Source organism: Salmo trutta, unplaced genomic scaffold, assembly GCF_901001165.1.
Source record: "Salmo trutta unplaced genomic scaffold, fSalTru1.1, whole genome shotgun sequence".
Taxonomy (NCBI): domain Eukaryota; kingdom Metazoa; phylum Chordata; class Actinopteri; order Salmoniformes; family Salmonidae; genus Salmo; species Salmo trutta.
The window spans coordinates 734095-806183 of NW_021822340.1; the positions used below are offsets into that span (position 1 = coordinate 734095).

At 45.8% G+C, this 72089-nt stretch overlaps 1 protein-coding gene across 1 annotated transcript; it reads right to left on the minus strand.

The window, feature by feature from the left end:
• Nucleotides 1-14517: 14517 nt before the first annotated feature.
• Nucleotides 14518-33837, minus strand: LOC115181883 (dual specificity tyrosine-phosphorylation-regulated kinase 2). Its single transcript, XM_029743566.1, has 3 exons — nt 33413-33837; nt 32566-32696; nt 14518-16873 (listed from the first exon to the last, which is right to left on the minus strand). The coding sequence occupies exons 1-3, from the start codon at nt 33450-33452 to the stop codon at nt 15233-15235; spliced, it is 1812 nt and encodes a 603-aa protein (XP_029599426.1). The 5' UTR covers nt 33453-33837; the 3' UTR covers nt 14518-15232.
• Nucleotides 33838-72089: the final 38252 nt, after the last annotated feature.

Here is a 72089-nt window from a genome sequence, read left to right on the forward strand (position 1 = left end):
TTTACAGGGCTTCTATATGGTGGGCATTCTACCCACAATGCCTCACCAAGCACAGACAGTGGTGAGAAACACTACACTGTAATGTACTTACCCACACACACACACACACACACACACACACACACACACACACACACACACACACACACACACACACACACACACACCGTGGTCTGATGTGATAGATGTAAGGCATTAGAGCCAAAAGGCTTTGATCTCAGATTTTTCATTTATTCTTTTTTATTTATTAAACCTTTATTTAACTAGGCAAGCCAGTTAAGAATAAATTCTGTTTTACAATGACGGCCTAAACCATCCAAACCCGGACGATGCTGGGCCAATTGTGCGCCGCCCTATGGGACTCCCAATCACGGCTGGTTGTGATCCAGCCTGGATTTCCTTAAGCAAGTTGAAGAAGTCTTTATAAGAGCTGACATCACTTCTCACTACCGATGTACTGAATGTACTTCATCATGCAGCTTACCTGGGGGGTTTCAGGTAATGGCTCATTTATCATGCAGCTTACCTGGGGGGGTTTCAGGTAATGGCTCATTTATCATGCAGCTTACCTGGGGGGTTTTCAGGTAATGGCTCATTTATCATGCAGTTTACCTGGGGGGGGGGGGGGGTCAGGTAATGGCTCATTTATCATGCAGCTTACCTGGGGGGTTTCAGGTAATGGCTCATTTATCATGCAGCTTACCTGGGGGGGTTTCAGGTAATGGCTCATTTATCATGCAGCTTACCTGGGGGGGGGGGGGGGGGGGGTTCAGGTAATGGCTCATTTATCATGCAGCTTACCTGGGGGGTTTCAGGTAATGGCTCATTTATCATGCAGCTTACCTGGGGGGTTTCAGGTAATGGCTCATTTATCATGCAGCTTACCTGGGGGGTTTCAGGTAATGGCTCATTTATCATGCAGCTTACCTGGGGGATTTCAGGTAATGGCTCATTTATCATGCAGCTTACCTGGGGGGTTTCAGGTAATGGCTCATTTATCATGCAGCTTACCTGGGGGGGTTTCAGGTAATGGCTCATTTATCATGCAGCTTACCTGGGGGGTTTCAGGTAATGGCTCATTTATCATGCAGCTTACCTGGGGGGTTTCAGGTAATGGCTCATTTATCATGCAGCTTACCTGGGGGATTTCAGGTAATGGCTCATTTATCATGCAGCTTACCTGGGGGGTTTCAGGTAATGGCTCATTTATCATGCAGCTTACCCGGGGGGGTTTCAGGTAATGGCTCATTTATCATGCAGCTTAACTGGGGGGTTTCAGGTAATGGCTCATTTATCATGCAGCTTACCTGGGGGGGTTTCAGGTAATGGCTCATTTGACTAATGCTTTTAATTCTATCAACAGGATAATGAAACCCCAACAACTACCCACCCACTCACACAGTCCCTCATGTAGTGTCGTATGTCTTGCTGTGAAAAGGTCCTCAGACAAGGTCAAAATCTGCCCTTTTGCCCCTGAGCAGTTAGCCCACTGTTCCCCTGAGCAAGGCAGTTAACCCACTGTTCCCCTGAGCAAGGCAGTTAACTCACTGTTCCCCTGAGCAAGGCAGTTAAACCACTGTTCCCTTGCGCCAAAGATGTGGATGTTGATTAAGGCAGCCCCATGCACCTCTCTGATTCAGAGGGGTTGGGTTAAATGTGGAAGGTGCATTTCCGTTGGAGGCATTCAGTTATACAACTGACTAGGTATCCCCCCCTTTCCCCTCTAGACCTGTGGGTTAACCTGACCCAGACACACCCATCTAGGTACTGTCAATAACGTAGTTACTGTTGATAATGTAATCACTGTTGATAATGTTGGCACAGTTAATAATGTAGTCGCTGTTGATAATGTAGTTACTGTCAATAATGTAGTTAGTTGATAATGTACTTACTGTTGATAATATAGTCACCGTTGATAATGTAGCTACTGTTGATAATGTACTTACTGTTGATAATATAGTTACTGTCAATAATGTAGCTACTGTTGATAATGTAGTTACTGTCAATAATGTAGGTACTGTCAATAATGTTGTTACTGTTGACAATGTAGTTTCTGTTGATAATGTAATTACTGTTGATAATGTAGTCACAGTTAATAATGTAGGTACTGTTGATAATGTAGTCACTGTTGATAAAGTAGTCACTGTTGATAATGTAGCTACTGTTGATAATGTAGTTACTGTCAATGATGTAGGTACTGTCAATAATGTTGTTACTGTTGACAATGTAGTTTCTGTTGATAATGTAATTACTGTTGATAAAGTAGTCACTGTTGATAATGTTGTCACTGTTGATAAAGTAGTCACTGTTGATAATGTAGCTACCTCTGAATAACATAATCTCTGAATAACATCACCTGATAGGAGCACACAATCACTTCCTCTGACATCACCAACAGATGTTACATAACCAGAACCCTAACCAACATAGAACCAGTCTGACAGGAAACTAACAACCTGAATGAATCATTGTGGGCTCCAGATAATGTAGTTACCAGGCTCTGTTATATAATTCATTTTTGGGAACCAAAATAAAACTGGTAAATGAACCACCAGGTAAATATACTGTATACATTACCCTTGAGGAGATCGCCATATTTTCTGATCAGAGCAGCCAAACACAACCTAACACAGTGTTAATAAGGGTTGAACAGAGGCCATCTCCAGCTCTCTCTAATGGGCATGACTCACTCGTTTACAGGCAGCAGCACCGGCCAGGCAGATATGTCTCCATCCTAAATGGACTCACTCGTTTACAGGCAGCAGCACCGGCCAGGCAGATATGTCTCCATCCTAAATGGACTCACTCGTTTACAGGCAGCAGCACCGGCCAGGCAGATATGTCTCCATCCTAAATGGACTCACTCGTTTACAGGCAGCAGCACCGGCCAGGCAGATATGTCTCCATCCTAAATGGACTCACTCGTTTACAGGCAGCAGCACCGGCCAGGCAGATATGTCTCCATCCTAAATGGACTCACTCGTTTACAGGCAGCAGCACCGGCCAGGCAGATATGTCTCCATCCTAAATGGACTCACTCGTTTACAGGCAGCAGCACCGGCCAGGCAGATATGTCTCCATCCTAAATGGACTCACTCGTTTACAGGCAGCAGCATCGGCCAGGCAGATATGTCTCCATCCTAAATGGACTCACTCGTTTACAGGCAGCAGCACCGGCCAGGCAGATATGTCTCCATCCTAAATGGACTCACTCGTTTACAGGCAGCAGCACCGGCCAGGCAGATATGTCTCCATCCTAAATGGACTCACTCGTTTACAGGCAGCAGCACCGGCCAGGCAGATATGTCTCCATCCTAAATGGCACCCTATTCCCTATATAGTGCACTACTTTTGACCAGGATCCATAGGGTTCTGGTTAAAAGTAGTGCACTAAATATGGAATATGGTGCCATTTGGGAAGTAGCCTATCACTTTATTAGATCCATGGGAGAACTCTCTCATTGGCTTTCTACCCCCCAGGATATGTATTAACAGTCAGTACTAACCACTAATATAACCCCTCTATGCTAGCAGCTAGCATAGCAGCATGCGGTCTCCTGTATGGGTGGTCTGTCTGCTTCATTTAACATGGGGGAGTCATTTAAACTTTGGCTGTGATGGTAATGTCTGCTGGACTGAACTGAGGCTTGGAGCAGAGAGGTGAGGAGACAGCAGGAGACAGCAGTGACCTTTAGGGTTCGCACGCACGCACACACACACACACACACACACACACACACACACGCACACACGCACACAAACAAACAACCCTGACATGTGCTGCAGTTGGGAGACCAAAGCCTCCTCCCCCCTCTCCTTTAGTCTCTCCCTGGCTACAAACACACATCTCCTGAGAGGAGGAGAGTTGCAGAGCTTTAAGCTACTGATGCTGACTGAGGAGATGTACGTTGAGTCACACGGTAAGTAACTGATTAAAAGGAAAGGGGTTATGTTGAAAACCAGTCGAGGATGATGCTGTTTTCTTTTCATTATCATGGCTATGGATGCGTCCGAAATATCATCCTATTTCCTATATAGTGCACTACTTTTGACTAAGGCTCTGGTCAAAAGTAGTGCACTACGTAGGCAATAGCGTGCCATTTGGAATGCATTTTATGGATTTTTATCACCATGGTGATCGTTAATTATGGTCTCCATCTGATCAACCTCCTCACCTCTTGTTCCTGACTGGAATAACACTTCTCACCATGTTCTTTATGAGAACACTTCTCACCATGTTCTTTATGAGAACACTTCTCATCATGTTCTTTATGAGAACACTTCTCACCATGTTCTTTATGAGAACACTTCTCACCATGTTCTGTCTGATAACACTTCTCATCATGTTCTTTATGATAACACTTCTCACCATGTTCTTTATGAGAACACTTCTCACTATGTTCTTTATGAGAACACTTCTCACCATGTTCTTTATGAGAACACTTCTCACCATGTTCTTTATGAGAACACTTCTCACCATGTTCTTTATGATAACACTTCTCATCATGTTCTTTATGAGAACACTTCTCACCATGTTCTTTATGAGAACACTTCTCACCATGTTCTTTATGAGAACACTTCTCATCATGTTCTTTATGAAAACACTTCTCACCATGTTCTTTATGATAACACTTCTCACCATGTTCTTTATGAGAACACTTCTCACCATGTTCTTTATGAGAACACTTCTCACCATGTTCTTTATGAGAACACTTCTCACCATGTTCTTTATGATAACACTTCTCACCATGTTCTTTATGAGAACACTTCTCACCATGTTCTTTATGAGAACACTTCTCACCATGTTCTTTATGAGAACACTTCTCACCATGTTCTTTATGAGAACACTTCTCACCATGTGCTTTATGATAACACTTCTCACCATGTTCTTTATGAGAACACTTCTCACCATGTTCTTTATGAGAACACTTCTCACCATGTTCTTTATGAGAACACTTCTCACCATGTTCTTTATGAGAACACTTCTCACCATGTTCTTTATGAGAACACTTCTCACCATGTTCTTTATGAGAACACTTCTCACCATGTTCTTTATGAGAACACTTCTCATCATGTTCTTTATGAGAACAGTTCTCACCATGTTCTTTATGAGAACACTTCTCACCATGTTCTTTATGAGAACACTTCTCACCATGTTCTTTATGAGAACACTTCTCACCATGTTCTTTATGAGAACACTTCTCACCATGTTCTTTATGAGAACACTTCTCACCATGTTCTTTATGAGAACACTTCTCACCATGTTCTTTATGAGAACACTTCTCACCATGTTCTGTCTGATAACACTTCTCACCATGTCCTTTATGAGAACACTTCTCACCATGTTCTTTATGATAACACTTCTCACCATGTTCTTTATGATAACAGTTCTCACCATGTTCTTTATGAGAACACTTCTCACCATGTTTTTTTATGCATCATCAGTCATTGATGGAACTGTTCTGAGTTAGTATCACGATGAAGATGATTTTTACCATGCTGCCACAGTGTCTCTGAGAAGACCAGAGTAATCCAACAGAACTGATCTACCGTAACATTGACTGGACTCACAGTGTAATGGATTGAAAGTCTGGATAATGAATGCATTAGGTTGACAGCTATGTATGCACACCGTACATCCCCTGACCTGTGGAAACGCAGCTCCATTCAAATAATGAAGTAAAAAAAGTGATTTAGCGATGGAGTTAACATGAGATGTTTCATAACGTCATGCCCAACCGCAAACAACATGTTTAAAGTGGACAGTGGAAAGGAATTGTTGATGCAGCTTGTATATAGGAAGCAACAGAGGACAACTGGCTGGTTTCTCTCCTAACAGAGGTGCTACTTATTCCATGGAAAACATGTCCAGTTAGATGGTTGGAGCTGGATGGTTGTAGCTGGATGGTTGGAGTTGGATGGTTGGAGCTGGATGGTTGTAGCTGGATGGTTGTAGCTGGATGTTTGGAGCTGGATAGTTGGAGCTGGATGGTTGGAGCTGGATGGTTGGAGCTGGATTGTTGTAGCTGTATGCTTAGAGCTGGATGGTTGTAGCTGGATGGTTGTAGCTGGATGGTTGGAGCTGTATGCTTAGAGCTGGATGGTTGGAGCTAGATGGTTGGAGCTGGATGGTTGGAGCTGGATGGTTGGAGCTAGATGGTTGGAGCTAGATGGTTGGAGCTAGATGGTTGGAGCTGGATGTTTGGAGCTGGATGGTTGGAGCTGGATGGTTGGAGCTAGATGGTTGGAGCTGGATTGTTGTAGCTGGATGGTTGGAGTTGAATGGCTGGGGCTGGATGGTTGGAGCTTTATGGTTGGAGCTGGATGGTTGGAGCTGGATTGTTGTAGCTGTATGGTTGGAGTTGGATGTTGGAGCTGGATGGTTGGAGCTGGATGGTTGGAGCTGGATGGTTGTAGCTGGATAGTTGGAGCTGGATTGTTGTAACTGTATGCTTAGAGCTGTATGGTTGGAGCTGGATGGTTGGAGATGTTTGTTTGATCACATGGGAAGTACAGCAGGAGAACAACAAAGGGAACATTAGTTATGCTCATCATAAAAGCAGCATGAAATCTATCCCATCAAAGTTTCAACGTTTCAGATCCACTTCAGTTTCAAGGACATGTTTAGGTTCATGTTTCTAACTGAACACTTATTTCATTCAAAACAGTCTCTCCTGCAGATAGTCCAAGTGCTGATGTTTCCAGACTGGTTATATAACACACCTTAGCTATGAAATCAGATATAACCCACCTTAGCTATGAACTCAGATATAACCCACCTTAGCTATGAACTCATATATAACCCACCTTAGCTATGAACTCATATATAACCCACCTTAGCTATGAACTCATATATAACCCACCTTAGCTATGAACTCATATATAACCCCCCTTAGCTATGAAATCACGTCAGGAACAAGAACAAACCAGCCATGTTTTTAAAGTAGAAGTGTTTTGACACCCAACAGCATAGAACATCTCAGGACTGCAGACGGAGGACAAACAAGGATTTAGTACCACACACACACACACACACACACACACACACACACACACACACACACACACACACACACACACACACACACACACACTTTCCCCTCTGGAGTGTCAGACACAACATAGGGATTGATGTATCTCAGGGAATAACATGATGATACATTACTCAGAAATCACACTGGATGCTTAGTGTGTGTGTGTGTGTGTGTGTGCATGCTGTGCCTCCTGCTCTTCAAACATCTCCTTCCAAAATCTTGGGCATGTCACGCCTGCTCCCGCTCTCCCTCTCTGGCGCCAGGCTGCCCATCATTACGCACACCTGTCACCATCGTTACGCACATCAGCGCTTCTTTGGACTCACCTGGTCTCCTTAACTTTGTTGATTGCCTCCTCTATATCTGTCTGCTCCTCGGTTTGATCCCTGTGTCAGCATTAATGTCGTTATGTTTCCCCTGTCTAGACGCTGTCCGTGTTTTGTTTCATGTCTGTTATTTATTAAATATTCACTCCCTGTACTTGCTTCTCGTCTCCCAGCGTCTGTCCTCGCAGGACATTAATATGGAGTTGGTCCCCCCCTTTGCTGCTATAACAGCCTCCACTCTTCTGGGAAGGCTTTCCACTAGATGTTGGAACATTGCTGCTATAACAGCCTCCACTCTTCTGGGAAGGCTTTCCACTAGATGTTGGAACATTGCTGCTATAACAGCCTCCACTCTTCTGGGAAGGCTTTCCACTAGATGTTGGAACATTGCTGCTATAACAGCCTCCACTCTTCTGGGAAGGCTTTCCACTAGATGTGGGAACATTGCTACAGGGACTTGATTCCGTTCAGCCACGGGGCGGCAGGTAGCCTAGTGGTTAGAGCGTTGGGCCAGCAACCGGAAGGTTACTAGATTGAATCCCCGAGCAGACAAGGTAAAACTCTGTCGTTCTGCCCCTGAACAAGGCAGTCAACCCACTGTTCCTAGGCTGTCATTGTAATTAAGAATTTGTTCTTAACTGACTTGCCTCGTTAAATAAAGGTTAAAAAAAAGAGCATTAGTGAGGTCGGACACTGATGTTGGGCGATTGGGCCTGGAACAGGGAAAGGCCTTCACCAAACTGTTGCCACAAAGCTGGAAGCACAGAACTGTCTAGAATGTCATTGTATGCTGTAGCGTTAAGATTTCCCTTCTCTGGATCTAAGGGGCCCAAACTATTAAAAACAGCCCCAGACCATTATTGCTCCTCCACAAAACTTTAGAGTTGGCACTGTTTTGAGGCAGGTAATGTTCTCCTGGCATCTTGGCAAACCCAGATTTGTCCATCGGACTGCCAGATTGTGAAGCGTGCGTCATCAGTCCAGAGAACATGTTTCCACTGCTCCACAGTCCAATGGCGGGGAGCTTTACACCTCTCCTGCCGACGCTTGGTATTGCGCATGGAGCTTCCGTGGAACAGTTCTTGTGCTGACGTTGCATCCAGAGGCAGATTGGAACTTGGTAGTGAGTGTTGCAACCGAGGACAGGCGATTTTTCCGCACTACGTGCCTACGCACTCGGCGGTCCCGTTCTGTGAGCTTGTGTGACCTACCACTTCACAGCTGAGCCGTTGTTGCTCCTAGACGTTTCCACTTCACAATAACAGCACTTACAGTTGACTGGGGCAGCTCTAGCAGGTCAGAAATTTGACAAACTGACTTATTGGAAAGGTGGCATCCTGTCATCCTACGACAGTGCCACGTTGAAAATCACTGAGCTCTTCAGCAAGGCCATTATACTGCCAATGTTTGTCTATGGAGATTAAATGGCCGTGTGCTCGATTTTAAACACCTGTCAGCAGCAGGTGTGGCTGAAATAGTCGAATCCACTAATTTGAAGGGGTGTCCACATACTTTTGTATCTATATAGTGTGTGTGTGTGTGTGTGTGTGTGTGTGTGTGTGTGTGTGTCGGCATTACTCTGTCCTGTAATGCATTTCTCTGCACCATACGCTATGTGAAACAGCCAGCCAGTGTACAGTACAGAGGTCTCTGGCCAGAGCTCCAGGCTCAGTCCCGTCTCATGACTGGCTGTTGTGTCATACGGTATTCTTAGAGGGAGTCAACTGAGGCAAAGCCCTCAGCCCAAAGGACAAGGTTCAACCTCTATCTATTCAATATGAAACACACAGAGATGTATGCTAGTGGCTAGTACTCTATTCAATATGAAAACACACAGAGATGTATGCTAGTGGCTAGTACTCTATTCAATATGAAACACACAGAGATGTATGCTAGTGGCTAGTACTCTATTCAATATGAAACACACAGAGATGTATGCTAGTGGCTAGTACTCTATTCAATATGAAACACACAGAGATGTATGCTAGTGGCTAGTACTCCATCTATTCAATATGAAACACACAGAGATGTATGCTAGTGGCTAGTACTCTATTCAATATGAAACACAGAGATGTATGCTAGTGGCTAGTGCTCTATCTATTCAATATGAAACACACAGAGATGTATGCTAGTGGCTAGTACTCTATCTATTCAATATGAAACACACAGAGATGTATGCTAGTGGCTAGTGCTCTATTCAATATGAAACACACAGAGATGTATGCTAGTGGCTAGTACTCTATTCAATATGAAACACACAGAGATGTATGCTAGTGGCTAGTACTCTATTCAATATGAAACACACAGAGATGTATGCTAGTGGCTAGTACTCTATCTATTCAATATGAAACACACAGATGTATGCTAGTGGCTAGTACTCTATTCAATATGAAAACACACAGAGATGTATGCTAGTGGCTAGTACTCTATTCAATATGAAACACACAGAGATGTATGCTAGTGGCTAGTACTCTATTCAATATGAAACACACAGAGATGTATGCTAGTGGCTAGTACTCTATCTATTCAATATGAAACACACAGAGATGTATGCTAGTGGCTAGTACTCTATCTATTCAATATGAAACACACAGATGTATGCTAGTGGCTAGTACTCTATTCAATATGAAAACACACAGAGATGTATGCTAGTGGCTAGTACTCTATCTATTCAATATGAAACACACAGAGATGTATGCTAGTGGCTAGTACTCTATCTATTCAATATGAAACACACAGAGATGTATGCTAGTGGCTAGTACTCTATCTATTCAATATGAAACACACAGAGATGTATGCTAGTGGCTAGTACTCTATCTATTCAATATGAAACACACAGAGATGTATGCTAGTGGCTAGTACTCTATCTATTCAATATGAAACACACAGAGATGTATGCTAGTGGCTAGTACTCTATCTATTCAATATGAAACACACAGAGATGTATGCTAGTGACTAGTACTCTATTCAATATGAAACACAGAGATGTATGCTAGTGGCTAGTACTCTATTCAATATGAAACACACAGAGATGTATGCTAGTGGCTAGTACTCCATCTATTCAATAGTACTTTGGTCAATGATGATTCGTTGTAAAAATAAATATATTACTTAGTCAGAACTAAGAAATTAGTTGTACAACTAGTTTTAATCCTCCTCTTCAATGAAGTCTTTACTGAAGCAAACCTTACATCCATTCAAGTACTTTGGACCTCATTCCCTGACGACATTTGACCTGGAATAAACATTCCTGTGACAAATAACCACCAGTAAACAATTCATTTATAAAGATGGACATTAAAACTTTTTATTTAATAACGTTTTCCGGCCACAACAATAAAATTTAACAAATAATCACTAAAAAAAGTGACCTTCCATTAGCTGTACATTACATACACTATAGTAAAACTGGCCAAGCTTAAACCCCCACTACAACATTCATGTAGTGCTTCCAGCAGCATTTCACCAAAGACAAAAACATTATACATATGTACAAATCCACATTGAATCCATCGCAAATTTCACATATGTACAGCGTACGTGGCTGTGGTAAAGAGTACTAACATCTATCAACTTTGTTGCTCAGTTCAAGATTCAGTTTTTTTTCTTCCTTCTAAAAGTTGTGTAGTAGAGCTCCCGAGACAGTCAAGAGTTAAAATTCTTACAAGAAAGTAGCAAAAAAGTATTATTTTTTAAAAATTCATTTTGAAAACATTTACGATATAGCCAAATGCTTGATTCTGCCACAGCTATGTTACCTTACCGTGGAGTAGCACATTGGGCTGACTGACACAGCGACTACAGACTGTAGATTGTGATAGGACAGTCTACACTGAAAAGAAGCTACATCCAACCATGTCGAGTACACAGAGGTTAGGAGTTGTGCTACACCGTTCAGACAGAACAGGTGGTGTAATAAAATAAAAACACTTTACTCAATCTCCCTCCATCTCCCTACTTCCTTCTCAGCTGAAGACAAGCATTCTCCAGATACATTGATAGATACGGCCCTTGAATGGCCGAAAGTGGTTTGAGAGCCTTATTTTTACTCAGAAAAATAAGAGAAGAAATCCACTGGCTTCATTTCCTCATAGCCACAAACGTAGAAAGGAATGCACTTTGGTATGTAACCAAATGCCCTGGGTTATTCAAATCACAATACGAAGATATATCTATCACAACAGTCTGAGGTAAAGATTAAAATGTGTTTTTGTCCTTCTCTTCAGGAGTAATAAAACAAAGCAAACAGCTATAACCCCTTGAATTGTTTGGATGTTAAGACAGAGGCTGTCAGCTCCTCAACCCGTTCAGAGCATAAGGTGATTGCTTCTTACTAAGCATTCCCTGTTGGCAAAGGGTGTTTCCAGGTGAGAGAGTTAGTCATCCCACAGGACTGAAGCTCTGTCTCCAAACTGCACGGCTGCTGCCGAAATGCCACCCTATTCCCTATATAGTGCACTACTTTTGACCAGGGCCCTATCAAAAGCAGGGTTTGGTCAAAAGTAGTGCACTATATATACGGAATAGGGTGCCATTTTGGATGTAGCCCGTGTAATACCTGTCATTGTGCGGACGCTTGGCTTCCTCCTCGCTACCACTTCAGAGGTTCAGCCAGGAAGACTGTCTTTGGGCATTGCTTGAAGAAAACATCCATGAAAATGACTGTAAACATTTCAAACATCTGTGAAATGGATGTATGTTCAGGGGAGATGTGCTGTAGGTAGGTGTAGGGGGATGATGTCATTATGTTACTGGTCTTGGGTTACTAAATGAATGGCATTGATAACCAAAGGCACATTGTATTCAACCTAAGGGCACAATTCCTCCCGACTATCAATCCACAAAACAACTACAATAAAAAGTTAAGAGAACGTTGTGATCCGGCCCCCTGTCCTGCCCCGCCCCGCTGATGTTCTCCAATCAGCAGGTGGCAGTGGGTTCCAAAGGGGGCGGGGCTACTGAGCAGTGTGCAGCTGGCCCTGGCAGGCACTGAACCAATCATCAGCGGGGCAGGTGAGGCGACGCCCACGCCATTGGCCGGGCTCTACTCCCTGACCTGATGAGGTCACCGGGTCGTCCATCCAATCCCCAGCCAGCCACACCTGTTCTGTAGAGTAGAAGTAGTGAGCTCCAATCAGAGACTTCTCCTTTGTGTCCTGGAGCCTCCAAGTATCCACACAGTGACAGTCTGATAGGATCCCATAGTGTAGTGTTGTTGTGCATTAGGTCATAAGTCACTCCGTGGTTACCGACCGACCGACCGACCAACCGAACAACCGACAAAACAACAACACAACATTCTGTTCTATTCAGCCCTAAGTTCAGTTTAATATCTTTTACACCGCCTCTTTTATTTGACAATTATTTTTTTTATGTGAAATAAATAAGTAAAACTTTGACAAAGCTTTAAAGAATTCCCAGTCTGATTATGGTGAACTAATAAAACCTTTGTCAAATACTTTAGAAAATGTGAAGGTTCAACACATTTGGGGGAAATGTTTATTACTAGGTTTAGGAATCTGTTTTAAAGGTTGAATTCCACATAAAGTAAGGGGGGGGGTATGTGAACCCTTTTTTGGCTGTGCAAGGGAACAAGCGTTTTAGGAATTTACACTCTGGCCAGAGACACGTATTGGTTCACTACTGAAAATATTCAAGAAAGGATCAAATGAAAATAAAACTCCTACTCTACAGTAGCAACAGTCAACATGGTATAAGCTAAGCAATTCAAAAAGCTACATGAATCCACCTTAAGTCCTGATTCATCAGAGTGCTTTATAACCACGTGTTATAACACTCACTGCCTTTCACTACAACCTGGAGTACTACTGAGATAACCCAGGCTCTGAAGAACACCTTCTATTCAGTATTACTGAGATAACCCAGGCTCTGAAGAACACCTTCTATTCAGTATTACTGAGATAACCCAGGCTCTGAAGAACACCTTCTATTCAGTATTACTGAGATAACCCAGGCTCTGAGGAACACCTTCTATTCAGTACTACTGAGATAACCCAGGCTCTGAAGAACACCTTCTATTCAGTATTACTGAGATAACCCAGGCTCTGAGGAACACCTTCTATTCAGTACTACTGAGATAACCCAGGCTCTGAAGAACACCTTCTATTCTGTATTACTGAGATAACCCAGGCTCTGAAGAACACCTTCTATTCAGTATTACTGAGATAACCCAGGCTCTGAAGAACACCTTCTATTCAGTACTACTGAGATAACCCAGGCTCTGAAGAACACCTTCTATTCAGTATTACTGAGATAACCCAGGCTCTGAAGAACACCTTCTATTCAGTACTACTGAGATAACCCAGGCTCTGAAGAACACCTTCTATTCAAGTATATGGAGTCATGCCCGTGTAGTAAGCACCTCATTGACCTACCAGCCCCTACCTACCTACCTACCTACCTACCTACCTACCCAGCCTGACCCTAGATCAGTCCTTCAACACAGACACAGTCCTCTCTGATGAGGACATTATAATATCCACAGTCCTTCAACACAGACACAGTCATCTCTGATGAGGACATTATAATATCCACAGTCCTTCAACACAGACAGTCGTCTCTGATGAGGACATTATAATATCCACAGTCCTTCAACACAGACACAGTCGTCTCTGATGAGGACATTATAATATTCAAAGCCACTTCACCTCAGCTCTACTCTGCCTCAGCACACTTAGTTTCTAATCATCCAATAATCTGCTACAACAAAACAAAATACATTTTTGCTCCAAAATCCTCTATACCACCATTTTCAAATAAAAAGCACCACTGTTTTGCTGTGAGGATATACAGTTCACAGCAGCTGTACCAAGGAACAGCACCTAATAACTTACTATGTTGACATCTTTTATTCTGATTGATGCCATTCCTCTCCCCTCCTCTCCTCTCCCCTCCTCCCCCCTCCTCTCCCTCCTCTCCTCTCCTCTCCCCTCCTCTCCTCCCCCCTCCTCCCCCCCTCTCCTCTCCTCTCCTCTCCCTCCTCTCCCCTCCCCTCCTCTCCTCTCCTCTCTCTCCTCTCCTCTCCCTCCTCTCCTCTCCTCTCCTCCTCTCCTCTCTGACAGAACACATTCTGTGTATCACTCCCATGTTTGTGGTACAGGTGAGAACAGACAAACCTGCACTCTTTTTCCCCCTCGTTCTAGTTCTGTTGTTTAAGGAATGTCAAGAGAATTACAGGCACGTACCATAGTCTGTCATGTAAACAAATGTTTCCACCCCGCGGTCCAACCTCTCACTTTAACTCTTAACAGTCTTAAAACAGTCACTTTCCATCCTCCTTTGACCAAAACCTCATCTCGGATACTATCATCTTAGCTTATAAAAAACACCTTTCTCACAGCTATTTAATGTCACAATGTCAGTCAGATAAGGTAGAGAAGCAGAGCCTAAATATCTCCAGTGTCTGAAATGAGTTAGTTATGGACATGTGTTTATCGTGGCCAGCCACCCATTCTGTTTTTCTACACTATCATGCCCAGGTTATGAATCTCTGCTTGGGCCAGATTGTGTGAACGGTAGTCACCTGTCCCATCATACCACACAGTCCTGAGACTAAACACCTAAAAGCTTTGTTCCCTTCATCATGACCACTTTCATGTTTTTGTCTTGTTTATATTTCCATAAAAGCTGCTACAGAGCTGCTAAACAATGATGCAGTGAATAATAACGCTGAATAATCCCCTCTGTCTAAAAACCACACTGTTGAGTACTGGGACTGGTACTGTTTGGCTTCCCCGGTTGTTTTTGCTCTCAGGAGATGGACACAATCATCTCTCCATTTAAAAAACCAACCAAACCAGTAAGAAGAGATATCCTAGATTAGACCACCAACTAGTGTTGTTTACTGTTCCTTCAACTGACTAGTTTTGGCAACACTGTCCTCTGTTGGATGTTCCCGTTAGCGTCCGTCATTTGTGCCAGGTTAGTCCTTATCTTGGAGGTGGAGCCCGAGGTGGGGGGTAATTTGGAGATTGAGGTGATAGCACCAGAGCCCCCGTCAGTGATACGCTTCACGGCCGTTTTGTCCCCCGTGGGAGGTTTGGGCAAGCGCCTCCTGAGCCAGGGGTGCCTGAGGGCCTGGCTGGGGGTCATGCGCACAGCAGGGTCCCACTCCAGACACTGCTTGATGAAGTCCAGGAACAGGGGGTCATCGCAGCCCTTCAAGGCCGTCACCCACTCCTTGCTCCCCGGGGGTCCCCTCAGCTTGCCCCGGCGGGAGCGCCCCCCGTTCAGCACCACCGAGCCGTCCGGCAGGGTCGTCACCGCGCAGTACCGGGGGAAACCCTTGGAGCTCACAAAGTTTTTGGCTCTCTTGGAAGAGTCCAGCAGTTTCTGCGAGGGCACGCCAAGCAGCTCCATGACGCATGCCAGTTGGTCCCCTTCATCTTCGCCCGGCAGGAGAGGGTACCCAGTGAGTAACTCTGCTAAGATACAGCCCAGGCTCCACATGTCAATAGGCATCCCATAGCGTGACCCCAGGATGACCTCAGGAGCTCTGTAAAAACGAGACTGGATGTAGGTGTAAACCCGCTGGTGCTCGTAGCAACTAGAGCCAAAGTCGATCACCTTGATCCCGCTGCGTCCCTGCTGCTTCAGGAGAATGTTCTCTGGCTTCAGGTCACAGTGGATGATACGGTTCTTGTGCAGTGAGTCCAGACACTGCAGGATAGAGTGGGCGAACTTCCTGACGAGCGGCAAGCTGAAGCCCTGGAACTTGTTCTTCTTGATGAGCTCGTAGAGGTTCATGCTGAGGAGTTCAAAGGTCATGCAGATGTGGTTACGGAATGTGAAGTTCTCCAGCATGTGGATCACGTTCATGGTGGAGTCTTTGTCCTGCTTCCTCAGGTGCTCCAGGATCCGGATCTCCTCCGCCGCCTGGCGGTGGAACCTCTTCTCATTCCTCACCATCTTCAGCGCCACGTGGCAGTGGGCCTTGTGATCGTAGGCCTTCACCACCTGACCGAAACTGCCCTTGCCAATCACCTTGAGAACCTCGTAGCGGTAGGAGACGTGGTCGTGGGGCACCTGGATGTAGGAGCCCTGATCGTCATCGTAGCCTCCGTTGTTGGACCCCCCGATCACCCCCGGCCTCTTCTTGGCGTTGGGGCCAGCGAAGTACACTTCTGGGTAGCTGAATATCTCATGGTGCTCGAAGGCCGTAAGCTTGGGCATGAACTGCTTCATGGCCTGCTCCGGGGTCAGGGTGGCCGGCTGAGGCTTGCTGTCGGTGGACTTGAGGGAGGCTGAGCTGGCCTGCCGACACTGGGCCGTGGTAGTGGTGATGTCGGGCTGCTGTCGGTCAGGCTGCTGTCGGTCAGGCTGCTGTCGGTCAGGCTGCGGTAGCCCTGCCCGGCCCACAGAGGCCAACCCATTGGGCTGTGCAGTCAACACTGTCCGTTTGTTGCTGTTCTCCTCAAACAGCTGTTGAACGTGGATCTGTTGGTGGTTCCCCACGTGCATGTGGTCACTCATGGTGTGCTTATTGCCTCCAACCTGGAAGAGATCAGACAGAACAAGCCATTAGAATCAGCAGCAGCATCAACAGGAAAAGACCCATCTGAAAACAACGGACAGAAACAGTTGAACCCTGCACCCAAATACTTTGAGGAACTATTGAGTCGAGCATGCCAATTGTGGATTCTAAAAGATACAGGACATTTCATGGGGTTTAAAACAGTACATTATTTGACTGAATCTCCAACCAACACAAAGGTGTGTTTCTAGATATAATCCATCTACCGCTGACAGGAACACCTGGTCTAGGTCTCTGATGTGTTTCTAGATATAATCCATCTACCACTGACAGGAACACCTGGTCTAGGTCTCTGATGTGTTTCTAGATATAATCCAACTACCACTGACAGGAACACCTGGTCTAGGTCTCTGATGTGTTTCTAGATATAATCCATCTACCACTGACAGGAACACCTGGTCTAGGTCTCTGATGTGTTTCTAGATATAATCCAACTACCACTGACAGGAACACCTGGTCTAGGTCTCTGATGTGTTTCTAGATATAATCCATCTACCACTGACAGGAACACCTGGTCTAGGTCTCTGATGTGTTTCTAGATATAATCCATCTACCACTGACAGGAACACCTGGTCTAGGTCTCTGATGTGTTTCTAGATATAATCCATCTACCACTGACAGGAACACCTGGTCTAGGTCTCTGATGTGTTTCTAGATATAATCCATCTACCACTAACAGGAACAGGTTTTATCTTGTGTAGGTCTTAGCTTGTGGTTTATAAAGACATTACAGCATCTACAGGACAGTGGTGTTGTATCTATAGCAGAGTAAAGCTTTATCTAGCTCGCCGTACTGATCTGCAGGATAAGGCTCTTAGCAGGGAGTAGTGTGTGTGTGTGTGTCTGAAGGCCCTTAGCAGGGAGTAATGTGTGTGTGTGTGTGTGTGTGTGTGTGTGTCTGAAGGCCCTTAGCAGGGAGTAATGTGTGTGTGTGTGTGTGTGTGTGTGTGTGTCTGAAGGCCCTTAGCAGGGAGTAATGTGTGTGTGTCTGGTAGAGTTGTGTTACTATACTAGTCCAGCTGATAAAGGAACCAGGAAGAAGGAAGCTGTAGGGAGAGTTGTGTTACTATACTAGTCCAGCTGATAAAGGAACCAGGAAGAAGGAAGCTGTAGGGAGAGTTGTGTTACTATACTAGTCCAGCTGACAAAGGAACCAGGAAGAAGGAAGCTGTAGGGAGAGTTGTGTTACTATACTAGTCCAGCTGATAAAGGAACCAGGAAGAAGGAAGCTGTAGGGAGAGTTGTGTTACTACACTAGTCCAGCTGATAAAGGAACCAGGAAGAAGGAAGCTGTAGGGAGAGTTGTGTTACTATACTAGTCCAGCTGATAAAGGAACCAGGAAGAAGGAAGCTGTAGGGAGAGTTGTGTTACTATACTAGTCCAGCTGATAAAGGAACCAGGAAGAAGGAAGCTGTAGGGAGAGTTGTGTTACTATACTAGTCCAGCTGATAAAGGAACCAGGAAGAAGGAAGCTGTAGGGAGAGTTGTGTTACTATACTAGTCCAGCTGATAAAGGAACCAGGAAGAAGGAAGCTGTAGGGAGAGTTGTGTTACTATACTAGTCCAGCTGATAAAGGAACCAGGAAGAAGGAAGCTGTAGGGAGAGTTGTGTTACTATACTAGTCCAGCTGATAAAGGAACCAGGAAGAAGGAAGCTGTAGGGAGAGTTGTGTTACTATACTAGTCCAGCTGATAAAGGAATGGGGGAGGAGACAACAGAAGACAAAGGGGGACTCTCTCACTCCCCGTCCTACTCTGCTCTGGACCAAATCAACAGAAAAGACAGTGTGTGTTTGTGTGTGAGCGTGTGTGCGTGTGTGCTGCAGGAAGATTGTGAAATAGGACACAATGGTGAACAAACCGGATTTCCAGACTCAACAGGTTTCAAGGGATCAGCTCCCATCGGGACTAGACTGTCTCTTAGTGTTCACCTCCTCAGTACTGACTGCTGCTCGCTGCCAGGCCCTTTACCCTCCCTTACTCTGCATAACATTACTGACCAGCCCTATACCCTCCCTTACTCTGCATAACATTACTGACCAGCCCAGCCCTATACCCTCCCTTACTCTGCATAACATTACTGACCAGCCCTATACCCTCCCTTACTCTGCATAACATTACTGACCAGCCCAGCCCTATACCCTCCCTTACTCTGCATAACATTACTGACCAGCCCTATACCCTCCCTTACTCTGCATAACATTACTGACCAGCCCAGCCCTATACCCTCCCTTACTCTGCATAACATTACTGACCAGCCCTATACCCTCCCTTACTCTGCATAACATTACTGACCAGCCCAGCCCTATACCCTCCCTTACTCTGCATAACATTACTGACCAGCCCAGCCCTATACCCTCCCTTACTCTGCATAACATTACTGACCAGCCCAGCCCTATACCCTCCCTTACTCTGCATAACAATACTGACCAGTCCAGCCCAGCTCGGGGCTGATGTATATCTGATGACCTCATAGACCATAATACAACCCTGCCTCATCCAACTGGTCTGTTTTGCTCTCTCTTTCCCTCACTCTCTCCCCTTCTCTCCTCTCTCTCTCTCTCTTTCTCCCGCTCTCTCTCTCTCCCCTTCTCCTCTCCTCTCTATCTCCCTCTCCTCTCTACCCCCCTCCCTCTCCTCTATCTTTCTCCCTCTCTCTGTCTCTCTGCATTGTGTCAATGACATACTGCATTATGTGTTTGAATAAAGTCACTAGAAACTCCCTACCAGGTCAGACTAGTCACTAGAAACTCCCTACCAGGTCAGACTAGTCACTAGAAACTCACTACCAGGTCAGACTAGTCACTAGAAACTCACTACCAGGTCAGACTAGTCACTAGAAACTCACTACCAGGTCAGACTAGTCACTAGAAACTCCCTACCAGGTCAGACTAGTCACTAGAAACTCACTACCAGGTCAGACTAGTCACTAGAAACTCACTACCAGGTCAGACTAGTCACTAGAAACTCACTACCAGGTCAGACTAGTCACTAGAAACTCACTACCAGGTCAGACTAGTCACTAGAAACTCCCTACCAGGTCAGACTAGTCACTAGAAACTCCCTACCAGGTCAGACTAGTCACTAGAAACTCCCTACCAGGTCAGACTAGTCACTAGAAACTCACTACCAGGTCAGACTAGTCACTAGAAACTCACTACCAGGTCAGACTAGTCACTAGAAACTCACTACCAGGTCAGACTAGTCACTAGAAACTCACTACCAGGTCAGACTAGTCACTAGAAACTCACTACCAGGTCAGACTAGTCACTAGAAACTCACTACCAGGTCAGACTAGTCACTAGAAACTCACTACCAGGTCAGACTAGTCACTAGAAACTCACTACCAGGTCAGACTAGTCACTAGATTCTTCCTAGTAAAATCCATAGAGGATGACATGTACAATATGCCCCTTCCTTCAGTATGAGTAGAGAGAAGTTTTAGGTTGTTTTTGGGAAATGTTTTTTCATAATAACTTCAATACTCTGTGTATCTAGCTCCTTCTTTCCTATAAATGTTTACCATGAACGGTATTAGTGTACTTCCTGTGTTCCTGAGCTTCCTCCCCAGCAGACCCTTCCTAAGTAGATAAGGTGATTACCTCCTCGCTCGGCAGACATCTTGTTTTCTCTGCAACATCCTGTTGCTTCGTTCAGGCAGGGGTTTGTCTATTCCCCCTGTCCTACTGCTTCCACACACACACACACACACACACACACACACACACACACACACACACACACACACTAGACCTTTCAGACCATGGTTAGAGTCCTTCTTCTCTCCCTCCAGAAACCATTACTGTCCTGTCTGTAGACTAGACTAACCATTACTGTCCTGTCTGTAGACTAGACTAACCATTACTGTCCTGTCTGTAGACTAGACTAACCATTACTGTCCTGTCTGTAGACTAGACTAACCATTACTGTCCTGTCTGTAGACTAGACTAACCATTACTGTCCTGTCTGTAGACTAGACTAACCATTACTGTCCTGTCTGTAGACTAGACTAACCATTACTGTCCTGTCTGTAGACTAGACTAACCATTACTGTCCTGTCTGTAGAATAGAGTGTGTCTCAATACAGTAGGTATTCCATACATTACACTGTAATCAGCTGGTAGAACTGGTTTATTACTCTGTCTGCACTCTAACCCGATGGTCATTTCACTTCTAACTTCCTCTATTCGCCTGGGGTGATATCCCAAAAGTCACCCTATTCCCTACATAGTGTTCCACTGTTGTGTGTATACTTTATAGTGCGCTATAAAGGGAATAGGGTGCCACTTCAGACACACCTAGAGGTTACCGTGTGATAATTCATCAGAACGTATCAGAGTACGGTAACAGAGACTGGTCTCCTAGAGGTCACCGTGTGATAATTCATCAGAACGTATCAGAGTACGGTAACAGAGACTGGTCACCTAGAGGTTACCGTGTGATAATTCATCAGAACGTATCAGAGTACGTTAACAGAGACTGGTCACCTAGAGGTTACCGTGTGATAATTCATCAGAACGTATCAGAGTACGGTAACAGAGACTGGTCTCCTAGAGGTTACCGTGTGATAATTCATCAGAACGTATCAGAGTACGGTAACAGAGACTGGTCTCCTAGAGGTTACCGTGTGATAATTCATCAGAACGTATCAGAGTACGGTAACAGAGACTGGTCTCCTAGAGGTTACCGTGTGATAATTCATCAGAACGTATCAGAGTACGGTAACAGAGACTGGTCACCTAGAGGTTACCGTGTGATAATTCATCAGAACGTATCAGAGTACGGTAACAGAGACTGGTCACCTAGAGGTTACCGTGTGATAATTCATCAGAACGTATCAGAGTACGGTAACAGAGACTGGTCTCCTAGAGGTCACCGTGTGATAATTCATCAGAACGTATCAGAGTACGGTAACAGAGACTGGTCTCCTAGAGGTTACCGTGCGATAATTCATCAGAACGTATCAGAGTACGGTAACAGAGACTGGTCACCTAGAGGTCACCGTGTGATAATTCATCAGAACGTATCAGAGTACGGTAACAGAGACTGGTCTCCTAGAGGTCACCGTGTGATAATTCATCAGAACGTATCAGAGTACGGTAACAGAGACTGGTCACCTAGAGGTTACCGTGTGATAATTCATCAGAACGTATCAGAGTACGGTAACAGAGACTGGTCTCCTAGAGGTTACCGTGTGATAATTCATCAGAACGTATCAGAGTACGGTAACAGAGACTGGTCTCCTAGAGGTTACCGTGTGATAATTCATCAGAACGTATCAGAGTACGGTAACAGAGACTGGTCTCCTAGAGGTTACCGTGTGATAATTCATCAGAACGTATCAGAGTACGGTAACAGAGACTGGTCTCCTAGAGGTTACCGTGTGATAATTCATCAGAACGTATCAGAGTACGGTAACAGAGACTGGTCACCTAGAGGTCACCGTGTGATAATTCATCAGAACGTATCAGAGTACGGTAACAGAGACTGGTCACCTAGAGGTCACCGTGTGATAATTCATCAGAACGTATCAGAGTACGGTAACAGAGACTGGTCACCTAGAGGTTACCGTGTGATAATTCATCAGAACGTATCAGAGTACGGTAACAGAGACTGGTCTCCTAGAGGTTACCGTGTGATAATTCATCAGAACGTATCAGAGTACGGTAACAGAGACTGGTCTCCTAGAGGTTACCGTGTGATAATTCATCAGAACGTATCAGAGTACGGTAACAGAGACTGGTCTCCTAGAGGTTACCGTGTGATAATTCATCAGAACGTATCAGAGTACGGTAACAGAGACTGGTCTCCTAGAGGTTACCGTGTGATAATTCATCAGAACGTATCAGAGTACGGTAACAGAGACTGGTCTCCTAGAGGTTACCGTGTGATAATTCATCAGAACGTATCAGAGTACGGTAACAGAGACTGGTCACCTAGAGGTTACCGTGTGATAATTCATCAGAACGTATCAGAGTACGGTAACAGAGACTGGTCACCTAGAGGTCACCGTGTGATAATTCATCAGAACGTATCAGAGTACGGTAACAGAGACTGGTCTCCTAGAGGTCACCGTGTGATAATTCATCAGAACGTATCAGAGTACGGTAACAGAGACTGGTCTCCTAGAGGTTACCGTGTGATAATTCATCAGAACGTATCAGAGTACGGTAACAGAGACTGGTCTCCTAGAGGTTACCGTGTGATAATTCATCAGAACGTATCAGAGTACGGTAACAGAGACTGGTCTCATAGAGGTCACCGTGTGATAATTCATCAGAACGTATCAGAGTACGGTAACAGAGACTGGTCTCCTAGAGGTTACCGTGTGATAATTCATCAGAACGTATCAGAGTACGGTAACAGAGACTGGTCACCTAGAGGTTACCGTGTGATAATTCATCAGAACGTATCAGAGTACGGTAACAGAGACTGGTCTCCTAGAGGTTACCGTGTGATAATTCATCAGAACGTATCAGAGTACGGTAACAGAGACTGGTCTCCTAGAGGTCACCGTGTGATAATTCATCAGAACGTATCAGAGTACGGTAACAGAGACTGGTCTCCTAGAGGTTACCGTGTGATAATTCATCAGAACGTATCAGAGTACGGTAACAGAGACTGGTCTCCTAGAGGTTACCGTGTGATAATTCATCAGAACGTATCAGAGTACGGTAACAGAGACTGGTCACCTAGAGGTCACCGTGTGATAATTCATCAGAACGTATCAGAGTACGGTAACAGAGACTGGTCTCCTAGAGGTTACCGTGTGATAATTCATCAGAACGTATCAGAGTACGGTAACAGAGACTGGTCACCTAGAGGTCACCGTGTGATAATTCATCAGAACGTATCAGAGTACGGTAACAGAGACTGGTCACCTAGAGGTCACCGTGTGATAATTCATCAGAACGTATCAGAGTACGGTAACAGAGACTGGTCACCTAGAGGTTACCGTGTGATAATTCATCAGAACGTATCAGAGTACGGTAACAGAGACTGGTCACCTAGAGGTTACCGTGTGATAATTCATCAGAACGTATCAGAGTACTCTGATAATACAGACAGGACAGAGCTGGTGCTAGTCCTCTGGGTTAAGGTCCCCTTGCCCTGGAACACAGACAGGACAGAGCTGCTACTAGTCCTCTGGGTTAAGGTCCCCTTGTCCTGGAACACAGACAGGACAGAGCTGGTGCTAGTCCTCTGGGTTAAGGTCCCCTTGCCCTGGAACACAGACAGGACAGAGCTGCTACTAGTCCTCTGGGTTAAGGTCCCCTTGCCCTGGAACACAGACAGGACAGAGCTGGTGCTAGTCCTCTGGGTTAAGGTCCCCTTGCCCTGGAACACAGACAGGACAGAGCTGGTGCTAGTCCTCTGGGTTAAGGTCCCCTTGTCCTGGAACACAGACAGGACAGAGCTGGTGCTAGTCCTCTGGGTTAAGGTCCCCTTGTCCTGGAACACAGACAGGACAGAGTTGATGCTAGTCCTCTGGGTTAAGGTCCCCTTGCCCTGGAACACAGACAGGACAGAGCTGCTACTAGTCCTCTGGGTTAAGGTCCCCTTGCCCTGGAACACAGACAGGACAGAGCTGCTACTAGTCCTCTGGGTTAAGGTCCCCTTGCCCTGGAACACAGACAGGACAGAGCTGGTGCTAGTCCTCTGGGTTAAGGTCCCCTTGCCCTGGAACACAGACAGGACAGAGCTGCTACTAGTCCTCTGGGTTAAGGTCCTCGTGCCCTGGAACACAGACAGGACAGAGCTGCTGCTAGTCCTCTGGGTTAAGGTCCCCTTGCCCTGGAACACAGACAGGACAGAGCTGGTGCTAGTCCTCTGGGTTAAGGTCCCCTTGTCCTGGAACACAGACAGGACAGAGCTGGTGCTAGTCCTCTGGGTTAAGGTCCCCTTGTCCTGGAACACAGACAGGACAGAGTTGATGCTAGTCCTCTGGGTTAAGGTCCCCTTGCCCTGGAACACAGACAGGACAGAGCTGCTACTAGTCCTCTGGGTTAAGGTCCCCTTGCCCTGGAACACAGACAGGACAGAGCTGCTACTAGTCCTCTGGGTTAAGGTCCCCTTGCCCTGGAACACAGACAGGACAGAGCTGGTGCTAGTCCTCTGGGTTAAGGTCCCCTTGCCCTGGAACACAGACAGGACAGAGCTGCTACTAGTCCTCTGGGTTAAGGTCCTCGTGCCCTGGAACACAGACAGGACAGAGCTGCTGCTAGTCCTCTGGGTTAAGGTCCCCTTGCCCTGGAAAACAGACAGGACAGAGCTGGTGCTAGTCCTCTGGGTTAAGGTCCCCTTGCCCTGGAACACAGACAGGACAGAGCTGGTGCTAGTCCTCTGGGTTAAGGTCCCCTTGCCCTGGAACACAGACAGGACAGAGCTGGTGCTAGTCCTCTGGGTTGAGGGGACAGTCAGTCCCAGCATGTCCTTGATGTAAAGGCACAGGCTTACATTGTGTGTCTTTTTAAAGCACCAAGGTAATAAACTAGACCCCTTCTGAAATGTTCAGCATGTCACCCTGTTCCTAGTGCCTGAATGTTCTCAGCTGGTCTCTGTACTACAGAACAGGACTGAGAGGTGGTAGTCAGCTGGTCTCTGTACTACAGAACAGGACTGAGAGGTGGTAGTCAGCTGGTCTCTGTACTACAGAACAGGACTGAGAGGTGGTAGTCAGCTGGTCTCTGTACTACAGAACAGGACTGAGAGGTGGTAGTCAGCTGGTCTCTGTACTACAGAACAGGACTGAGAGGTGGTAGTCAGCTGGTCTCTGTACTACAGAACAGGACTGAGAGGTGGTTGTCAGCTGGTCTCTGTACTACAGAACAGGACTGAGAGGTGGTTGTCAGCTGGTCTCTGTACTACAGAACAGGACTGAGAGGTGGTTGTCAGCTGGTCTCTGTACTACAGAACAGGACTGAGAGGTGGTAGTCAGCTGGTCTCTGTACTACAGAACAGGACTGAGAGGTGGTAGTCAGCTGGTCTCTGTACTACAGAACAGGACTGAGAGGTGGTAGTCAGCTGGTCTCTGTACTACAGAACAGGACTGAGAGGTGGTTGTCAGCTGGTCTCTGTACTACAGAACAGGACTGAGAGGTGGTGGAGCTATAAATGCTTTCACCATGCCAACTAGAGTTATTCCACCATGCCAACTAGTTATTCCACCATGCCAACTAGAGTTATTCCACCATGCCAACTAGAGTTATTCCACCATGTCAACTAGAGTTATTCCGCCATGTCAACTAGAGTTATTCCACCATGTCAGCTAGAGTTATTCCACCATGTCAACTAGAGTTATTCCGCCATGTCAACTAGAGTTATTCCGCCATGTCAACTAGAGTTATTCCACCATGTCAACTAGAGTTATTCCACCAAGTCAACTAGAGTTATTCCACCATGTCAGCTAGAGTTATTCCACCATGTCAACTAGAGTTATTCCACCATGTCAACTAGAGTTATTCCGCCATGTCAACTAGAGTTATTCCACCATGTCAACTAGAGTTATTCCACCAAGTCAACTAGAGTTATTCCACCATGTCAACTAGAGTTATTCCACCATGTCAACTAGAGTTATTCCACCATGTCAACTAGAGTTATTCCACCATGTCAACTAGAGTTATTCCACCATACCATACTTGTACAAAATGTTTATCTACACACAGACACATCATGTTGAACTAGTGTCTGTGAAATGATCAGCCATGTATTGTTACCTCTGAGACAACATACTGTGTGTGTGTCTCAATAGCTGTTGTAAATGCTGCCTTTTTAACACTTGTCCTGTGTCTTGGTTGGTTAACAGGGACATGATGTGGACAGGTGGGGGGGCAGGTCAGGGAGAGGGTAGAAAGGACGACAGCTGCAGATTACAGGATACCACTGGTCTGTAGCCCAAACGACACACAAACCACACGTGTTCAGTAGAGCACACCGCAGCAAAAGACAGTCCCTCCCTGGTTCAGTCCGTTTGGGGCGTGATGAACAAGACCCAGCTCTCTGCAGACGGCCGGGGGTACCACAGTCATTTATCACACCCCTCACCACCCCCAGTGTCCCAACTAAGACAATGATCATCTCTGACTGCAAATACGTCTCAAATAGCCCCCTATTCTCATATAGAGCCGATGGGCTTTGGTCACAGGTAGGGCACTAGAGAGGGAATAGGGGGCCGTTTGGGAGGAGAGCTGTGTTTTGCTCCCAGCGTTGTGTTCCACTAAGAGGCTTTGTTTCGCCACCGCTCTGTATTGTAGAGGTTCTGGTTCTAGAACAGATGTCTTCACCACCTCTCTGTATTGTAGAGGTTCTGGTTCCAGAACAGATGTCTTCGCCACCTCTCTGTATTGTAGAGGTTCTGGTTCCAGAACAGATGTCTTCACCACCTCTCTGTATTGTAGAGGTTCTGGTTCCAGAACAGATGTCTTCACCACCTCTCTGTATTGTAGAGGTTCTGGTTCCAGAACAGACGTCTTCACCACCGCTCTGTATTGTAGAGGTTCTGGTTCCAGAACAGACGTCTTCACCACCTCTCTGTATTGTAGAGGTTCTGGTTCTAGAACAGACGTCTTCGCCACCTCTCTGTATTGTAGAGGTTCTGGTTCCAGAACAGATGTCTTCACCACCTCTCTGTATTGTAGAGGTTCTGGTTCCAGAACAGATGTCTTCACCACCGCTCTGTATTGTAGAGGTTCTGGTTCCAGAACAGATGTCTTCACCACCTATCTGTATTGTAGAGGTTCTGGTTCCAGAACTGATGTCTTCACCACCTCTCTGTATTGTAGAGGTTCTGGTTCCAGAACAGATGTCTTCACCACCTCTCTGTATTGTAGAGGTTCTGGTTTCAGAACAGATGTCTTCACCACCTATCTGTATTGTAGAGGTTCTGGTTCCAGAATAGATGTCTTCACCACCTCTCTGTATTGTAGAGGTTCTGGTTCTAGAACAGATGTCTTCGCCACCTCTCTGTATTGTAGAGGTTCTGGTTCCAGAACAGATGTCTTCACCACCTCTCTGTATTGTAGAGGTTCTGGTTCCAGAACAGATGTCTTCGCCACCTCTCTGTATTGTAGAGGTTCTGGTTCCAGAACAGATGTCTTCGCCACCTCTCTGTATTGTAGAGGTTCTGGTTCCAGAACAGATATCTTCGCCACCTCTTTGTATTGTAGAGGTTCTGGTTCCAGAACAGATGTCTTCGCCACCTCTCTGTATTGTAGAGGTTCTGGTTCCAGAACAGATGTCTTCACCACCTCTCTGTATTGTAGAGGTTCTGGTTCTAGAACAGATGTCTTCGCCACCTCTCTGTATTGTAGAGGTTCTGGTTCCAGAACAGATGTCTTCGCCACCTCTCTGTATTGTAGAGGTTCTGGTTCCAGAACAGATGTCTTCACCACCTCTCTGTATTGTAGAGGTTCTGGCTCCAGAACAGATGTCTTCGCCACCTCTCTGTATTGTAGAGGTTCTGGTTCCAGAACAGATGTCTTTGTGTCAACACTAATGAGGTTAGTTCAGTTCAGGACAAACAGAAGAAACAGAACAGTCAATAACTGAGTGGACAGAGAGCTAGCAACCTTGACAGCATTAGATAGGCCAATTCTCCCACTAATAACACCTGAACATGTGACCTTATTGTGTCTCTGTCCTCTTCCTCTCTGGATAACAATGACTGTCTGTAACACATGGAGCAACTGTTACTGCCAGTGACCTGCCTGGAATGGACACCAGGACTACTTGAACAAACAGGCCTGACAGGGAGCGTAGCTACTGGAATGGACACCAGGACTACTTGAACAAACAACAGACCTGACAGGGAGCGTAGCTACTGGAATGGACACCAGGACTACTTGAACAAACAACAGACCTGACAGGGAGCGTAGCTACTGGAATGGACACCAGGACTACTTGAACAAACAACAGACCTGACAGGGAGCGTAGCTACTGGAATGGACACCAGGGCTACTTGAACAAACAACAGACCTGACAGGGAGCGTAGCTACTGGAATGGACACCAGGACTACTTGAACAAACAACAGACCTGACAGGGAGCGTAGCTACTGGAATGGACACCAGGACTACTTGAACAAACAACAGACCTGACAGGGAGCGTAGCTACTGGAATGGACACCAGGACTACTTGAACAAACAACAGACCTGACAGGGAGCGTAGCTACTGGAATGGACACCAGGACTACTTGAACAAACAACAGACCTGACAGGGAGCGTAGCTACTGGAATGGACACCAGGACTACTTGAACAAACAGACCTGACAGGGAGCGTAGCTACTGGAATGGACACCAGGACTACTTGAACAAACAACAGACCTGACAGGGAGCGTAGCTACTGGAATGGACACCAGGACTACTTGAACAAACAGGCCTGACAGGGAGCGTAGCTACTGGAATGGACACCAGGACTACTTGAACAAACAGGCCTGACAGGGAGCGTAGCTACTGGAATGGACACCAGGACTACTTGAACAAACAACAGACCTGACAGGGAGCGTAGCTACTGGAATGGACACCAGGACTACTTGAACAAACAACAGACCTGACAGGGAGCGTAGCTACTGGAATGGACACCAGGACTACTTGAACAAACAACAGACCTGACAGGGAGCGTAGCTACTGGAATGGACACCAGGACTACTTGAACAAACAGGCCTGACAGGGAGCGTAGCTACTGGAATGGACACCAGGACTACTTGAACAAACAACAGACCTGACAGGGAGCGTAGCTACTGGAATGGACACCAGGACTACTTGAACAAACAACAGACCTGACAGGCAGCGTAGCTACAATAACATGATTCCAACCACCAGTGTAGCTGCATTAAGGTGCAGAATTATTTGTTAGACTCGTGATTGAGAGACTTTATTGTCTCACAATTGTATTGGGAAAGACACCAATTCCCCCCCCCAGTGAAAGTTAGTTTTGCAGAGTCGGTCAAATCTATGTAGTTGTTTTTTGGATGACTAGAGGTAAATAATTGAGTAAATCAGAGAGCGACGTTGTGAATTTATGATCCAGTCTACACATTTTATGACAAGATATAACATTGTTATTACACCTAACAGTGTCTGAACCTGACAATGAACAGATAACCTGATTAAACAGTATCAATACTCAGACCACAGTGGTCATTAATTATACCTGTCTTCAGCACAGAGACAGAGACTGGTGAGACATATGTCCTGCCCTCAGCACAGAGACAGAGACTGGTGAGACATATGTCCTGCCCTCAGCACAGAGACTGGTGAGACATATGTCCTGCCCTCAGCACAAAGACAGAGACTGGTGAGACATATGTCCATTAATTATACCTGCCCTCAGCACAGAGACAGAGACTGGTGAGACATATGTCAGTTCCTCACAGCACAGAGACTGGTGAGAAATATGTCCTTTCTTCACAGCACAGAGACAGAGACTGGTGAGAAATATGTCTGTTCCTCACAGCACAGAGACAGAGACTGGTGAGAAATATGTCCTTTCCTCACAGCACAGAGACAGAGACTGGTGAGAAATATGTCTGTTCCTCACAGCACAGAGACAGAGACTGGTGAGAAATATGTCCTTTCCTCACAGCACAGAGACAGAGACTGGTGAGAAATATGTCCTTTCCTCACAGCACAGAGACAGAGACTGGTGAGAAATATGTCCTTTCCTCACAGCACAGAGACTGGTGAGAAATATGTCCTTTCCTCACAGCACAGAGACAGAGACTGGTGAGAAATATGTCCTTTCCTCACAGCACAGAGACTGGTGAGAAATATGTCTGTTCCTCACAGCACAGAGACAGAGACTGGTGAGAAATATGTTTGTGGTTTATTTCCAACTTAACAACATTGTCCCTGGGGCTATTTCAGGAAGGACCAATATACATTTTCCTAATTTGATTTGAACTTCCTGGACAGGTTTTATTTTCCATAAATCACTGTTCAAGATAAACACAAGGCCCAATAAAATAGTGTGTCAGGAGAAAGCTGCTGAGCTGGTGAGCTGGTCCTTCTGGTAGAGTCTATATTTATAGCTGTTTGAAGGAAGGGCTAAATAAAGGAATGGAGGCTCCTCCTTCATCTAGAGTCCAAATCCTCCATTACTTCAGGACAGCTTATAGAGCCTGCTGGAATAACTCTCCACCAGGATTAAAACATTACAATATCATTTCATGTCTACACATCCACCCAACATATGGCCCTTATAGTCTCGATTGATCAAATAAAGACATATCTGTCTGAAATCATGTGCAAACATCAGGTAGGCTAAGTCAGCTGGTTACCGTAGCTACACTGTTCACAGTAAGAGTTGTTAAAACCTCCCAGGACATTCAGCCTCTGCTACTTCAGTATCTCTGTCAACGTGACTATCCTAACAATAAATACAACGCTATCTTTATCTACAGCATGTAAACTCATATTACATCTCCCCGTTGTATTTGTGAACCCATGTGCTTTCTAAGGGTTCGTTACCGCCACCCATCCCCCCCCACAACAACACACAATACACTGGCCATGGCTTCCAGACTACACTCTTATGGTGTCCCCCCCCCCTCCCCACAACAACACACAATACACTGGCCATGGCTTCCAGACTACACTCTTATGGTGTCCCCCCCCCACAACAACACACAATACACTGGCCATGGCTTCCAGACTACACTCTTATGGTGTCCCCCCCCCCCCACAACAACACACAATACACTGGCCATGGCTTCCAGACTACACTCTTATGGTGTCCCCCCCCCCCCACAACAACACACAATACACTGGCCATGGCTTCCAGACTACACTCTTATGGTGTCCCCCCCCCCACATTTTATACCAGTCTGGCACCACTCTAACATCCCCCACTAACTGCCAACTCAACAACATGTAAATATGGTGTCTGCAAGTTGCAACTGTATTAGTGAGTGACAGTTATCCTTCCCTGTAGCTCAGTTGGTAGAGCATGGTGTGTGCAACGCCAGGGTTGTGGGTTTGATTCCCACGGGGGGCCAGCACAGAAAAAGAATGTATGAAGTGAAATGAAATGTATGCATTCACTACTGTAAGTCGCTCTGGATAAGAGCGTCTGCTAAATGACTAAAAATTTAAATGTAAATGAGTAGGTTAACTAACGTTTAAGCTCCAAGCTTGAAATCTAGGCTATGCCGTCTGCTACGATCACGTTAAAAGTTACAGCACCGTACAGAACGAATACCGAGTAGCCCTTCCACTGCCACCAACACAACAATCAGCACACATGACATAGACTACTAGTGTACGTGTTATCTAGGATTACATGATATAGCTTGATATCTATGTATTACCTGCTGTACCCTACACGCACTATGTTCCGATAATGTACACCTCAAGTGGCGGTGTTGCAGGACAACTTGTTTCATGGTTACATGTCGTTTATCTGAAACCAAACAGCGACGCTACATTGTAACGACCACCGTCCCTGTTCCCAACAACTACAACAGCTCGCTACAAAACATCGTTTTATTGCAGCCTATCTACGGTCTCTATAGTCTATAGGTTAGCGACGCATTATTTACATCAGACTACTATATCCATGTCAATAGGCAGCAGGTCCACACTAGTATTATTATTATTAGAAGCAGCAGATGTTCAGTCCACAGTAAACCCACACGCAGGGCTCCGTGGGCTACGTACCGTGAGCGACTTGGTATTCCTGAGCGGTGGCAGTGTGACGGGCGATGGCGGGTCTGTCGCTGCACCGGCCCGGGGACCCCCGACTCCGATTCCGGGGGAAGACTGTAGCTGGCAGATCTCACCCCCTTTGCCTGCAGATCGTACAAAAATGACACACGAAATGAGGTTAATCTGAACGGGCCTATTTACCCACATAGGCCATCTGAGAGTTATTAGACTATAAAGTAGGCTATGGACTCTGCCTTAATCCCCTTTAAGGAGAGTCATTTAAGCAGGCATTTAGGGCTCATTTTAGGTGTAAATCCTTCTTGCGACAATGCCTTCGGCAAACAGGTAGCCTATTTCCAAACGATGTGTGCTGGAACAGCCAGAATGTAGTCTGCACCGGTTGTCGATCCGTTTGCGCCCGGTAGTCGTGTAGCATATAGAGATAAAAACAACACAGCCAACCAGTCACGGAAACCAGTGGGCATATGATTCCGTCGTGCTTGCAGAAATAAACCTGTGTTTTCTCTGACACACATACTGTCATATAGGATAAATAACACACCAGCATTTGACTTTGGTTTTTCAAACAGCCACTTCAGGCTTTAGAGAAGAACAAAACCCCCGAATGTATCGCCATTAACTGCTGAAAACACAGAGCAGGGACGCACTATTTTAGCAAAGGCTCCCCCCTGGTCAACAGACCAGGGAAACCCGAAGCAAGACTCGGCGTAAACGTGTAATAAACTTATTACAAAGGACCCGACAAAGGCAGAAAATCCATCAACAATATTCCGCCGGCGATCAAAGTGAGTTTAACCGTATTGTTTAGCCCGTTCGGCTCCATATTGTTCTTCCTTACCAGTTGGGTAGACGGCAGCGCACGGCTTCTTGGATAACATGGCCGCTGGAGAGTCACACACAGAAAAACCCACTTCAGAATCTCCCCTCCTCCCACTCGGCTTCCTCCCACTCGGCTGTGTGATCACCAATTCCGCTACTCCAATCAGCTACATCCTGTCTTGCATTCGCAACGTGCAACTCTGCAAAACTGGGAAGTCTTCCATCAACACCAGCTGAAATGTTGCTTCTGCTGCCACCATCGCTTGGAAATGCAACCCAAAAACACGAACCTATAGATACAAAAACACAATATCCCACGCTAGGCTACTGTAGATCAATACAACAACAAAAAGCTCCGGGTTTTCTTTTCAACAGCAGCAACATTCGAACGTTAGATGCATCAGGAGCGACATCCTTCTCTCTCACATACACAGTAAATACATAGTCGGTCAACAAGTTTGGGTGTTGCCTTCTCCTTATCTATCGTCCTTGCACTCATCCACCTCTCTCTCTCTCTCTCTCTCTCTCTCTCTCTCTCTCTATGTCTCTCTCTCTCTCTCTCTCTCTCTCTCTCTCTGTCTCTCTCTCTCTCTCTCTCTGTCTCTCTCTCTCTCTCTGTCTCTCTCTCTCTGTCTCTCTCTGTCTCTCTCTCTCTCTCTCTCTAATGAGCATGAGATGTGGTTAATTCGGTTGCTAAGCTGGCGACGCACCACCAGCCTGTGTTCCAGCAGGAACAGACAGATCAGGGAAGACCTCTTGGTCACTTGGGGATCACTAACCCAAACCCAACCAGCCCATTAATTAGTACAACGTGATAGGAAGAGCTATAAGGACTTTTCTGACACTTGACACCCCTAACCACATTGTGAAATGAAGTATGGGTTTGCAGGTCAGAATAGTCTGTATAGCCCTGTCCACATATGATACTATACTGCACTTTGGTGCCCCACTTTGGTGCCCCACTGTACCAGTATGTGTCTAACATACACCAGCCCATAATGAGGCCTCCAGGAAGCACTATGGGACTTCAACATGCATTCTCTTTAGACAATAGCAACTGAAATCCCTATTGTAGATGATTTGAACAATGAGCTTTCAGCACACAGACTCTCTCATTAGTGTTTGAGTTGCAGGTATTTCAGACTGCAAAGGGGTACAACTATGTTTAATCTGTTACAGATTCATGACATTGGATTCACACATTTAGTTAATGAACTTTACTAAACCATTGTGTTATTCGTTCTCACAGGACTTCAACTATCCCTTCTATTGGTTGGTACTGATACTGACCTGTCTTCTATTGGTTGGTGCTGATACTGACCTGTCTTCTATTGGTTGGTACTGATACTGACCTGTCTTCTATTGGTTGGTACTGATACTAACCTGTCTTCTATTGGTTGGTACTGATACTGACCTGTCTTCTATTGGTTGGTACTGATACTGACCTGTCTTCTATTGGTTGGTACTGATACTGACCCGTCTTCTATTGGTTGGTACTGATACTGACCTGTCTTCTATTGGTTGGTACTGATACTGACCTGTCTTCTATTGGTTGGTACTGATACTGACCTGTCTTCTATTGGTTGGTACTGATACTGACCTGTCTTCTATTGGTTGGTACTGATACTGACCTGTCTTCTATTGGTTGGTACTGATACTGACCTGTCTTCTATTGGTTGGTACTGATACTGACCTGTCTTCTATTGGTTGGTACTGATACTGACCTGTCTTCTATTGGTTGGTACTGATACTGACCTGTCTTCTATTGGTTGGTACTGATACTGACCTGTCTTCTATTGGTTGGTACTGATACTGACCTGTCTTCTATTGGTTGGTACTGATACTGACCTGTCTTCTATTGGTTGGTACTGATACTGACCCGTCTTCTATTGGTTGGTACTGATACTGACCTGTCTTCTATTGGTTGGTACTGATACTGACCTGTCTTCTATTGGTTGGTACTGATACTGACCTGTCTTCTATTGGTTGGTACTGATACTGACCTGTCTTCTATTGGTTGGTACTGATACTGACCTGTCTTCTATTGGTTGGTACTGATACTGACCTGTCTTCTATTGGTTGGTACTGATACTGACCTGTCTTCTATTGGTTGGTACTGATACTGACCTGTCTTCTATTGGTTGGTACTGATACTGACCTGTCTTCTATTGGTTGGTACTGATACTGACCTGTCTTCTATTGGTTGGTACTGATACTGACCTGTCTTCTATTGGTTGGTACTGATACTGACCTGTCTTCTATTGGTTGGTACTGATACTGACCCGTCTTCTATTGGTTGGTACTGATACTGACCTGTCTTCTATTGGTTGGTACTGATACTGACCTGTCTTCTATTGGTTGGTACTGATACTGACCTGTCTTCTATTGGTTGGTACTGATACTGACCTGTCTTCTATTGGTTGGTACTGATACTGACCTGTCTTCTATTGGTTGGTACTGATACTGACCTGTCTTCTATTGGTTGGTACTGATACTGACCTGTCTTCTATTGGTTGGTACTGATACTGACCTGTCTTCTATTGGTTGGTACTGATACTGACCTGTCTTCTATTGGTTGGTACTGATACTGACCTGTCTTCTATTGGTTGGTGCTGATACTGACCTGTCTTCTATTGGTTGGTACTGATACTGACCTGTCTTCTATTGGTTGGTACTGATCCTGACCCGTCTTCTATTCCCGAGAACTTTCTTATTCAGGTGTGCATGTTTTTTGGTGATAAAGTATAATTGCATTGTTAAGGAAGAGCTCACCAGCAAGCATTTCACTGTACTGTTTACTCCTGTTGTATCCTGGGGTGCACGTGACAAATAAACTCTGATTTGAGTTGAGCTAGAGTGCAATTTAAGTGCAAACCGTTTACAAATCTGCATTATTAGTACTGAATTAGTGCTGTGTTAGTTTAGCAACCTACCTTGAAAATACGGCATGGAGTACGTCTTGCTGGCTGCAAACTATTGCAATATTCCCCAAGTGAAGTGAACTATGGCTTGAAGCTTGGTGGAGTGGACGAATGTACTGACCACTAGAGGGTTTAGCTCCTTCAACGTCTACTCCCACAGTCTCAGCCCTGACCATACAGGAGTCAGGATTCAGGAGTGAACACACACACACACACACACACACACACACACACACACACACACACACACACACACACCATCCATCCATCTCTGAAAGTAAAAATAAAAGCAGTGAGATCCTTCCATACACACCAGCATGTTGTCTCTCTGAGTCAGAGTAGTAAAACTAAATGCTCTTCAACCGATTGCTGCCCGCACCCTCCCGCCCGACTAGCATCACTACTCTGGACGGTTCTGACCTAGAATATGTGGACAACTACAAATACAAAGGTGTCTGGTTAGACTGTAAACTCTCCTTCCAGACTCACATTAAGCATCTCCAATCCAAAATTAAATCTAGAATCAGCTTCCTATTTTGCAACAAAGCCTCCTTCACTCATGCTGCCAAACATACCCACGTAAAACTGACCATCCTACCAATCCTCTACTCATCAAACTGGATGCAGTCTATCACAGTGCCATCCGTTTTGTCACCAAAGCCCCATATACTTCCCAACACTGCGACCTGTATGCTCTTGTTGGCTGGCCCTCACTACATATCCGTCGCCAAACCCACTGGCTCCAGGTCATCTATAAGTCTTTGCTAGGTAAAGCCCCACCTTAACTCAGCTCACTGGTCACCATAGCAACACCCACCTGTAGCACGCGCTCCAGCAGGTATATTTCACTGGTCATCCCCAAAGCCAACACTTAATTTGGCTGCCTTTCCTTTCATTTCTCTGCCGCCAATGACTGTAACGAATTGCAAAAATCACTGAAGCTGGAGTCTTATATCTCCCTCTCTAACTTTAGGCATCAGCTGTCTGAGCAGCTTACCGATCACTCTACCTGAATACAGCCAATCTGTAAATAGCACACCCAACTACCTCATCCCCATATTATTACTTATCCTCTTGCTCTTTTGCACCCCAGTATCTCTACTTGCACATCATCATCTGCACATCTATCACTCCAGTATTAATGCTAAATTGTTATTATTTCTCCTCTAAGGCCTATTTATTGCCTACCTCCCTACTCTTCTACATTTGCACACACTGTACATAGATTTTTCTATTTCTCTTTTCTATTGTGTTATTGACTGTATGTTTGTTTATGTGTAACTCTGTGTTGTTGTTTTTGTCGCACTGCTTTGCTTTATCTTGGCCAGGTCGCAGTTGTAATTGAGAACTTGTTCCCAACTGGCCTACCTGGTTAAATAAATGTGAAATAATAAATAAATAAATAAATAAAAGAGGCCCAGATATGGCTGTTTTGCTTTCATGCAAATCAACAGCAGAGCGACAGAGAGCCTGAAGCAACCTGTCACGTCCTGACCATAGTAAGATGTTATTTTCTATGGTAGAGTAGGTCAGGGCGTGACAGAGGGTGTTTTGTGTTTTTCTATGTATTGTATATCTATGTTTAGGTTCTAGTTTTTCTATTTCTCCAATTAGAGGCAGCTGGTCCTCGTTGTCTCTAATTGGAGATCATACTTAAGTAAGGGTTTTTGTGGGTAGTTGATGTCTGTGTAGTTTATGTACCTGACAGAACTGTGCGTTTTCGTTTTCCCTCTTTGTTATTTTTCCTGTAGTGTTTTGAGTTATAATAAATATTCATCATGAGCAATCAACACGCTGCGCTTTGGTCCCCTCTCTACGACAGCCGTTACACAACCAGGAAATAAACAGATAAGCAGCATGTGTTTACACACTAGCCTTCACAAGACCATGGGAGTGTATATTCACTAATGGCTGTTATAATACAACCATGTTTAAAAACCAAGTGAAATGAAGAGCCATTTGTTTAGGTCTATGTACTGCTGTTCCTGCTGTGAACTGAACCAGCAGGTATGTATAATGGGCACTGTGATGCATTGTTAAGGCCATGGCTGGTCTGTCTGTCTGTCTGTCTGTCTGTCTGTCTGTCTGTCTCTGTTTTCTCACAGGGCTGTTATGGTAGCTAGGTGATGGTAGTCTGTGTCTATATCTGGTCCATGGCTTGAACACCAGTGTAAAGCCTTAGCCAATCAGAAACAGACCCAGTAGTGACTAGTGTAAAGCCTTAGCCAATCAGAAACAGACCCAGTAGTGACTAGTGTAAAGTCTTAGCCAATCAGAAACAGCAGCTTCCAGTCTGTATCAACTCGCTGGACTGCAAGAGATTTGGATGGACAACGGGTTCAGGTATTTGCATGCTCTGATGATCTGTCAGTTGTGAATTAATGCAACTTCCTTCCCTCATCCGGGAGACACCAAGTTGATCTTCTATCTGTGTAGTCACTACATGACTTAGTCCAGGTATTAGTAGTGTGTGTGTGAGATATATATATATATTTTTTTTGTTAAATTTTATTTCACCTTTATTTAACCAGGTAGGCCAGTTAAGAACAAGTTCTCATTTACAACTGCGATCTGGCCAAGATAAAGCAAAGCAGTGCGACACAAACAACACAGTTACACATGGAATAAACAAGCGTACAGTCAATAACACAATAGAAAAATGTATATACAGTGTGTGCAAATGTAGTAAGATTAAGTAAGGCAATAAATAGGCCATAGTGGCAAAATATTTACAATTGAGAATTTAAACACTGGAGTGATAGATGTGCAGAAGATGAACATGTAAGTAGAGATACTGGGGTGCAAAGGAGCAAACATTTTTTTAACAATACGGGGATGAGGTAGTTGGGTGGGCTATTTACAGATGGGCTGTGTACAGGTGCAATGATCGGTAAGCTGCTCTGACAGCTGATGCTTAAAGTTAGTGAGGGAGATATAAGACTCCAGCTTCTGCTCATATGACTTTAGAACTATAGGAATAGAAGCAGTTGTTGTCGTATGATATTGATGACAGTTGGTTCCTTCCACTCAGGCAACATTAAGAGCTGTGATCAATATGGAAGGCTCTTTAATCACTCAAGATCTCCAGGCTCTTATTTAAACACCCAGTGCTTCTCAAGTTACCTCACAATGCCTATGGGCTGGTTGTATGCTTCTCAAGTTACCTCACAATGCCTATGGCCTGGTTAAGGGGTAAGGATCATCTGATAACAGGACTCCTAATTCTAGATTGCGGGGAGGAAGAGGGATGGGTTACCAAGCAAGACGACCAGCGGGGAGGAAGAGGGATGGGTTACCAAGCAAGACGACCAGCGGGGAGGAAGAGGGATGGGTTACCAAGCAAGACGACCAGCGGGGAGGAAGAGGGATGGGTTACCAAGCAAGACGACCAGCGGGGAGGAAGAGGGATGGGTTACCAAGCAAGACGACCTGCGGGGAGGAAGAGGGATGGGTTACCAAGCAAGACGACCAGCGGGGAGGAAGAGGGATGGGTTACCAAGCAAGACGACCAGCGGGGAGGAAGAGGGATGGGTTACCAAGCAAGACGACCAGCGGGGAGGAAGAGGGATGGGTTACCAAGCAAGACGACCAGCGGGGAGGAAGAGGGATGGGTTACCAAGCAAGACGACCAGCGGGGAGGAAGAGGGATGGGTTACCAAGCAAGACGACCAGCGGGGAGGAAGAGGGATGGGTTACCAAGCAAGACGACCAGCGGGGAGGAAGGGGGATGGGTTACCAAGCAAGACGACCAGCGGGGAGGAAGAGGGATGGGTGACGTCCCAAATGGCACTGCAAGGCTCTGGTCAAACGTCGTGCACTGTATAGGGAATAGGGTGCCATTTGGGATGAAGCTATAGTGAGCCACCAGCAGCCTGGTCAAGAGCTCCATAGGGGCCGAGAGACATGCTAAACAGACTTACAGTGCCAGCCCAGTGGGCGCTTGTGGGACACTGCAGATTACTAGCCCGGTTCCAGATCTGTTTGTGTTGTCTTGCCAGCTCCTATGTGATCTTTGTCACCATGACTGTATCCATATACAGTAGGAGTTGGCAAGACAGCACAAACAGATCTGGGAACCAGGCTAGATGAATACTACTCCCAACAGATGCTCTATGACTGAAAGGTCCCTGCTCCACTCACTATGACCTTGAAAACAAATCAAACGTCCATTTCAATCAGGCTTTACCCGCCGCGTCCCACAGCACTCCCCTCTGGTGAGACGTGATGATTCCTGAGGCAGTTGGAAAGAGAGAGACTAACTACAGTATAAACAGAGCCTGTGTTGTTCAGCCTTCTGCTCACACGTACCATCCGTCCACCTCGTTCTACAGACACTAACAACCTAACAGAGCTTGGATGACATATGGCTGTTTGGGAGGCTGCTGCCGTCTCTCCTTCCCTTCCAACCTAGAGCTGTTCTGTGTCTTAACGCACATCAGTCATTAGTCATTGCATGAAGAGTGGATGATTAGATACGGGGCTCTGGTCCAAAGTAGTGCACTATACAGGGAATAGGGTGGAATTTTAGACACAGTTTATGATCCACCATGTTGTCTTTCTTTCTGTACCCCAGTTATCAGCTCTGAGGAGGGGAGATACCGGCAGACGTAAACGGACTGTTTCTAGTCAGAGAGAAGAGATGCTGGAGCCTGGAGGCATCGGTACTGCTCTGGGTTACCATTGGCTCCATGTCCAGCCTCCCTCCATCACTGCTAGTTAGGCCTACCCCTAACACAGCATAGCAACATGCTCACTCAAGCACATGGATGCATTGGCTGGTGTGCCTGGAGAAAGTCATGTGTTGATTGGCTGGCTGCATGTAGAGTGTAGACAGCATCTCAGATGGTAGTGGATCAGCGTGTAACATGCCATTAAAACACATGTAGAACTGCTTCATTCACATGGATTTGTAACATTTTGTAAGTTTGTCTTCATTCACTGGGCCTGTATTTTCATCATGTCGGTTGGTTTATCTTGAAGTCACGTTACAGCATGACCAGAATCCTCTCTTCTTTGATGAATTTGTGTTATTGGTGTATAACTGACACCAAATCAAGAAATTGTGTTATTACATTCTAGTCTGTAGTATCTGAGAGTTATTACATTCTAGTCTGTAGTATCTGAGAGTTATTACATTCTAGTCTGTAGTATCTGAGAGTTATTACATTCTAGTCTGTAGTATCTGAGAGTTATTACATTCTAGTCTGTAGTATATGAGAGTTATTACATTCTAGTCTGTAGTATCTGAGAGTTATTACATTCTAGTCTGTAGTATATGAGAGTTATTACATTCTAGTGTGTAGTATCTGAGAGTTATTACATTCTAGTCCGTAGTATCTGAGAGTTATTACATTCTAGTCTGTAGTATCTGAGTTATTACATTCTAGTCTGTAGTATCTGAGAGTTATTACATTCTAGTCTGTAGTATCTGAGAGTTATTACATTCTAGTCTGTAGTATCTGAGAGTTATTACATTCTAGTCTAGTATATGAGAGTTATTACATTCTAGTCTGTAGTATCTGAGAGTTATTACATTCTAGTCTGTAGTATCTGAGAGTTATTACATTCTAGTCTGTAGTATCTGAGAGTTATTACATTCTAGTCTGTAGTATCTGAGAGTTATTACATTCTAGTCTGTAGTATCTGAGAGTTATTACATTCTAGTCTGTAGTATCTGAGAGTTATTACATTCTAGTCTGTAGTATGTGAGAGTTATTACATTCTAGTCTAGTATCTGAGAGTTATTACATTCTAGTCTAGTATCTGAGAGTTATTACATTCTAGTCTAGTATCTGAGAGTTATTACATTCTAGTCTGTAGTATGTGAGAGTTATTACATTCTAGTCTAGTATCTGAGAGTTATTACATTCTAGTCTAGTATCTGAGAGTTATTACATTCTAGTCTGTAGTATCTGAGAGTTATTACATTCTAGTCCGTAGTATCTGAGAGTTATTACATTCTAGTCTGTAGTATCTGAGAGTTATTACATTCTAGTCTGTAGTATCTGAGAGTTATTACATTCTAGTCTGTAGTATATGAGAGTTATTACATTCTAGTCTGTAGTATCTGAGTTATTACATTCTAGTCTGTAGTATATGAGAGTTATTACATTCTAGTCTAGTATATGAGAGTTATTACATTCTAGTCTGTAGTATCTGAGAGTTATTACATTCTAGTCTGTAGTATATGAGAGTTATTACATTCTAGTCTGTAGTATCTGAGTTATTACATTCTAGTCTAGTATCTGAGAGTTATTACATTCTAGTCTGTAGTATATGAGTTAGGTGTGCGTAGGGCACAGTGGAGGCTGCTGAGGGGAGGACGGCTCACAATAATGATTGGAACGGAGTAAATGGAATGGCATCAAACACCATGGAAACCATGGAAACCATGTCTTTGATGTATTTGATACCATTACACACTTACTCTGCTCCTGCTATTACCACATGCCCGTCCTCCCTGATTAAGGTGCCACCAACCTCCTGTAATGTTAGAGCCCCGAGTCAAAAGTAGTGCACCTTGAAGGGAATAGAGTTCCATTTGGGACGCAGCCTCTGTCTGTAGGGAATAGAGTTCCATTTGGGACGCAGCCTCTGTCTGTAGGGAATAGAGTTCCATTTGGGACGCAGCCTCTGTCTCAGAGAAATCTACGGCATGCAACAGACATGCAGTGTCAGAAGTCACACCATCCTCCGAGACCATGGCTGCCTTCCAGATTGCACCCTATTCCCTATGTAGTGCAAAGCTTTAGAAATGAGGCCTGGTCAAAAGTAGTGCACTGTATTGGAAATAGGGTGCCATGTGGGACACAGTTCACATCTTGTCTTCTCCTCACTAATATGGAAAAAGGCTGTAGCGTAGAGAGAGAGAGAGAGAGAGAGAGAATACACACACACACTCTGGTGTTTAGTGATCTGTGTGTAATAATGTGTGTAACTGTACCCTGAATATGCACTTCTCTGATCTTCTGCAGTAATAACGAAGCTGAGGGACAAATCACCTCATTATGATCCAAAATGGAGGAGAGGGGAGCGGTTCCACCTGAAAGCACTGCTCAGAGCACCGCTCAGGCTCCGGGAGACACAGAGAACTACAGGCTTCCTTCAGGCTGTTCTTGGGCTCCCGAGTGGCGCTGCATCTCAGTGCAAGAGGTGTCACGACAGTCCCTGGTTCGAATCCAGGCTGTATCACATCCGGCCGTGATTGGGAGTCCCATAGGGCGGTGCACAATTGGCCCAGCGTCGTCAGGGGTTTGGCCGGGGTAGGACGTTATTGTAAATATGATTTTGTTCTTAACTGACTTGCCAAGTTAAATAAAGGTTACATTTTAAAATAATAATTAAGCACACCTGAAGGAGTTGGTGTAGGATAGATATGGTGTGAATAGGTTAGGTAGAGAGTTGGTGTAGGATAGATATGGTGTGAATAGGTTAGGTAGAGAGTTGGTGTAGGATAGATATGGTGTGAATAGGTTAGGTAGAGAGTTGGTGTAGGATAGATATGGTGTGAATAGGTTAGGTAGAGAGTTGGTGTAGGATAGATATGGTGTGAATAGGTTAGGTAGAGAGTTGGTGTAGGATAGATATGGTGTGAATAGGTTAGGTAGAGAGTTGGTGTAGGATAGATATGGTGTGAATAGGTTAGGTAGAGAGTTGGTGTAGGATAAATATGGTGTGAATAGGTTAGGTAGAGTTGGTGTAGGATAAATATGGTGTGAATAGGTTAGGTAGAGAGTTGGTGTAGGATAAATATGGTGTGAATAGGTTAGGTAGAGAGTTGGTGTAGGATAAATATGGTGTGAATAGGTTAGGTAGAGAGTTGGTGTAGGATAAATATGGTGTGAATAGGTTAAGATAAATAGGTTATAAACAGGTTATGAACAGGTTAGTAATAGGTTAAACAGGTTATGAACAGGTTAGTAATAGGTTAAACAGGTTAGGAATAGGTTATGAACAGGTTAGTAATACCGGGGGGAGTTGAAGGGCAACAACAAGATTGAAACCAACAGCATAATTACTGTAGCAACAGGAGTTTTTCCTATACCATGTGACCTCACTAAGACCCAGAGGTTCTCCTGAACCATGTGACCTCACTAAGACCCAGAGGTTCTCCTGAACCATGTGACCTCACTAAGACCCAGAGGTTCTCCTGAACCATGTGACCTCACTAAGGCCCAGAGGTTCTCCTGAACCATGTGACTTCACTAAGACCCGTGCTAAGGCCCAGAGGTTCTCCTGAACCATGTGACTTCACTAAGACCCGTGCTAAGGCCCAGAGGTTCTCCTGAACCATGTGACCTCACTAAGACCCGTGCTAAGGCCGAGGTTCTCCTGAACCATGTGACTTCACTAAGACCCGTGCTAAGGCCCAGAGGTTCTAATAATAACCAGGTATCTCCCACAGAGAGGTACAGGGGTTGACTTCAGACAGACCAGGAAGGAGAGGTAGGGGGATTGACTTCAGAGAGATCAGGAAGGAGAGGTAGGGGGATTGACTTCAGAGAGCAGGAAGGAGAGGTAGGGGGATTGACTTCAGAGAGATCAGGAAGGAGAGGTAGGGGGATTGACTTCAGAGAGACCAGGAAGGAGAGGTAGGGGGATTGACTTCAGACAGACCAGGAAGGAGAGGTAGGGGGATTGACTTCAGACAGACCAGGAAGGAGAGGTACAGGGGTTGACTTCAGACAGACCAGGAAGGAGAGGTAGGGGGATTGACTTCAGACAGACCAGGAAGGAGAGGTAGGGGGATTGACTTCAGAGAGACCAGGAAGGAGAGGTAGGGGGATTGACTACAGACAGACCAGGAAGGAGAGGTAGGGGGATTGACTTCAGACAGATCAGGAAGGAGAGGTAGGGGGATTGACTTCAGAGAGACCAGGAAGGAGAGGTAGGGGGATTGACTTCAGACAGACCAGGAAGGAGAGGTAGGGGGATTGACTTCAGAGAGACCAGGAAGGAGAGGTAGGGGGATTGACTTCAGAGAGACCAGGAAGGAGAGGTAGGGGGATTGACTTCAGAGAGACCAGGAAGGAGAGGTAGGGGGGTTGACTTCAGAGAGACCAGGAAGGAGAGGTAGGGGGATTGACTTCAGACAGACCAGGAAGGAGAGGTAGGGGGATTGACTTCAGACAGATCAGGAAGGAGAGGTAGGGGGATTGACTTCAGAGAGACCAGGAAGGAGAGGTAGGGGGATTGACTTCAGACAGATCAGGAAGGAGAGGTAGGGGGATTGACTTCAGAGAGACCATGAAGGAGAGGTAGGGGGTTGACTTCAGAGAGACCAGGAAGGAGAGGTAGGGGGATTGACTTCAGAGAGACCAGGAAGGAGAGGTACAGGGGTTGACTTCAGAGAGACCAGGAAGGAGAGGAAGGGGGATTGACTTCAGACAGACCAGGAAGGAGAGGTAGGGGGATTGACTTCAGAGAGACCAGGAAGGAGAGGTAGGGGGATTGACTTCAGAGAGACCAGGAAGGAGAGGTAGGGGGATTGACTTCAGAGAGACCAGGAAGGAGAGGTAGGGGGGTTGACTTCAGAGAGACCAGGAAGGAGAGGTAGGGGGATTGACTTCAGACAGACCAGGAAGGAGAGGTAGGGGGATTGACTTCAGACAGATCAGGAAGGAGAGGTAGGGGGATTGACTTCAGAGAGACCAGGAAGGAGAGGTAGGGGGATTGACTTCAGACAGATCAGGAAGGAGAGGTAGGGGGATTGACTTCAGAGAGACCATGAAGGAGAGGTAGGGGGTTGACTTCAGAGAGACCAGGAAGGAGAGGTAGGGGGATTGACTTCAGAGAGACCAGGAAGGAGAGGTAGGGGGATTGACTTCAGAGAGACCAGGAAGGAGAGGTACAGGGGTTGACTTCAGAGAGACCAGGAAGGAGAGGTAGGGGGATTGACTTCAGACAGACCAGGAAGGAGAGGTAGGGGGATTGACTTCAGAGAGATCAGGAAGGAGAGGTACAGGGGTTGACTTCAGAGAGACCAGGAAGGAGAGGTAGGGGGATTGACTTCAGAGAGACCAGGAAGGAGAGGTAGGGGGATTGACTTCAGACAGACCAGGAAGGAGAGGTAGGGGGATTGACTTCAGACAGATCAGGAAGGAGAGGTAGGGGGATTGACTTCAGAGAGACCAGGAAGGAGAGGTAGGGGGATTGACTTCAGACAGATCAGGAAGGAGAGGTAGGGGGATTGACTTCAGAGAGACCATGAAGGAGAGGTAGGGGGTTGACTTCAGAGAGACCAGGAAGGAGAGGTAGGGGGATTGACTTCAGAGAGACCAGGAAGGAGAGGTAGGGGGATTGACTTCAGAGAGACCAGGAAGGAGAGGTAGGGGGATTGACTTCAGAGAGACCATGAAGGAGAGGAAGGGGGATTGACTTCAGAGAGACCAGGAAGGAGAGGTAGGGGGATTGACTTCAGAGAGACCAGGAAGGAGAGGTAGGGGGATTGACTTCAGAGAGACCAGGAAGGAGAGGTAGGGGGATTGACTTCAGAGAGACCAGGAAGGAGAGGTAGGGGGATTGACTTCAGAGAGACCAGGAAGGAGAGGTAGGGGGATTGACTTCAGAGAGACCAGGAAGGAGAGGTAGGGGGATTGACTTCAGACAGACCATGAAGGAGAGGTACAGGGGTTGACTTCAGAGAGACCAGGAAGGAGAGGAAGGGGGATTGACTTCATGGGAGACCAGGAATGAAAAGACCGTGTGCATGAAGCACCCTCTCTATTCTATCCTATAATATAGTCAGCTACAGAGGAGAGTCCTTGGCCTGCAAGGCCTACTGCTGGTTATCTCATCTGTTTTTATTCCCACTTTTAACCCCCTAGAGTCGATTACCGCGGCCCCCCGGAAATTGAATGAGCATAATGAATAAATCCCCATGAAAATCCATCAGTTTAAACTAGAGATGTCTGTTATTTTTTGCATTGGATGCGTCTCAACCCACCACATCCTCTGATGTCACACTTCCTCATCCGTGGTGAAAGGTGGCAGAGCCAGAGCGGTGTTTATCAGACCACGAGACTTCCCAAAAATCAGCCTTCTCACTAAATCGTCTATAGCGTCCAAACGGTTTGGCCTACAAAACTAGGACTGAGGAGAGGGACTGAACAAATTAATAACCCAATGGGGGAGGAGAGAATATTCATAAATCACCTGACTGATTCATGTTCACCTAGCTACCCAAACAGCCCTGGGAGAGCAGACGGACGGATGGCCGGACGGACGGACGGACGGAAGGAAGACTGGACACTGTAGAATGTGTAGAATCAGTATATATGAACTGGACTACAAACAGAAAGATTGTCCAGTTTTTAACTCCTCAACTCCTGTATTAGTTCAGACAGACTGTTCATAATTGTGCACTCTCCTTAAACAATAGCATGGTATTCTTTCATTGTAATAGCTACCGTAAATTGGACAGTGCAGTTAGATTAACAGGATCAGCACACACCGATCCTGTAGAGGTTTTTAACTCCTCATCTCCTGTACGAGTTCAGACAGACTGCTCTCGGTTTATCATTTATCTCCTCAACTCCTGTTATGAGTTCAGACAGACAGCTCTCTGTACACGTGGGAATATTTTCCCAGACCGTGAGACATTATGCCTTGGAGCTGAGAGCTCTCTCCCACACAGCCAGCCTGTATTTAGCACCACAGTTTATTCATAAAGACAGTGAGAGAGGAAGGTATCTCTGTCAGTTCTGCTGTCATGTCTCTCCCACACAGCCAGCCCGTATTTAGCACCACAGTTTATTCATAAAGACAGTGAGAGAGGAAGGTATCTCTGTCAGTTCTGCCGTCATGTCTCTCCCACACAGCCGGCCTGTATTTAGCACCACAGTTTATTCATAAAGACAGTGAGAGAGGAAGGTATCTCTGTCAGTTCTGCCGTCATGTCTCTCCCACACAGCCGGCCTGTATTTAGCACCACAGTTTATTCATAAAGACAGTGAGAGAGGAAGGTATCTCTGTCAGTTCTGCCGTCATGTCTCTCCCACACAGCCGGCCTGTATTTAGCACCACAGTTTATTCATAAAGACAGTGAGAGAGGAAGGTATCTCTGTCAGTTCTGCTGTCATGTCTCTCCCACACAGCCAGCCCGTATTTAGCACCACAGTTTATTCATAAGACAGTGAGAGAGGAAGGTATCTCTGTCAGTTCTGCTGTCATGTCTCTCCCACACAGCCGGCCTGTATTTAGCACCACAGTTTATTCATAAAGACAGTGAGAGAGGAAGGTATCTCTGTCAGTTCTGCTGTCATGTCTCTCCCACACAGCCAGCCCGTATTTAGCACCACAGTTTATTCATAAAGACAGTGAGAGAGGAAGGTATCTCTGTCAGTTCTGCTGTCATGTCTCTCCCACACAGCCGGCCTGTATTTAGCAACACTGTTTATTCATAAAGACATCTGGTGGGCGTTTGGTGAAAACGCTTGAAAACTCAAAACCATCGATCTCGAATCCTCACTGTTTAATGTTATTTCAGTGTGGAAACAAACACTGAGACAGTTACACATTGTGTTGCTATTTCTGACCAAACATCAATATGTCATAATGTACATCCACACATTCACGATAAGAGGAGATTCTCAGTGATTGTGACCATCTCTCCAAAGATCTCTCTGCCCCCCTGGGGCCCAGAAGGGGTTGATGTTGATATGTCCTCATCAGCACAGAAGCTAGCAGACAGACTGACTGTGTCCTTAGCTCTATCTGAGACAGTGGGAGTTGGAGGGAGTGAGGAGCTTTAGTTTGAGGGGAAGAGGAGACATTGGGAGTTGGAGGGAGTGAGGAGCTTTAGGTTGAGGGGAAGAGGAGACAGTGGGAGTTGGAGGGAGTGAGGAGCTTTAGGTTGAGGGGAAGAGGAGACAGTGGGAGTTGGAGGGAGTGAGGAGCTTTAGGTTGAGGGGAAGAGGAGACATTGGGAGTTGGAGGGAGTGAGGAGCTTTAGGTTGAGGGGAAGAGGAGACAGTGGGAGTTGGAGGGAGTGAGGAGCTTTAGGTTGAGGGGAAGAGGAGACATTGGGAGTTGGAGGGAGTGTGGAGCTTTAGTTTGAGGGGAAGAGGAGACATTGGGAGTGTGGAGCTTTAGGCTCAGAGGAAGAGGGGACAGTGGGAGGAGAAAAGGGAGGGGAAAGGGACTGAGGCTGTTTTCTCTGCTCCCTCCTCTCAACCCAACTCAGTTCTCCTCCTTCATTCTTTATGCTTTATCCCTCTGAACACGTCACAGATACATGTGAGTCAGGCAGGGAGGTAGGGAGGGAGGGAGGTAGGTAGGGCAGCAGCAGGGAGGGAGGTAGGGCAGCAGCAGGGAGGGAGGTAGGGAGGGAGGGCAGCAGCAGGGAGGGAGGGAGGGAGGTAGGGCAGCAGCAGGGAGGGAGGGAGGGAGGGCAGCAGCAGGGAGGGAGGGAGGGAGGTAGGGCAGCAGCAGGGAGGGAGGGAGGTAGGGAGGTAGGGCAGCAGCAGGGAGAGAGGGAGGGAGGTAGGGCAGCAGCAGCAGGGAGGGAGGTAGGGAGGGAGGGAGGTAGGGAGGGCAGCAGCAGGGAGGGAGGGAGGGAGATAGGGAGGGAGGGAGGTAGGGCAGCAGCAGGGATGGAGGGAGGTAGGGCAGCAGCAGGGAGGTAGGGAGGGAGGTAGGGAGGGAGGGAGGGCAGCAGCAGGGAGGGAGGGAGGGAGGTAGGGCAGCAGCAGGGAGGGAGGGAGGTAGGGCAGCAGGGAGGGAGGGAGGGAGGTAGGGCAGCAGCAGGGAGGGGAGGGAGGGAGGTAGGGCGGGAGGGAGGGAGGTAGGTAGGTAGGTAAGGCAGCAGCAGGGAGGGAGGGAGGTAGGTAGGGCAGCAGCAGGGAGGGAGGGAGGTAGGGCAGCAGCAGGGAGGGAGGGAGAGAGGTAGGGCAGCAGGGAGGGAGGGAGGGAGGTAGGTAGGGCAGCAGCAGGGAGGGAGGGAGGGAGGTAGGGCAGCAGCAGGGATGGAGGGAGGTAGGGCAGCAGCAGGGAGGTAGGGAGGGAGGTAGGGAGGGAGGGAGGGCAGCAGCAGTGAGGGAGGGAGGGAGGTAGGGCAGCAGCAGGGAGGGAGGGAGGGAGGGAGGTAGGGCAGCAGGGAGGGAGGGAGGTAGGTAGGGCAGCAGCAGGGAGGGAGGGAGGGAGGGAGGGAGGGAGGGAGGGAGGGAGGTAGGTAGGTAGGTAGGTAAGGCAGCAGCAGGGAGGGAGGGAGGTAGGTAGGGCAGCAGCAGGGAGGGAGGGAGGGAAGTAGGGCAGCAGCAGGGAGGGAGGGAGAGAGGTAGGGCAGCAGGGAGGGAGGGAGGGAGGTAGGTAGGGCAGCAGCAGGGAGGGAGGGAGGGAGGGAGGGAGGTAGGTAGGTAGGTAGGTAGGGCAGCAGCAGGGAGGGAGGGAGGGAGGGAGGTAGGTAGGGCAGCAGCAGGGAGGGAGGGCAGCGGGAGGGAGGGAGGTAGGGCAGCAGCAGGGTGGGAGGGAGGGAGGTAGGTAGGGCAGCAGCAGGGAGGGAGGGAGGGAGGTAGGGCAGCAGCAGCAGGGAGGGAGGGAGGGAGGGCAGCAGCAGGGAGGGAGGGAGGGAGGTAGGGCAGCAGCAGCAGGGAGGGAGGGAGGGAGGGCAGCAGCAGGGAGGGAGGGAGGGAGGGAGATAGGGAGGGAGGTAGGGCAGCAGCAGGGAGGGAGGGAGGGAGGGAGGTAGGGAGGGAGGTAGGGCAGCAGCAGGGAGGTAGGGAGGGAGGTAGGGAGGGAGGGCAGCAGCAGGGAGGGAGGGAGGGAGGTAGGGCAGCAGCAGGGAGGGAGGGAGGGAGGGAGGGAGGTAGGGCAGCAGGGAGGGAGGGAGGTAGGTAGGGCAGCAGCAGGGAGGGAGGGAGGGAGGGAGGTAGGGCAGCAGCAGGGAGGGAGGGAGGGAGGGAGGGAGGTAGGTAGGTAGGTAGGTAGGTAGGGCAGCAGCAGGGAGGGAGGGAGGTAGGGCAGCAGCAGGGAGGGAGGGAGGGAGGTAGGGCAGCAGCAGGGTGGGAGGGAGGAGAGGTAGGGCAGCAGGGAGGGAGGGAGGTAGGTAGGGCAGCAGCAGGGAGGGAGGGAGGGAGGGAGGGAGGGAGGTAGGTAGGTAGGTAGGGCAGCAGCAGGGAGGGAGGGAGGGAGGTAGGTAGGGCAGCAGCAGGGAGGGAGGGCAGCAGCAGGGAGGGAGGGAGGTAGGGCAGCAGCAGGGTGGGAGGGAGGGATGTAGGTAGGGCAGCAGCAGGGAGGGAGGGAGGGCAGCAGCAGCAGCAGGGAGGGAGGGAGGGAGGGCAGCAGCCCATGCAGGGGAAGCCTGGATCCCACTGCCACCGGCTTGGCTAATGACAGAGGAACAAGCAGCAGGAGGGCTGGGGCAGGCGTGGGCCTCTAGCCTGTCTCTATCCTGTCTTTAACCTGTCTCTAACCTGTCTCTATCCTGTCTTTAACCTGTCTCTAACCTGTCTTTAACCTGTCTTTAACCTGTCTCTAACCTGTCTCTAACCTGTCTCTAACCTGTCTCTAACCTGTCTCTAACCTGTCTCTAACCTGTCCCTAGCCTGTCCCTAGCCTGTCCCTAGCCTGTCCCTAGCCTGTCTCTAGCCTGTCCCTAGCCTGTCCCTACTCTGTGTAGACTTAGACTGGGAACGGTAGGGGAGGAAATGAGAAGAGATCCCACTACAACAGACTGGGAGAGGAGAGGAGAGGAGAGGAGAGGAGAGGAGAGGAGAGGAGAGGAGAGGAGAGGAGAGGAGAGGAGAGAGCCCACTACAACAGAATGGTTGGACATAGACCTCTCTATATCTCTCTAAATGTAGAAGTAACGTCATAATCACAGTGTAGTCTGGACATAGACCTCTCTATATCTCTCTAAATGTAGAAGTAACATATTATAATCCCAGTGTAGTCTGGACATAGACCTCTCTATATCTCTCTAAATGTAGAAATAACATATTATAATCCCAGTGTAGTCTGGACATAGACCTCTCTATATCTCTCTAAATGTAGAAATAACATATTATAATCCCAGTGTAGTCTGGACATAGACCTCTCTATATCTCTCTAAATGTAGAAGTAACATATTATAATCCCAGTGTAGTCTGGACATAGACCTCTCTGTATCTCTCTAAATGTAGAAATAACATATTATAATCCCAGTGTAGTCTGGACATAGACCTCTCTATATCTCTCTAAATGTAGAAGTAACATATTATAATCCCAGTGTAGTCTGGACATAGACCTCTCTATATCTCTCTAAATGTAGAAATAACATATTATAATCCCAGTGTAGTCTGGACAAAGACCTCTCTGTATCTCTCTATATGTAGAAGTAACGTAGTTCATGTTTCTTTAGCTGCAGACTGATGCACCGTAAATATCAGAACATTGCAGCCAGGACTGTGAGAGGTGGATGGGAGGTGGTTACAGGACCAGATTATGTCGTTATCTCTCTGATTCATCAGTACAGACAATCAATCAAACAGATGGGTATTGTCATTCGAGAGGACCATTTACCAATCAACAGGGTCTGAGTGATGTTAGGGCTGAAATCAGGAGTAAACAGCCAATCAGTCTCATGTGGTCACTAGGAGGCGGGATATGCTGTCAACATGAAAGCCAACACTCTCTCTCCGTGTGTGTTCAGTTTATCTCTCTCTGTGTCTGCTGGGCCAACACTGTGCAGATTGTGTGCAGACAGTCTGTCTGTCTGTCTGTCTGTCTGTCTGTCTGTCTGTCTGTCTGTCTGTCTGTCTGTCTGTCTGTCTGTCTGTCTGTCTGTCTGTCTGTCTGTCTAATGTAAAGTTCCCGTCCCATTGACTCCCTGGTCTAAAGCGGAAGATATGTACAGGTGAAGTGGGAAGTTTACGTACACCTTAGCCAAATACATTTAAACTCAGTTTTTCACAATTTGTTGACATTTAGTCCTAGTAAAAATTCTCTGTCTTAGGTCAGTTGGGATCACCACTTTATTTTAAGAATGTGAAATGTCAGAATAATAGTAGAGAGAATGATTTATTTAAACTTTTATTTCTTTCATCACATTCCCAGTGGGTCAGAAGTTTACATACACTCAATTAGTATTTGGTAGTATTACTTTTAAATTGTTTAACTTGGGTCAAACGTTTCGGGTAGCCTTCCACAAGCTTCCCACAATAAGTTGGGTGAATTTTGGCCCATTCCTCCTGACAGAGCTGGTGTAACAGAGTCAGGTTTGTAGGGCTCCTTGCTCGCACACGCTTTTTCAGTTCTGCCCACAAATGTTCTATAGGATTGAGGTCAGGACTTTGTGATGTCCACGCCAATACCTTGATTTTGTTGTCCTTAATAAGCCATTTTGCCACAACTTTGGAAGTATGCTTGGGGTCATTGTCCATTTGGAAGACCCATTTGCGACCAAGCTTTAACTTCCTGACTGATGTCTTGAGATGTTCCTTCAATATATCCACATAATTTTCCTACCTCATGATGCCATCTATTTTGTGAAGTGCACCAGTCCCTCCTGCAGCAAAGCACCCCCACAACATGATGCTGCCACCCCGTGCTTCACAGTTGGGATGGTGTTCTTCGGCTTGCAAGCCTCCCCCTTTTTCCTCCAAACATAACGATGGTCATTATGGCCAAACAGTTCTATTTTTGTTTCATCAGACTAGAGGACATTTCTCCAAAAAGTACGATCTTTGTCCCCATGTGCAGTTGCAAACCGTAGTCTGGCTTTTTATGGCGGTTTTGGAGCAGTGGCTTCTTCCTTGCTGAGCGGTCTTTCAGGTTATGTCGATATAGGACTTGTTTTACTGTGGATATAGATACTTTTGTTCCTGTTTACTCCAGCATCTTCACAAGGTCCTTTGCTATTGCTCTGGGATTGATTTGCACTTTTCACACCAAAGTACGTTCATCTCTAGGAGACAGAACGCGTCTCCTTCCTGAGCGGTATGACGGCTGCTTGGTCCCATGATGTTTATACTTGCGTACTATTGTTTGTACAGATGAACGTGGTACCTTCAGGCGTTTGGAAATTGCTCCCAAGGATGAACCAGACTTGTGGAGGTCTACAATTCCTTTCTGAGTTCTTGGCTGATTTCTTTTGATTTTCACATGATGTCATGCAAAGAGGCATGACATACATCCTCAGGTAGATCTCCAATTGACTCAAATGGTGTCAATTAGCCTATCAGAAGCTTCTAAAGCCATGACATAATTTTCTGGAATTTTCCAAGCTGTTTAAAGGCACAGTCAACTTAGTGTATGTAAACTTCTGACCAACTGGAATTGTGATACAGTGAATTAAAAGTGAAATAATCTGTCTGTAAACAATTGTTGGAAAAATTACTTGTGTCATGCACAAAGTAGATGTCCTAACCGATTTGCCAAAACTATAGTTTTTAACAAGAAATTTGTGGAGTAGATTAACAATGAATTTGAATGACTCCAACCTAAGTGTATGCAAACTTCTGACTTCAATAGTAGGTTTATTATAGGGGGATTGACAGGCTGAGGTACATTATATATACAAAGGTATGTGGACACCCGTTCAAATTAGTGGATTCAGCTATTTCAGCCACACCCTTTGCTGACAGGTGTGTCAAATCGAGCACGCAGCCATGCAATCTCCATAGACAAACATTGACAGTGGAATGTCCTTACTGAAGAGTTCAGTGACTTTCAACATGGCACCGTCATAGGATGCCACCTTTACAACAAGTCAATTCGTAAAATTTCTGCACTGCTAGAGCTTCCCCGGTCAACTGTAAGTGCTGTTATTGTGAAGTGAAAACATCTAGGAGCAACAACAACTTAGCCAAGAAGTGGAAGGCCACTAGCTCACAGAACAGGGACCAACAAGTGTAGAAGCGCATAGCATCTGTCCTCAGTTGCAACACTCACTACCGAGTTCCAAACTGCCTCTGGAAGCAACGTCAGCACAAGAACTGTTCGTCAGGAGCTTCATAAAATGGGTTTCCATGGCCGACCAGGACCCATATGGATCTATTCCCTACGTAGTGCAGTACTTTTGACCATGGTCCATAGGGCTCTGAGCCCGTGTACACAAAGCATATCCAGCTGTCCTACTCTGCGATGCTCTGTGGATGTGGACCCAGGTCAAACGTAGTGGACTATGTAGGGAATAAGAGGGCCATTTGGGACAGATCCACAGTCATACATAAATGTGGTGTATGTTGGCTATTCATTTTGACTCACAGCCTGGACATTGGAAATTAAATGTTGGAAAGAATTTATATGAACCTCTCGGCACTCTAGTCATATGGCCCCATGTACTGTCCCAGCCAGACACCAGCCTTTACCTAACTGTCTGTACCAAGTCATATGGCCCCATGTACTGTACCGTGGGCAGCCAGACACCAGCCTTTACCTCACTGTCTGTACCAAGTCATATGGCCCCATGTACTGTACCGTGGGCAGCCAGACACCAGCCTTTACCTAACTGTCTGTACCAAGCCATATGGCCCCATGTACTGTACCGTGGGCAGCCAGACACCAGCCTTTACCTAACTGTCTGTACCAAGTCATATGGCCTCATCTACTGTACCGTGGGCAGCCAGACAGCAGCCTTTACCTAACTGTCTGTACCAAGTCATATGGCCCCATGTACTGTACCGTGGGCAGCCAGACACCAGCCTTTACCTAACTGTCTGTACCAAGTCATATGGGCCCATGTACTGTCCAATGGGCAGCCAGACACCAGCCTTTACCTCACTGTCTGTACCAAGCCATATGGCCTCATCTACTGTACCGTGGGCAGCCAGACACCAGCCTTTACCTCACTGTCTGTACCAAGTCATATGGCCTCATGTACTGTCCCAGCCAGACACCAGCCTTTACCTCACTTTCTCCACCAAGTCATATGGCCCCATGTACTGTCCCAGCCAGACACCAGCCTTTACCTCACTGTCTGTACCAAGTCATATGGTCCCATGTACTGTCCCATGGGCAGCCAGACACCAGCCTTTACCTCACTGTCTCCAAGTCATATGGCCCCATGTACTGTCCCATGGCAGCCAGACACCAGCCTTTACCTAACTGTCTGTACCAAGTCATATGGTCCCATGTACTGTCCCATGGGCAGCCAGACACCAGCCTTTACCTCACTGTCTGTACCAAGCCATATGGCCTCATCTACTGTACCGTGGGCAGCCAGACACCAGCCTTTACCTCACTGTCTCCAAGTCATATGGCCCCATGTACTGTCCCATGGCAGCCAGACACCAGCCTTTACCTCACTGTCTGTACCAAGTCATATGGCCTCATCTACTGTACCGTGGGCAGCCAGACACCAGTGATCAGGGTTGGAGGTGCTAGTGGGCCTGGAGAAGATGGTGTCTCTGTCCCAATAGGCATTATATTCCCTTTGGAGCCCATAGGGCCCTTGTTCTAAAGTAGTGCACTATAAAGGGAATAGGGTTCCATTTGGGATGCAGAAGGTGGTTGGAGGGTGGTGGTGTTTCAGGGGTCAGATCAAACTCCAAGACAGATGGGATCTCACCATGGGTGATAGATAGTCCACAAGCTTCAGTAACCAGCTAGAGACACTGTTCCTCCTCTCCTCTCCTCTCCTCTCCTCTCCTCTCCTCTCCTCTCCTCTCCTCTCCTCTCCTCTCCTCTCCTCTCCTCTCCTCTCCTCTCTCCTGTTGGAGAGTTAATCCAGTTATAACTAGGAGCTTTCTGTGTCTTTCTCCCCCCACAACTGTCATCTCTCTCATCCCCTCTTTAACTCCCTCTGGTCTGAGGACATATGGACACACACACACACACACACACACACACACACACACACACACACGGCCATATGGACAGGGATATCAGGGTCTCTGGAGAGAGGGATTAACCATGCCTTTGTTCCAGAGAGGAAATTGGAGGCTATTTTCTGACAACCAAATGAATCATTAGACAGACACATAATATGGGCTAGCAAGTTATTTGGAGAGTCCATCTATAGATGCCCTACAAGCTACCAATATACTTCAGTTAGTAACATGTCAACTGAACTGTCTGTTGCAACAGGTAAGCGTCTATAGGCGTTTCATTGATCCACCATAGACTGTTACGTTCACTACTTCTACCCTGGTACTGTAGTCTACAGCTATTAAAGTCTGTATACTTTTGCTCAGGGAGGAAAATGAAGATAGCCCGCTCTTCGCCTACTCAATTGTTCATCAGTGACCATGATTTGTTGAATTTGGTGTGGTCATGCTGAGCAGGAACAAAAGCCTCCGCACCATGCATCTCTCCATGACAGTGATTGGTCACTAATGTAAATGATGTAAAGATTGAAGATGTTTAGAGAGAATATCATTGGATAGAATTGTTTGGCCCAGTCTGACTGGCTGGTATCTAGCTCGACTTCACTCCCCTAGAGAACTAGTTCCCTTGTTGCTTGGTTACTGTGAGCATCAAGCAGTGTCACACATACGGTATGGCATTGGCTCTTCATCAACTACATAACCCTCTAGTATCAGCTAGCTACTTCCTGTCCCTCATGATACTTATTCTACTGTTAGCTAGCTACTTCATGGGGTATGATGCTTATGCTACAGTTAGCTAGCTAGCTACTTCCTGTCCCTCATGATAGTTATTCTACTGTTAGCTAGCTACTTCATGGGGTATGATGCTTATGCTACAGTTAGCTAGCTAGCTACTTCCTGTCCCTCATGATAGTTATTCTACTGTTAGCTAGCTACTTCATGGGGTATGATGCTTATGCTACAGTTAGCTAGCTAGCCCCTTCCTGTCCCTCATGATACTTATTCTACCGTTATCTGTCTAGATAGCTACTTCCTGGGATGTGATGCTTATGCTACAGTTAGCTAGCTAGCTACTTCCTGTCCCTCATGATAGTTATTCTACTGTTAGCTAGCTACTTCATGGGGTATGATGCTTATGCTACAGTTAGCTAGCTAGCTACTTCCTGTCCCTCATGATACTTATTCTACCATTATCTATCTAGATAGCTACTTCCTGGGATGTGATGCTAATGCTACAGTTAGCTAGCTAGCTGATTCCTGTCCCTCATGATTCTTATTCTACCATTAGCTAGCTAGCAGTGTTGGGAAAGCTACTCTGACAATTTAGTTTCGCACTGGAAGAAGTTAAACTACACTAAAGCTAGTTTGAAAAAGTACTTCACTACCTGCAAACTACTTTGTGAAAAATTATGTACATCTGAAATATCGAAGACTACAAATTATGTAAATCAGATCAATGTTCTAACATATTATATAAACAGAATGTGTAGTTTTGCCGCTTAAACACAAAAACTATGTCTCAAATGAGAATTAAGCAGTTCTGATGCCGAAAAGGAAAGGAAATGATTGCATACTTCCCCCCCATATTTTATACAACTTTTTGCATTAAAAAAAGTAGTGTGTCGTTCCAGAAGTTAGCCACAATGCTACATGGCAAAACAGTGATTACTGAAAACACACACGGAAACATTCTTCCTTATTTGTTCATTTTCTCTAAATCTAAGGGAATTCGTGCCAATGTCTTAATTAAGTAGTAGTCATTATTCCAACCGCGTGAAAGAGACAAGCTGACACATTTTCATTTTTTGTCAAAAACAACTTTGTAGTGCCTTCAATTTGATGTACTGCATATGCGCAGTTCAGCGAGAGACAACCATTAGACCCGATGACGTGTTTGTGCGCATGAGCTTAGCTAGCCAACATCGCCATGACAGCGCCTACAAGTGCGATCAGGAATGTCTATTGGAGAAGCAATTTCTGCCTACCGTTAGCTATCTACTCCCTGTCCCTCATGATGCTATTCTACCGTTAGCTAGCTAGCTATTTCTTGTCCCTCATTATGTTTATTCTACCGTTAGCTAGCTAGCTATTTCTTGTCCCTCATTATGTTTATTCTACTGTTAGCTAGCTACTTCCTGTCCCTCATGGTGCTTATTCTACCGTTAGCTAGCTATCTATTTCCTGTGCCTCATGCTGTGGTAGCCTGCCAAATAACACCACCAGAGCAAATCTGTGCCTGATTAGAGGGCAAGAGTGGAAAAAAAGAAGAACTGGCTTTGTTTCAAATTTGAGGTTCAGATTTGAATTTGAATTAGCAGGGCTGTAATGTAACTATGTAGACTAGCAGGGCTGTAATTTAACTATGTAGACTAGCAGGGCTGTAATGTAACTATGTAGACTAGCAGGGCTGTAATGTAACTATGTAGACTAGCAGGGCTGTAACTAGACCTCTCTAATGTAACTATGTAGACTAGCAGGGCTGTAATGTAACTATGTAGACTAGCAGGGCTGTAATGTAACTATATAGACTAGCAGGGCTGTAACTAGACCTCTCTAATGTAACTATGTAGACTAGCAGGGCTGTAATGTAACTATGTAGACTAGCAGGGCTGTAACTAGACCTCTCTAATGTAACTATGTAGACTAGCAGGGCTGTAATGTAACTATATAGACTAGCAGGGCTGTAACTAGACCTCTCTAATGTAACTATGTAGAATAGCAGGGCTGTAACTAGACCTCTCTAATGTAACTATGTAGACTAGCAGGGCTGTAACTAGACCTCTCTAATGTAACTATGTAGACTAGCAGGGCTGTAATGTAACTATGTAGACTAGCAGGGCTGTAACTAGACCTCTCTAATGTAACTATGTAGACTAGCAGGGCTGTAATGTAACTATATAGACTAGCAGGGCTGTAACTAGACCTCTCTAATGTAACTATGTAGACTAGCAGGGCTGTAACTAGACCTCTCTAATGTAACTATGTAGACTAGCAGGGCTGTAACTAGACCTCTCTAATGTAACTATGTAGACTAGCAGGGCTGTAACTAGACCAGAAGTAGGTCAGAGGTGAAAGGTCATGGCCGTGACCTGGTGCTGACCTGTTTCCAGGACAGTAGTGGCGATCAGCTGAGCCTACGTGGCATTCCTCCACACACGCGCACACACACACACACACGCACACGCACCCAAACACACACACACTCTATTACCCCACCAATACCAGCAGCTCTCTTCCCAGAAACCCCCACTGCTCCAGAAGAGTTTCCTTATATAGCTATTCAGTTTGCTGACTGTCTCTGTCTCTCTCTCTGTCTCTCTCTCTCTGTCTCTCTCTCTCTCTCTCTCTCTCTCTCTCTCTCTCTCTCTCGTTCTTTCTCTCTCTCTCGTTCTTTCTCTCTCTCTCGTTCTTTCTCTCTCGTTCTTTCTCTCTCTCTCTCTCTCTCTCTCGTTCTCGTTCTCTCTCTCTCTCGTTCTTTCCCTCTCTCTCTCTCTCTCTCTCGTTCTTTCTCTCACTCTCTCTAAGGAACGGAGTGCGAACAGACCGACTAACCTCTGTGAAACAAATCATTTTATTTTTGGCATCCATTTCGTGGCATGGCCCGTCCAGCTGTCCCCGCACCCCCCTCCCCGGTCCTTTTTATTCTGGGGCAGCTTTCTTTAGTTCAGGATGATCTACCTCTCTCTACCTCTACTGTTACCCTGTTATCCTCTGCCTTCAGCTGGTGGTCACATGTAGAGGAGGCCTCGTGCGTGTGTTTATCTGTCTGTCTGTTTGCCTATCTGTTGATGGTAAATCTAAGTTACTGGTGAATCAACATAAGGATACACCACTCTAGCCATGTAGGTGAATCAACATAAGGATACTCCACTCTAGCCATGTGGGTGAATCAACGTAAGGATACTCCACTCTAGCCATGTAGGTGAATCAACGTAAGGATACTCCACTCTAGCCATGTACAGTGGCAAGAAACAGTATGTGAACCCTTTGGAAATACCTGGATTTCTGCATAAATTGGTCATAAAATTTGATCTGATCTTCATCTAGGTCACAACAATAGACAAACATAGTCTGCTTAAACTAATAACACACAAACAATTATATGTTTTCATGTCTTTTTTGAACACACCGTGTAAACAATCACAGTGCAGGGTGGAACAAGTATGTGAACCCTTGGGTTTAATAACTGGTTGACCCTCCTTTCTCAGAAATAACCTCAACCAAATGTTTTCTGTATTTGTGGATCAGACCTGCACAACGGTCAGGAGGAATATTGGACCATTCCTCTTTACAAAACTGTTTCAGTTCAGTAATATTCTTAGGATGTCTGGTGTGAACTGCTCTCGAGGTCATGCCACAGCATCTCAATCGGGTTGAGGTCAGGACTCTGACTGGGCCACTCCAGAAGGCATGTTTTCTTCTGTTGAAGCCATTCTGTTGTTGATTTACTTCTGTGTTTTGGGTCGTTGTCCTGTTGCATCACCCACCTTCTGTTGAACTTCAATTGGTTGGAGAATGCCTAACATTCTCCTGCAAAATGTGTTGATAAACTTGGGAATTAATTTTTCCGTTGATGATAGCAAGCTGTCCAGGCCCTGAGGCAGCAAAGCAGCCCCAAACCATGATGCTCCCTCCACCATACTTTACAGTTGGGATGAGGATTTGATGTTGATGTGCTGTGCCTTTTTTTCTCCACACATAGTGTTGTGTGTTCCTTCCAAACAACTCAACTGTAGTTTCATCTGTCCACAGAATATTTTGCCACTAGCGCTGTGGAATATCCAGGTGCTCTTTTGCAAACTTCAGACGTGCAGCAAAGTTTTTTTTGGACAGCAGTGGGTTCTTCCGTGGTGTCCTCCCATGAACACCATTCTTGTTAAGTGTTTTACGTATCGAAGACTCGTCAACAGAGATGTTAGCATGTTCCAGAGATTTCTGTAAGTCTTTAGCTGACACTCTAGGATTCTTCTTAACCTCATTGAGCATTCTGCGCTGTGCTCTTGCAGTCATCTTTGCAGGACGGCCACTCCTAGGGAGAGCAGCAACAGTGCTGAACTTTCTCCATTTACAGACAATTTGTCTTACTGTGGACTGATGAACATCAAGGCTTTTAGAGATACTTTTGTAACCCTTTCCAGCTTTATGCAAGTCAACAATTCTTAATCTTAGGTCTTCTGAGATCTCTTTTGTTCGAGGGATGGTTCACATCAGGCAAGGCTTGTTGTGAATAACAAACTCAAATTTTGTGAGTGTTTTTTATAGAGCAAGGCAGCTGTAACCAACATCTCCAATCTCGTCTCATTGATTGGACTCCAGGTTATCTGACTCCTGACTCCAGTTAGCTAATGGAGAAGTCATTAACCTAGGGATTCACCTACTGTGAATGTTTAAATGATGTATTCAATATAGACAAGACAAATACAATCATTTATGTGTTATTAGTTTAAGCACACTGTGTTTGTCTATTGTTGTGACTAAGATGAAGATCAGATCAAATTTGATGACCAATTTATGCAGAAATCCTGGTATTTCCAAAGGGTTCATGTACTTTTTCTTGCCTCTGTAGGTGAATCAACTTAAGGACACTGCACTTTAGACCTGTAGGTGAATCAACACAAGGACACTCCACACTAGCCTCTGTAGGTGAATCAACTTAAGGACACTCCACACTAGCCACTGTAGGTGAATCAACGTAAGGATACTGCACTTTAGACCTGTAGGTGAATCAACACAAGGACACTCCACACTAGCCACGTAGGTGAATCAACATAGGGATACTCTCCTTCTCTTCTCTCTCCTCCTCTCCTTCTCTCCTGCACTCCTCTCTCCTCTCCTTCTCTCTCCTCTCTCCTTCTCTCTCCTTCTCTCTCCTTCTCTCTCCTCTCCTTCTCTCTCCTCTCTCCTTCTCTCTCCTTCTCTCTCCTTCTCTCTCCTTCTCTCTCCTTCTCTCTCCTCTCTCTCCTCTCTCCTCCTCTCTCTCCTCCTCTCTCCTCTCTCTCTCTCTCTTCCTCTCCTTCTCTCCTCTGCTCCTTCTCTCTCTCCTCTCATTCTCTCTCCTCCTCTCCTTCTCTCTCCTCCTCTCTTTCTCTCTGTCTTTTACAGTATGTGTGTTTATTCTGAGGCATTAGAGATTCCAGGCACTGGATTCTGGGTATTGCAAAGCTCTGGGTATTCCGAGGAGACAGGGAACGTTCAGGAACATCGAGAGGGAAGTTGGGACTTCATCAGTGGTCTGTTGAAAGACAAGACTGAAACATACACTCATAACATATGTCTGTCTGTCCAGTGTTGCGCCCCTATCTGGGACTGGTTTTAAATAAGGGGTGCTTAGTCAGAGGGACTGGGATGTGCTAGAATGTTGCTCTCTAGATGGTAACCATTTCTCTTCAGTCTACTTTCTAAGAAATGGTCTTCAATGTTGAGGGTCTGGAAACAGCCTTTCTCCTTCGAAATGTCATCAACACTCCCACCATCTTGTTTCCCTCTGTAGACAAATCCATCCTTAGTTGTCAGAGTGTCTCAACTCAACATGTCACCATGCTCTTACTCACAGCAGTCAACACAGCCTCCAAGTCACCAAGCAGAAATGTTCACAAGCAGAAATGGTGTTCAAAATTAAAAATTGTTGTTATACATCGGGCATGTCATTCGATTCATTGTCCTGTTATTATATTGATATAGTGACTAATTAGATCACTTACTTTGGAATTCTCAGATGTGACAGTTATACCACAGATTAATAGGGGCACAGATTAATGGTGGTCTAGGTACATGTATACAACCCCAGAGACCGAGGTTCAATACCCACCTCTACCCTATTATACAACCCCAGAGACCAGGGTTCAATACCCACCTCTACCCTACTATACAACCCCAGAGACCGGGGTTCAATACCCACCTCTACCCTATTATACAACCCCAGAGACCAGGGTTCAATACCCACCTCTACCCTATTATACAACCCCAGAGACCAGGGTTCAATACCCACCTCTACCCTACTATACAACCCCAGAGACCGGGGTCCAATACCCACCTCTACCCTATTATACAACCCCAGAGACCAGGGTTCAATACCCACCTCTACCCTATTATACAACCCCAGAGACCAGGGTTCAATACCCACCTCTACCCTATTATACAACCCCAGAGACCAGGGTTCAATACCCACCTCTACCCTATTATAAGGGATTAGTTAAAAATACACATATAAAATAAGGGGTTAGTTAAGAATACATCTATAGAAGAGGGGTTAGGTAAGAACACATCTATAGAATGGGGGTTAGATAATAATATATATAACAGTGGAGAAGTATGGTCATGATGCCATCTCACACCAGACAGGATAACCATCCTGGTCATGATGACATCTCACACCAGACAGGATAACCATCCTGGTCATGATGCCATCTCACACCAGACAGGATAACCATCCTGGTCATGATGCCATCTCACACCAGACAGGATAACCATCCTGGTCATGATGCCATCTCACACCAGACAGGATAACCATCCTGGTCATGATGCCATCTCACACCAGACAGGATAACCATCCTGGTCATGATGCCATCTCACACCAGACAGGATAACCATCCTGGTCATGATGCCATCTCACACCATACAGGATAACCATCCTGGTCATGATGCCATCTCACACCAGACAGGATAACCATCCTGGTCATGATGCCATCTCACACCAGACAGGATAACCATCCTGGTCATGATGCCATCTCACACCAGACAGGATAACCATCCTGGTCATGATGCCATCTCACACCAGACAGGATAACCATCCTGGTCATGATGCCATCTCACACCAGACAGGATAACCATCCTGGTCATGATGCCATCTCACACCAGACAGGAGAAGTAAGATATGGACAAGCCATGGGAATTAACCTCTGATATATATTAGACTGAGCAGCAGCAGTGATATATTAGACTGAGCAGCAGCAGCGACATATTAGACTGAGCAGCAGCAGTGATATATTAGACTGAGCAGCAGCAGTGATATATTAGACTGAGCAGCAGCAGTGATATATTAGACTGAGCAGCAGCAGTGATATATTAGACTGAGCAGCAGCAGTGATATATTAGACTGAGCAGCAGCAGTGATATATTAGACTGAGCAGCAGCAGTGATATATTAGACTGAGCAGCAGCAGTGATATATTAGACTGAGCAGCAGCGGTGATATATTAGACTGAGCAGCAGCGGTGATATATTGGACTGAGCAGCAGCAGTGATATATTAGACTGAGCAGCAGCGGTGATATATTAGACTGAGCAGCAGCAGTGATATATTAGACTGAGCAGCAGCGGTGATATATTACACTGAGCAGCAGCAGTGATATGTTAGACTGAGCAGCAGCAGTGATATATCAGACTGAGCAGCAGCAATGATATATCAGACTGAGCAGCAGCAGTGATATATTACACTGAGCAGCAGCAGTGATATGTTAAACTGAGCAGCAGTAATATATTACACTGAGCAGCAGCAGTGATATATTAGACTGAGCAGCAGCAGCGATACATTAGACTGAGTAGCAGCGGTGATATATTAGACTGAGCAGCGGTGATATATTAGACTGAGCAGCAGTGATATAATAGACTGAGCAGCAGCAGTGATATGTTAGACTGAGCAGCAGCAGTGATATATCAGACTGAGCAGCAGCAATGGTATATCAGACTGAGCAGCAGCAGTGATATATTACACTGAGCAGCAGCAGTGATATGTTAAACTGAGCAGCAGTAATATATTAGACTGAGCAGCAGCAGTGATATATTAGACTGAGCAGCAGCAGCGATACATTAGACTGAGCAGCAGCGGTGATATATTAGACTGAGCAGCAGCGGTGATATATTAGACTGAGCAGCAGCGGTGATATATTAGACTGAGCAGCAGCGGTGATATGTTAGACTGAGCAGCAGCGGTGATATATTAGACTGAGCAGCAGCAGTGATATATTAGACTGAGCAGCAGCAGCGATATATTAGACTGAGCAGCAGCAGCGATATATTAGACTGAGCAGCAGCAGCGATATATTAGACTGAGCAGCAGCAGCAGCGATATATTAGACTGAGCAGCAGCAGCAGCGATATATTAGACTGAGCAGCAGCAGCAGCGATATATTAGACTGAGCAGCAGCAGTGATATATTAGACTGAGCAGCAGCAGTGATATGTTAGACTTAGCAGCAGCAGTGATATATTAGACTGAGCAGCAGCGGCGATATATTAGACTGAGCAGCAGCGGCGATATATTAGACTGAGCAGCAGCAGCGATATATTAGACTGAGCAGCAGCGGTGATATTTTAGACTGAGCAGCAGCGGTGATATATTAGACTGAACAGCAGCAGTGATATATTAGACTGAGCAGCAGCAGTGATATATTAGACTGAGCAGCAGCAGTGATATATTGGACTGAGCAGCAGCGGTGATATATTAGACTGAGCAGCAGCAGTGATATGTTAGACTGAGCAGCAGCGGTGATATATTAGACTGAGCAGCAGCAGTGATATATTAGACTGAGCAGCAGCAGTGATATATTAGACTGAGCAGCAGCAGCGATATATTAGACTGAGCAGCAGCAGTGATATATTAGACTGAGCAGCAGCAGTGATATATTAGACTGAGCAGCAGCAGTGATATATTAGACTGAGCAGCAGCGGTGATATATTAGACTGAGCAGCAGCGGTGATATATTAGACTGAGCAGCAGCGGTGATATATTAGACTGAGCAGCAGCGGTGATATGTTAGACTGAGCAGCAGCAGCGGTGATATATTAGACTGAGCAGCAGCGGTGATATATTAGACTGAGCAGCAGCAGTGATATGTTAGACTGAGCAGCAGCGGTGATATATTAGACTGAGCAGCAGCGGTGATATGTTAGACTGAGCAGCAGCAGCGGTGATATATTAGACTGAGCAGCAGCGGTGATATGTTAGACTGAGCAGCAGCGGTGATATGTTAGACTGAGCAGCAGCGGTGATATGTTAGACTGAGCAGCAGCGGTGATATGTTAGACTGAGCAGCAGCGGTGATATGTTAGACTGAGCAGCAGCGGTGATATATCAGACTGAGCAGCAGTGATATATTAGACTGAGCTGATGAATAGGAGATTAATGGATAGCAACAGTAGGGCACCAAGAAGAGGTATGATTCCGGAGTCTGTGTACAGGTACGGACAGACCAGTAGGGTTTCCGGCCGAGACTCAGCCAAGCTGATGTACTGTTTATACTCCACACACACGGTGACACATTAACATGTGAGTCCTTAACAGCCCCAGCTGATTGGCACTGAGCTTTCTCCCTGCTCGCCCAAAATACCTCCATCTCCATCAAATCAAGATATATCAGGAGTTATTTAAGAGGGCTATTCTCGTTGGGGGTGGGGGGCTGTGTTTAACGCTCTGTGTTTAAAAACAAATCCTTGGCATCTGCTGACAGATAAGGATAGAGGCAGGGGGGCTTTAGAGCTTTAGAGCATTCCTTCCTGGTCTTGGCAGAGGTGTGATGGAGGCTGGCGAGGGAATGGGATGGGAAAGGGGACAGGATTCCAAATTGGGACCACTTGAACTCTGGCCAAATGAACCCACTCACCATGGCCTCCCCCAAGAGAGGGCGGTAGGGCCGGAGAGTGAGTCTAGAGAGGGTGGGAGGGGGAGTGGGTGAAAGGGGATACCTAGTCAGTTGCACAACTGAAATGTGTCTTCCACATTTAACCCAACCTCTCTCAAATCGACATCATCGGTCCAGTTGTTGTTAGGGGTTAACGGCCTTGCACAAGGGCAGAATGGCAGATTTTTTTGCCTTGCCGGCTCAGGGATTTGAACCAGCGACCAACACTCTTAACCGCTAGGCTACCTGCCTAAGGGAGGGAGGGAGGGCAGGAGAGCTGGAGGGTGAAGAAGGGGTGGTGGGATGGAAGTGAGTATGGTGGGGGCTGATGGAGGAAATGGTGGAGGACGGAGAGAGAGGACGGCAGAAGGAAGGAAGATAATTCAACACAATGAGGAACTTTGATATGAAGAGACATTCTAATATGACGTGCTCAAATATCCTAGTTATAATATTTATATATATATAAATGTTAACATACTGACCACAGTGTCAGATTTGAATTCTGAAATAAATACCTAATGCTGTACTACTGAACCAGTTTATGGAGTCCGCTGTTATTGATAAAAAAGAAAGACATAATGTCCTGGTAAAGTACTGGTAATGTACTGCAATGTACTGGCAATGTACTGGTAATGTACTGGTAATGTACTGCAATGTAATGGTAATGTACTTTATTGTACTGTAATGTACTGTACTGGTAAAGTACTGGTAATGTACTGCAATGTAATGGTACTGTACTGTAATGTACTGGCAATGTACTGGCAATCTACTGGTAATGTACTGCAATGTAATGGTAATGTACTTTATTGTACTGTAATGTACTGTACTGGTAAAGTACTGGTAATGTACTGCAATGTAATGGTAATGTACTTTATTGTACTGTAATGTACTGTACTGGTAAAGTACTGGTAATGTACTGTAATGTACTGGCAATGTACTGGCAATCTACTGGTAATGTACTGCAATGTAATGGTAATGTACTGTACTGTAATGTACTGGCAATGTACTGGCAATCTACTGGTAATGTACTGCAATGTAATGGTAATGTACTTTATTGTACTGTAATGTACTGTACTGGTAATGTACTGTAATGTACTGGCAATGTACTGGTAATGTACTGCAATGTACTGCAATGTAATGGTAATGTACTTTATTATACTGGTAATGTACTGTAATGTACTGGCAATGTACTGGTAATGTACTGGTAATGTACCGGTAGGGTACTGGTAATGTACGGTAATGTACTGGTAATATATGGTAATGTACTGGTAATGTATGGTAATGTACTGGTAATGTACATCAGAGATAAGCAGTGAGGATAATGTGTTCGTCCCAATTGCCACCCTATTCCCTACATAGTGCACTCGTGTCAGCCAGAGCTCTATGGGGCCTGGTCAGAAGGAGTGCACTACGTGTATAGGGAATAGGGTGTCATTTGAGACTTAACCATTGTCTTTACTAGTTCCATTGGGTGTCTTTCCAGGAAGTGCTTGGAAACACTTTCTCAACAACAAAACACACTGCTTCTGTTACATCGTCAACATCAGCAGAAACAATAGAACAGACTTCAGTTCTATGTTACTGATGAGGGGATCAATAGGACAGACTTCAGTTCTATATTACTACTGAGGGGATCAATAGGACAGACTTCAGTTCTATATTACTGATGAGGGGATCAATAGGACAGACTTCAGTTCTATATTACTACTGAGGGGATCAATAGGACAGACTTCAGTTCTATATTACTGATGAGGGGATCAATAGGACAGACTTCAGTTCTATATTACTGATGAGGGGATCAATAGAACAGACTTCAGTTCTATATTACTGATGAGGGGATCAATAGGACAGACTTCAGTTCTATATTACTGATGAGGGGATCAATAGGACAGACTTCAGTTCTATATTACTACTGAGGGGATCAATAGGACAGACTTCAGTTCTATATTACTACTGAGGGGATCAATAGGACAGACTTCAGTTCTATATTACTGATGAGGGGATCAATAGGACAGACTTCAGTTCTATATTACTGATGAGGGGATCAATAGGACAGACTTCAGTTCTATATTACTGATGAGGGGATCAGTAGGACAGACTTCAGTTCTATATTACTGATGAGGGGATCAATAGAACAGACTTCAGTTCTATATTACTGATGAGGGGATCAATAGGACAGACTTCAGTTCTATATTACTGATGAGGGGATCAATAGGACAGACTTCAGTTCTATATTACTGATGAGGGGATCAATAGGACAGACTTCAGTTCTATATTACTGATGAGGGGATCAATAGGACAGACTTCAGTTCTATATTACTGATGAGGGGATCAATAGAACAGACTTCAGTTCTATATTACTGATGAGGGAATCAATAGGACAGACTTCAGTTCTATATTACTGATGAGGAGATCAATAGGACAGACTTCAGTTCTATATTACTGATGAGGGGATCAATAGGACAGACTTCAGTTCTATATTCCTGCTGAGGGGACCAATCAGACAGCAGAAACAACAAGGAAGCATGCAGAGCAAAATCAGCCCTTTAAACAACCGAGGACAAACACATCGAAAATAAAAACACAAAATGAACCATTTTATTTTTGTGAGAACTGCGAGAGACTGTGTTTTAAGTGCAGTAGAGAACGTGTCTTGTCTAGGTCACTGTCTGGTTCCATTTCATCTTGTTTTCCTGTACGGGTTCATTAGTTCTGAATGAGTAGAGATAGCTAGCCTACTAAAAGCATCATCTACAACCCATTAGAATTAATCAGAGGGCCAAGTCTGACTCACACAGTAAGTAAAGAGAGAGGGAGAGTCTGCATCTCTTCATCTTTGCCTGTATGACTAAGGATCTCTTCATTAAATCTGAATTAGAGGCTTCAAATACGTAAGGGGTTTATTTCTGCATTTTACAGATCCACTAAACCAGCGGTTCCCAATCAGATCCATTAAACCAGTGGTTCCCAATCAGATCCATTAAACCAGTGGTTCCCAATCAGATCCATTAAACCAGTGGTTCCCAATCAGATCCATTAAACCAGTGGTTCACAATCAGATCCATTAAACCAGTGGTTCCCAATCAGATCCATTAAACCAGTGGTTCCCAATCAGATCCATTAAACCAGCGATTCCCAATCAGATCCACTAAACCAGCGATTCCCAATCAGATCCATTAAACCAGTGGTTCACAATCAGATCCATTAAACCAGCGGTTCCCAATCAGATCCATTAAACCAGTGGTTCCCAATCAGATCCATTAAACCAGCGGTTCCCAATCAGATCCATTAAACCAGCGGTTCCCAATCAGATCCATTAAACCAGTGGTTCCCAATCAGATCCATTAAACCAGTGGTTCCCAATCAGATCCATTAAACCAGTGGATCCCAATCAGATCCATTAAACCAGTGGTTCCCAATCAGATCCATTAAACCAGTGGTTCCCAATCAGATCCATTAAACCAGTGGTTCCCAATCAGATCCATTAAACCAGTGGTTCCCAATCAGATCCATTAAACCAGTGGTTCCCAATCAGATCCATTAAACCAGTGGTTCACAATCAGATCCATTAAACCAGTGGTTCTCAATCAGATCCATTAAACCAGTGGTTCCCAATCAGATCCATTAAACCAGTGGCTCCCAATCAGATCCATTAAACCAGCGATTCCCAATCAGATCCATTAAACCAGCGGTTCCCAATCAGATCCATTAAACCAGTGGTTCCCAATCAGATCCATTAAACCAGTGGTTCCCAATCAGATCCATTAAACCAGTGGTTCCCAACCTGGTGTACTAGGACCCCTGGGGGTACTTGGTCTATCCACAGGGTGTACTTGAGAAGACTCATTAGACCATAGGCCTACTGGTAAAAATGCACAAGAGGGGGTACTCCAGGGGTACTCTGGGCAGAGAGTAACAAATTCAGTTGGTGGTACAGTAACAGAAAAAGGTCAGGGGACTACTGCATTAGACCATGTGTGTACGTGCCACTGTGTCTGTGTCTGGTAACGTATCTTCCTGAAATGCTAGATTTGTCCACATGGTGGAACCCTTGCTCCTCAAACTGATCAACATCAACCAGAGCCAGCTGTCAGTATTGGTAGTACTGACACCAGTGGAGGCTGGTAGGAGGAGATATAGGAGGATGGACTCATTCTATTGGATGTAATATAAAAAATGGTTTGGAGTCAAACATGTGGTTTCAATAGGACCGACTTCAGTTCTATGTTACTGATGAGGGAATCAATAGGACAGACTTCAGTTCTATATTACTGATGAGGGGATCAATAGGACAGACTTCAGTTCTATATTACTGATGAGGGGATCAATAGGACAGACTTCAGTTCTATATTACTGCTGAGGGGATCAATAGGACAGACTTCAGTTCTATATTACTGATGAGGGGATCAAAA

What these genes read in the sequence shown, in the direction of transcription:
- LOC115181883 (XM_029743566.1), bottom strand. Translation starts at nt 33,452, where the DNA reads ATGTTATCCAAGAAGCCGTGCGCTGCCGTCTACCCAACTG. An exon ending in CGCTGCCGTCTACCCAACTG is followed by an intron (nt 32,697 to 33,412) that starts GTAAGGAAGAAC and finishes TACGATCTGCAG; the next exon opens with GCAAAGGGGGTGAGATCTGC. An exon ending in GGAATACCAAGTCGCTCACG is followed by an intron (nt 16,874 to 32,565) that starts GTACGTAGCCCA and finishes GATCTCTTCCAG; the next exon opens with GTTGGAGGCAATAAGCACAC.